We start from the raw sequence: 72089 nt of genomic DNA on the forward strand, positions 1-72089 counted from the left end.
CACCAGGGTCATCTCGTCTGATCTTATACCGCAATGCACCGCATACCGGGCATGCGTTCAGATCCTTGTATGCACCGCGGTAGAGGATGCAGTCATTAGGTAATGCATGTATCTTCTCCACCTCCAATCCTAAAGGGCATACGACCTTCTTTGTTGCGTATGTACTGTCGGGCAATTCGTTATCCTTTGGAAGCTTCTTCTTCAATATTTTCAGTAGCTTCTCAAATTCTTTGTCAGCCACAACATTCTCTGTCTTCCACTACAGCAATTCCAGTATGGTACCGAGCTTTGTGTTGCCATCTTCGCAGGGGTATAACCCTTTTTTGTGATCCTCTAACATGCGATCGAACTTCAGATTCTCCTTTTGACTTTCGCATTGCGTCCTTGCATCGACAATGACCCGACGGAGATCATCATCATCGGGCACATCGTCTGGTTCCTCTTGATCTTCAGCAGCTTCACCCGTTGCAGCATCATTGGGCACATCGTCTAGTTCCTCTTGATCTTCACCAGCTCCCCCCGTTGCAGCATCACCGTATTCAGGGGGCACATAGTTGTCATTGTACTCTTCTTCTTCGCCGTCTTCCATCATAACCCCTATTTCTCCGTGCCTCATCCAAACATTATAGTGTGGCATGAAACCCTTGTAAAGCAGGTGGGAGTGAAGGATTTTTCGGTTAGAGTAAGACCTCGTATTCCCACATTCAGTGCATGGACAACACATAAAACCATTCTGCTTGTTTGCCTCAGCCGCATCGAGAAACTCATGCACGCCCTTAATGTACTCGCAGGTGTGTCTGTCACCGTATATCCATTGCCGGTTCATCTGTGTGCATTATATATAATTAAGTGTCCAAATTAATAGAAGTTCATCATCACATTAAAACCAAAGTGCATATATAGTTCTCATCTAACAACATATAACTCTCCAGAGCATCTAATTAATTAAACCATACATTGAAACTATGTAAAACATTTCAATGCGAAAACAAATGCGATCATAATCGCAACCAAGGTAACAATTGATCCAACGACATAATGATACCAAGCCTCGGTATGAATGGCATATTTTCTAATCTTTCTAATCTTCAAGCGCATTGCATACATCTTGATCTTATGATCATCGACGACATCCGCAACATGCAACTCCAATATCATCTTCTCCTCCTTAATTTTTTTTATTTTTTCCTTCAACAAATTGTTTTCTTCTTCAACTAAATTTAACCTCTCGACAATAGGGTCGGTTGGCATTTCCGATTCACATACATCCTACATAAATAAAATCTATGTCACGTTGGTCGGCATAATTTTCATAAACAATAAATGAACCAATAGTTATAAAGATAATATATATACCACATCCGAATCATAAACAGGACGAGGGCCGACGGTGGCGGATACCAAAACCATCGCACTATATAAGATGCAATAATAAAAGTAATAAAATAATACAAGTATCTATGTAAACATACAAGTAAGAATATTTTTCCTTTCAGAAAGAAGATAAGAACAAGAGGCTCACCACGGTGGTGCCGGCGATGAGCTCGGCGCGGGTGATCGACGGCGGTGAAGACGGGGACGGGGCATGACGGACCGCTAAACCTAGACAAATATTGTGGAAAATGGAGGTTGGAGGTCGAGCTTTGAGAGGAGAAAGCTTAAGTAGTGTGGCTCGGGCATTCCATCGAACACCTTGTGTGCATAGGAGGTGAGCTAGAGCACCACCAAGTCCTCTCCCCCTTGGCCAGAGAAAAACAGAGCATTAGGGTGCTCTGCTCGCGAGCGAGGGGTATATATAGGCACCTCATTGGTCCCGGTTGGTGACATGAACCGGGACTAAAGGGGAGCCTTTGGTCCCGGTTCAAGCCACCAACCGAGACCAATGGTGGTGGGCCAGGAGCGAGGCCCATTGGTCCCGGTTCATCCCACCAATCGGGACCAAAAGGTCCAGATGAACCGGGACCAATGGCCCACGTGGCCCGGCCGGCCCCCTGGGCTCACGAACCGGGACCAATGCCCCCATTGGTCCCGGTTCTGGACTGAACCGGGACTAATGGGCTGACCCGGCCTGGACCAAAGCCCTGTTTTCTACTAGTGTACACTCCCTCACAATCCCTCCTCATGTGAGATCTGTCGTGTCCTCTGAGTGTGATCATCGACATCTCAGCGTGATCACTTAGAATTTTGTTTACAGAGAATATTGGTTTGTGTTTTATATCTATGAAACAAGACGAGAGCCTGTTTCCGAGAATATATTCAGGTGGTGTGACGCGTATTTACCGAATGCATAAAGCTTTTATTAGGAGTCAGAGATGATAACATGACATTAGTCGTTACTGGCTCAAAATAGTGATAGAAACGGAGTTTGACTGAAACTGTAGTTGTGTTTGCATTGATGTTCAGTACATGGTACATATAGAGCTGCACCCAGCAGTTTTTTTTGCGAGGAAAAACTTTCAATCTATTCATCAACTGTTGAGGTAGTACAAAGATGCATCCAGCAGTTACAAGAGTCGATTGTGTGCATGATTGTGAATAATGCGCTATGTACAGGCAAAGACTAAGTCACAAGATAACTGAACATGACATGAATAATGTACACACTAACAATTAGAACAGAAATGATAACCAATAAATTTTTTTAAAGCCATGTAACTGTGACGACAATGACGACAGGGGACATAGTGCTCTCACGGTCTCACCTGATCCCTGAAACAAGTGGACAGAAGATTAGAAAGCATCCTGGCAAGAAAATACACCTTCATCGCCACATCGCCCACCACTCGCAGTGATTCCTTTCTGGATGAGAAGAGATGGCTACTCCATGTCTCACTGTGTACCTTCATAATACCTGCAGATCAGCGGGAGACACCATATAGTCAACAGTAAAGTTCTCAATGCACTCGTGGCAGATAAACAGGTGTGTCATCGGTCTCACCAAAGCCCAATGGGCGTCCAGTTTTCCGGATCATCTCGTCGGAAAAGTTCTCTCGCTCGTGTCCAGTGAGCCAGCATGGGAAGCCGGGAGCATTACGCCGAACACCTTGCGGCCATGCCGTCCACGCGAGAGCCGGCAGATGCCCCGACCAGTACACACGCCGAGTGCGGAGTGCCGACGAGCAGAAAGGGTGAGGAGGCAGACGCACAGCGCGGGTCCGCCGGCCACCGCCCTCCCTCTCCTCCGGTGCTCCCGGCCCCTCCTCCCGCCGCTCATCTACTACACTCCAGGAAGACAAAATACTACTGGCCTGGGCCGACGGTCTGGCCCATCGGTTCTTTTCCCTGTACCAGGCCTTCAGTTCGGCCCCTATCGAGGCAACACGAGGAGGAGTCGGCTACACCGTATCAGTATAGTACCACATCGCTTACGGAAAGGGATCCAAACCGATTTATAAACTGGTTTCGGGACAAGGTCTTCACCATTTGGCGTGAGTGGTAAGCTATATCAAAAACAATGAACAATAGATAATTGTGATTTCACCATGGCATGGTTCTCTCAAGGGTGATTTGATTACCTTGAGGATGAGCACATGACATGTATGTAAACACCGACATGGTGTGCATAGCTTTTTTTATTCTGACTATATATGAATTTTTTATTCCAAGTATATATACGATTTTTTAAATTTTAGGATATACTCAATACAATTTGACTTTTTATTTCATTTGCCGATGCGACCCTTCTCTACATCGTTAGATCTACTGTATATGCAATGGATCTAACAATGTAGACAGTGGTTGCACCGCAAATCATGGGCTTCAACACTGTTGATTGTTTAATATTTTAGTGAAAATAAAAGTCAAATATATCAAGTAGTATAAAAATAAAAATAAAAATGTGCATGTATAGTAGATCTAACGATGTAGGGAAGGATCGTATCGACGTAGACATGGTTCGCGCCCCATACAATTTGACTTTTTATTTCATTTGCCGATGCGACCCTTCTCTACATCATTAGATCTACCGTACATGCACATATTTTTTATTTTTATACTACTCGGTATATTTGACTTTTATTTTCATTAAAATATTGGACAATCAACAGTGTCGAAGACCATGCTTTGCGGTGCAACCCCTGTCTACATACAATTTGACTTTTTATTTCATTTGCCGATGTGACCCTTCCCTATATCGTTAGATCTACTATACATGCACATATTTTTTTTATTTTTATACTACTCGATATATTTGACTTTTATTTTCACTAAAATATTGGACAATCAACAGTGTCGAAGCCCATGATTTGCGGTGCAACCACTATCTACATCGTTAGATCCATTGTATGTGCACGCTCTGTGATAAGACCAAACTGTTCTACGGTAGACTACTCGAAGATACATCAATTTCTATATAGGTCTTTGGTAATGTTTTTGAGATATACTCCCTCCGTTCCGAATTACTTGTCTTGGTTTGTCTAGATACGGATGTATCTAGACTTTTTTAGTGCTAGATACCTTCGTATCTAGACAAATCCAAGACAAGTAATTGGGTAGATACATCCGTATCTAGACAAATCCAGGACAAGTAATTGAGAACGGAGGGAGTAGTAAGGAAGATGAATATATGTTGGCTTACATATGAGAGCTTAAAAATTGCATGGAATCTTTAGCACAAGCGTCCGTGTTTTGGGGCGCGAACCATGTCTACATTGTCAGACCTATTGTGTGTGCACCCTCATATTATGAGGCAGCGTTGTTCTAGAATAGGATACTCGATAGATACATCAACTTCAATGTAGGTTTTCGAAGATGTTTTTGAAATATAAAAAAAGTACTTTTTTTTATTTTGACTATATATGAATTTTTTATTCCAAGTATATATACGATTTTCTAAATTTTAGGATATACTCAATACAATTTGACTTTTTATTTCATTTGCCGATGCGACCCTTCTCTACATCGTTAGATCTACTGTACATGCAATGGATCTAACAATGTAGACAGTGGTTGCACCGCAAATCATGGGCTTCAACACTGTTGATTGTTTAATATTTTAGTGAAAATAAAAGTCAAATATATCAAGTAGTATAAAAATAAAAATAAAAATGTGCATGTATAGTAGATCTAACGATGTAGGGAAGGATCGTATCGACGTAGACATGGTTCGCGCCCCATACAATTTGACTTTTTATTTCATTTGCCGATGCGACCCTTCTCTACATCATTAGATCTACCGTACATGCACATATTTTTTATTTTTATACTACTCGGTATATTTGACTTTTATTTTCATTAAAATATTGGACAATCAACAGTGTCGAAGACCATGCTTTGCGGTGCAACCCCTGTCTACATACAATTTGACTTTTTATTTCATTTGCCGATGTGACCCTTCCCTATATCGTTAGATCTACTATACATGCACATATTTTTTTTATTTTTATACTACTCGATATATTTGACTTTTATTTTCACTAAAATATTGGACAATCAACAGTGTCGAAGCCCATGATTTGCGGTGCAACCACTATCTACATCGTTAGATCCATTGTATGTGCACGCTCTGTGATAAGACCAAACTGTTCTACGGTAGACTACTCGAAGATACATCAATTTCTATATAGGTCTTTGGTAATGTTTTTGAGATATACTCCCTCCGTTCCGAATTACTTGTCTTGGTTTGTCTAGATACGGATGTATCTAGACTTTTTTAGTGCTAGATACCTTCGTATCTAGACAAATCCAAGACAAGTAATTGGGTAGATACATCCGTATCTAGACAAATCCAGGACAAGTAATTGAGAACGGAGGGAGTAGTAAGGAAGATGAATATATGTTGGCTTACATATGAGAGCTTAAAAATTGCATGGAATCTTTAGCACAAGCGTCCGTGTTTTGGGGCGCGAACCATGTCTACATTGTCAGACCTATTGTGTGTGCACCCTCATATTATGAGGCAGCGTTGTTCTAGAATAGGATACTCGATAGATACATCAACTTCAATGTAGGTTTTCGAAGATGTTTTTGAAATATAAAAAAAGTACTTTTTTTTATTTTGACTATATATGAATTTTTTATTCCAAGTATATATACGATTTTCTAAATTTTAGGATATACTCAATACAATTTGACTTTTTATTTCATTTGCCGATGCGACCCTTCTCTACATCGTTAGATCTACTGTACATGCACATATTTTTTATTTTTATACTACTTGATATATTTGACTTTTATTTTCACTAAAATATTGGACAATCAACAGTGTCGAAGCCCATGCTTTGCGGTGCAATCCCTGTCTACATACAATTTGACTTTTTATTTCATTTGCCGATGCGACCCTTCCCTACATCGTTAGATCTACTATACATGCACATATTTTTTTTATTTTTATACTACTCGATATATTTGACTTTTATTTTCACTAAAATATTGGACAATCAACAGTGTCGAAGCCCATGCTTTGCGGTGCAACCCCTGTCTACATCGTTAGATCCATTGTATGTGCACGCTCTGTGATAAGACCAAACTGTTCTACAGTAGACTACTCGAAGATACATCAATTTCAATATAGGTCTCTGGTAATGTTTTTGAGATATAGTAAGGAAGATGAATATATGTTGGGTTACATGTGAGAGCTTAAAAATTGCATGGAATCTTGAGCACAAGCGTCCGTGTTTTGGGGGCGCGAACCATGTCTACGTCGTCAGACCTATTGTGTGTGCACCCTCATATTATGAGGCAGCGTTGTTCTAGAATAGGATACTCGATAGATACATCAACTTCAATGTAGGTTTTCGAAGATGTTTTTGAAATATAAAAAAAAGTTGAATACATGTTGGGTACATGGGATCTTCAAAAACTATGACGAATCCATGGCACTGACATTTTTGCTTCGCCACATGATCCATGTCCACACAGTCGAATCTACTATAGCGCAGATTCGTGTGTTGAGACCAAGTAGGCTGGATGGCATGGAAGCTTTGATTTGATCGTGCATACCTGACATAACGCCCTGATGCATTTTATCATTGAAATTTACACACGTAAAGTAGTGAATTCGCACCTCACTTATCTATTTTGTGCAAACAACAGAAGAAAACTAATTCCAGATGGTTTACTTAGATTAGTATGCTTCGATAGAACCTTTGTCATGCTTTGGCACAACCTTTATATAATGAATATTAAATTATTAAATATACTAAAGGGAAATGCTGTTGCGTCTGGTTTTGAAAATGAAGTGAGTGCTCCCAAGCACCATTCTACTTGCTTGGATGATCTACTATCTTATCACATTTTCTAGTGATATGTACCCTCTTTAACCACAATGAACTGAGATCAGGATATGTTGAAAAGTCCGATCCATTCCAATAAAACACCAATTTAATTTTCAATTCACAGTCTCCTCACAATCTTTTCCCATGCGATATGCATCAACCCCTCCGTATGGTTTGCATATGAACTTGCACGCCTCTCAGAATTACACGGTGGCCATCTTCCTGCGCGACAACATTGGTCTCTATCATGACCATTTTATTTCATTTTGTATAAAATTCAATAATGAAAATGTATTGAAAAATCAGGTAGGCCTTCTTGAGCTGTTTTTTTATGTATTCTTGAGCTGTTCTTGGATGTTTAGTTGACGACATACCTACGTGTCTTGTGAACAACTGGGTCCCACCGGCTCACTTCTCCTTCTCCAGTGCGGCCCCGATAAGACGAGCAGAGCCTGGCTAGGGTTTTGGGATTTCGTCGGCGGAATCGACCGCCACCTCGTCTCCACGAGCAACCGCCGCCGCCTTCCCTCGCCCCCGACGTCGTACGCCCCGGCCACCTTCCTGGAGCTCCGCCGCCTCCCTGCCCCCTCCTCCTCGAGCACCACCGCTCTCGATCCCCACTCGCGCCGCCCGCAGATCTGATTCAGGGGTTCCCGGCTCTCCCATCCAGGGTCAGGGTCATACTCGTCGGCCACCATGCAGGTCAGTAGCCCCTGACCCAATCTCTCTTATGCTGCTTATTCTCCCCAAAATATTCGATTGGCATTATATGTGGTCTATTTAATATTTATTCTTGTCTGCTAACTGAATTGATTTTTAGTAGTATTAGCTAAAAACCCGTGCAATATATGCTCAATACCTGTCGAATTGTTGTTACATTTACCTTTTCGTATTGTATTGGTGGTTAGCTTCGAGTAGAGTAGTTGCTTTAACATGGTGTGTGCCACAATGTCAGCCTTAGAGCTCAGATGCTGTTGTATGTTTTGAATTGCACTTTCATGATGTCTGTTTTCTTAATTTGCTTATTTCGAGTAATTCTAGTAAATACAACCCGGTCATCTATTGATTTCTTGCCTTCTTTTAGCTCGCTTCAGCTTAAAGTCTTCAACTAGGTCATAGTCTTCCAATGCATTGTCGCTTTAGTAACAGCCTTTTATATTTTAACTGAATCGCTTGTCAGTTCTAATACGAATCACTATTTTAAAGGCTAGTGACAGGTTCAACATCAATTCTCAACTTGAGCATCTTCAAGCCAAGTATGTCGGAACAGGGCATGCTGACCTGACCAGATTGTAAGTATCTCATTTCTTGTTTTAAAAATGCTGTACTAGCTAACTGGTATTCTTGGTTGGGCATGGGCTGGTAAGATATTAACCATTACGTTTCCTTGTATTACAGTGAATGGGCTGTAAATATCCAAAGAGACAGCTATGCATCTTATGTTGGACACTATCCGATGTTGGCATATTTTTCCATTGCTGAGAATGAATCTATTGGAAGGGAGCGTTACGAATTTATGCAGGTATGTGTGAAAGCAATATATATTAACTTGCCTGCTGAGTTTTAGCTGCACATTGTGTACAACTGAACGAGTGTATAAAGGTTGGCATATATTACAATTAGTATCGCTATTGACTTATGTTACTTGATTGCATTAGGCTTTCACCTGTGGGATGCTCATGCTAGTCTTGCTTTTGTTAATGGAACCTCTCTTTGCATCATAACTGGCCCTTTTTAAATGGTGACCATGTACCATGAAAGTGCTGTTATAGTGTATCACAATGCAAGCTCATTAAATACCATATTGTTGCTGCAAATTGTAGCTGGGCAGGTTTCTCTACTGGGCCATAATACATCATGGTCAGAATCTGGCTTGAAGTTATTTCGTTTCCATGCTACCAAAGAATAGTGTAGTGATGTGTGACAGTTTGTGGTACTTCATGTTTATAAATATACACCAACTGAGCGAACACAGGTTTCACAACCCTTTCTTGAAGTGATATGAGAGATACTTCATGTCTAGAAATACGGTTTCAGAATGCCCAGAGTTTAAGTTTATAAGTTTTACCCCAGTATACACAAAATTATTGACATATTTGTCATCAAAGGGTTAAAAATGTAGCTTGAAGAGGTTCCACATCATCTAAATGGTTCACATTCAAATGTCAGATGGCTTTTCCATATATTGAATGGCGGAAGCAAAACACACTGGACTTAAATTGATTATTTCCGGCTTTCAAACTGATGCAAACCTTAATTGAAGGCTAGCTGGCCATATTTTGTTAATTCACATTTTTACCATCTACTGTTAAATAGGCTTCAATTTCAAAGCCATGTGTACATTCTGTGCTATGCAATATGGATAAGGAGAGCCAAGCTAGTTATCTAATGTCAGCATTTATCTTTCCCATTTTATTGTGGTATTGATCAGTGTAGTACTCTAGTATCCCAGTGTGACAGTTTCTATCTATGATGCGGTATTTGCTCTGCAATAAAAATTGTGAATAGAATTTCTCAGGTTGCAATTGCGCATGCATAGAGAAAAACACTGCTATATCTATCGTGTTGCAGGCTTGTGGTAAAATGTATAAATCAACATTTATACTCAAAATTGAAGAAAAAAAAATTCAACCTGCTCTGCCCAGGTTTTCTATTTGAATCCCTATGCTATGTTTGTTATGCTATTGATCTGTTTCTGTGTTTCATCAAATTCATTTTGTTGCCATCTGATTTAGCAAGTTTGAAGTTCTTAATGTATTTACCAGTATCTGAGGTAGTCGCCCTCCATGTGTTGTATTTGGCCATACTATATTGTCTCCATTTGCATGTTTGTCCACTTATTTATCAAGCAGCTGTATCGACGAGTATTCTAATATAGACCATGTTTCTGGTCTTGCAGAAAATGCTGCTTCCCTGTGGCCTCCCTCCTGAGAGAGATGAAGACTGAGGAGTCAGTACTGTAGTGCTACCTCCACAGCAGCTTGTGTTCAGATGATGTTTGTTACCAAAGTCTTAAGCTCAGGCACTTTGTGTGGTTGTGTTTGAACATCTTTAGCACTGTGCACCCTGTTCTTGCTTGTAGTCCTCTCTATCTCTATGGATCCTTACCCGTTCAGATTGGTTTGGTTATCCCGCTACCATCTCGTTTAAATTATGGACGCAGGTGGCTATCTTTTCTCATGAATGGGTAAATGTAATGTGATGTCGTATCTGCATCTTGCCATCTGTGAACGACTGAATCGAATTGCAGCAGAACATGTCGAAACTGCAATATTTTTGAGAGTTCATGTCGGTTTCTGAAGCAACAGCAAATTCGATGGATCTGTTTGCTGAAGTTTTTGACAGAGTCTGCCATACATATACGTGAACACTGCAACTAGTCTGAATCCAATTTTCTTCTGCCTTCTGTATCCTGATCATACCAAATGTCACTCCAGCCAGTAACGAAATCACCGTGGCATACGGTGTAATACGCGTAAGCAGTCCTAGAGAGTAGTATACGCACTGGCGGTTTCGATTTCTTGGGCCGGGTCCAGTACATCGGCAGATGGCCTGGTGGGCCGCGATGCATACACACAGGCCATCGTTTTCCTTTGCAGCGGCCCTCTCTCGCTTCATCCCCACATCCCGGCGCCGGGAGGAAAAGCTACCAGGATGCGTCTCGTCAGCCTCACCCGCGCGGCCACTCACGTCCGCGCGGCGTCGACGACGGCAACCATAGCGGCGGCGCTGAAGGTGGGCGACGCGCTGCGCCCGCGCCGGCGGCGGTTCACGGAGGACGACGTGGCGGCGTACGCGGGGGTGAGCGGCGACCGCAACCCCGTCCACCTTGATGATGCCTTCGCGCGCGGGACGGGCGGGTTCCAGCGTGGCCGCGTGGTGCACGGCATGCTCGTCGCCTCCCTCTTCCCCGCCCTCATCGCCTCCCACTTCGTGCGCTCCTTTCCTCCCCCTCTTTGCCATTCCGCCGAACGGCTGGCGGGCTTCCCACCCTGATCTGACGGCTGCTTCCTCGTGCAGCCTGGAGCCGTGTACGCGAGCCAGTCCCTCAAGTTCGCGGCGCCGGTGCACGTCGGAGACGAGGTGGTCGCGCAGGTGCAGGCGCTCCACATCAAGGCCACCGGCGGAAGGCACATGTATACTACCACCTAGCGCCATTTTTGTATCTTCTAGCATTGCGCTTCCTGGCAACTAATAGCAATATCTGTTGGGCAGCGTCAAGTTCGCCACCAAGTGCTTCATGGACGATGAGGAGACTCTCGCCATCGACGGCGAGGCCATGGCTTTTCTGCCCACGCTGCAGCTCAGCGCCGAGGCAATCGAGTGACAAGTATGTTGATTCGATGCTATGATTGATCAATTTGGAACAGGGCGACTTTTATCTCATGATGAACCATTCCGCCTTCGCATAAGCTTCGGGCCTCAGGGACATGAGATTGCAGCTTTGTTGGGAATAGCTCGTTGCAGTCTTCCTGTTATGATTAACAGCATGAGCAAAGAGTAGTATATCACTTCAGTTTTCTGAACATTCAATGGGTTGGGTGTTCATGCTGACTGTGATAGGAGCTGAAGAATTTCAACAGATTAATTTGAACCACTAGGCATACTCAGTAGATTACTTCAGTTGCTCAGTACTACTTCTTGCTGCTGCTCCATACTATTTCTGCCGCTGCTCAGTACTACTTCTTGCTGCTGCTCCATACCATTTCTGCCGCTGCTCTGTTGTGAAGAGTGGAAGATAGGAAATAACGTGGTCTGCTTAGTTCGCAAAATAACAAATCTGAATCTTGTACATTTAAACTGAAATCTTCTAGGAACTGAAGAATTTCAACAGAATAACTTGAACCACTAGGCTGTAACCTGAGAAGATGTGTTCCCTCTTTCCCTCCAAAACTGAGCAGAAGCAAGTTGTAGTACTAAGCAAAAGGGAGTAATTGACAAAAAACTACCACATTTCACGTATCCGTCCCACTGAACTACCACATTTTGAAAACTGACCAAAAACTCCAGATTAGTGATAATTTTGTGACAAAAAACTACCAGGTTGAGTTGATGATCGTTTTTATGATTTTAAACCTGTTTATGACATGCGGGACCCGCGTGTCAGAGCTGATGTGGCGGAAAAGTTACCTCCGTTTATTTCGACAGTTAGATTAACCGTTATTACAGGTGGGTCCCACATGTCAGCATCTACCTTCTTCTTCCTCATCCTCTTTCTCTCTTAAGCATTTCAACGAACACTTGGTGTTCGTACCCGCGTGGTGAAACAGAGCATGGGCACGCTGTCGAGGACGCGGAGCTCGCCCTACCGCGTCGCCGGTGGCCTTGTCTGCAAGCTCGTGGCGTTGGCCGCCGCGAGCCTGGTCGCGAACCCCAGCCTCAGGCAGCTCGCCAGCGTCTCCTCCCTGCCCTCCATCTCCCCCCGCAGTGCCGCGTCGACCAACCGGAACGCCTGCTGCCTCTTGTCCTCCCCCGCCGCCCACTGGCAGAGCTCCACGCTCGTCAGCGCTCGCCCGGCCACCAGCTCCAGCAACACCATGGCGAACTAGTACACGTCCCACTTGGTGCTCGACTTCGTCGTGTTCTTGGCCGCCTCGGCGCCCGGTAATGCGCGGCCGCCTCGGCGGAGGAGGAAGGCCCGGCGCCGGCCAACGGGCTCGCCCCTCCTCCTGCTCCGGGCGGCGGCGGCGACAGGTCGGCAGGCTCTTGTCGTGGAGGTATGCCAGGCCTCTCGCCATGCCGCGCGCGATGCGCAGCCGCGCGCTCCACCCGAGGTTCATCGGCGGCGTTCCCGGGTCCAGCAGCGGACAGGGCGCGACACCGGAGCTGGACGTGTCGTGGACGCTGGCCGTCGAGAAGAGGACGAGGAGGAGGAGCGCGCGGAGCATAGGAGAGGAGGTGCCCGTGGGCGGCGCGGGCGAGCACTGGCCTGAGGGCGCCGGAGCCGGCTTCTTTCGCGCGGAGGAGGAGGTCTTTGGCATGGACGGACCACTCCGGCAACGGGCTGGGTGGATGCGATGGCGGAGGAGCGGCGACGCCCTGCCCGACCACATGCGTGCTCGAATGATGCACATGAAGTGTTTGTTAAAATGTCAGAGAGGGAAAGAGGAGGAAGAAGAAGAATGACATATGGGCCCCACCCGTCATAACGGTCAACATGGCAGTCAAAATAAACCGAGTTGATGATTTCCGCCACGTCAGCCCTGACAAACGGGCCCCTCCTGTCATAAACGTGTTTAAACCGTCTAAAATGGCTATTTTACGAAAGTGGTAGTTTTTTGTCACGAAATTATCACTAATCTGTAGTTTTTGGTCAGTTTTTAAAATGTGGTAGTTCTGTGGGACGAATACGTGAAATGTGGTAGTTTTTTGTCAATCACTCAAGCAAAAGGAGAGCAAACAATAAGCATCCACCCCGAGGTCTTCCTTCAAAAATTTTAAACTTTATAAACAACACACTTCAGATGTCTAATGAACAATTTTACATCTGGACTCACTTCCGAAAACTCAAAATATTTCAAAATCACAGACATACCACTTCAAGGAGAAAAAACAATAGAATTGATGGCCGCCTTTAGAACTGACTAGCAATGAGACATAGAAGTATCAACGTGCAGCAGGACCAGTAGGCATTGTTGGCTCCCTGATAACATTATGCTCCATCTCAATTGTAGTGTTGTTCTGGCTCACATGGTGGACCGATCGGTGGTGTAGGCATGATAGCTCAAGTTCGGGACATCACCGCTGCTACCGCCGTGGAAGCCGTTGTTTGTGTTGCCTCCAACACGCCCATTCTCTAGCTCGACACATTCCTGCAATTGTGCCACCACGTCGGTCATGGTGGGACGCTGCACCGAGGCTTGTGCAGTGCACTTGAGTGCGATATCTGCAACCTTCCACACCCCGTTGACATCATATCCACCACGCATGCGTTCGTCCACCACACCCTCAATATTGCCCCGCGTTAGTCGCTGGTGCACCCACTGGGTTATGTTGACGGGCACCGCCTCCTGTAGGCTGGCTGGCTTTCCTGTGACTAGCTCTAGCAGTACGACACCAAAGCTATACACGTCACTCTTTGCTGTTGGCTGCATCGTCGCCTGGTACTCTGGATCAACATATCCGGGTGTGCCAATGAGTGTGTTCATGGACACGTGGGTTTCATTGTCATTGCTGAAGGCCTTGGACAAGCCAAAGTCAGCGATCCTAGCCTCCATCTTTGCGTTCAATAGGATGTTGGTTGCCTTCACGTCTCTGTGGATGAGGGGCAGGTAGCACCCCTTGTGTAGGTACTCTAGCCCTGCACATCACCAGACCAGCCAGTGCTCAGGTTATTGAGAACACTAAACATTCAATGGCAAACTTAATATAATCTGCATTCACATATGTACCCTGTGCAGATTCAAGTGCGATTCGGAGTCTCTGTGGCCAAGTCAAACATGCTCCATTGCGGTTGCTTCCTGCAAGTAGGTTGACACTGGAACATGAATATCAACTCTTTTTTTTTTCAGTTCAAAGTGCTCAGGTAATAATATATCGCCTCCCCGACCAAGCACTCGCTGGAAGTTGTTTGTTATCATCTGAAGCTCCCTGTATGTGAACTGGCGGCTCTCGAGTCGCAACGAACCATCCCCGCAGACATCGTTTACCATTGCATAGCTTGTCGTCATCGTTTACCATTGCATAACCGGTAAGGAGGGAGTATAAAGCATAGTACTCTAGTGAGTATCTTGTATCTAGTACATGAGAATGCATGCATTCAAGCCACCCAGGATGGAATTAAAGCTCCATTCATCACACCATGCTACTCAACCGGGGAGCTGTCAGTCTCTACCAAAACCCAGGACATGCTAATAACAAAGAGCAAACAAAAGACTTGGAACTAATTGAGTCAAGCACGTACGTTCATACCCGAAAAAAACCCCACATGATCTAATCGAGTTTTAAATCCTAACCTCTGTACTTCTATGTCTGCTGATTTTTCCTACCCTCTACTTTTTCACATGATAGCCTAGATGAATCAACATTGTCAACACACAGGTAATAATGCAGCATTAATATGAACGCAGGGCTCTGAATTGATACACCAGTACACCACAATTATACAGACATAAAATGAGATTTGGCAGAACAAACCACAAAAAAACGGCAGCCCCACACTTGCTAAGAGATATTCAAGGCGTGCAGGCTCGAGCCAGACACATTTAAACGCCCGACCATTGGCTAGCCCACCATCCCATTTAAGATGTCTATCACATACGTGTATTCATTTAATGTGGACTGTGCGGCTGGGACGTATAACGCGAGTATTCGTGCGGTGTGTGAATTTACGCGGCGCGTATTGCAAAAGTGCTAATAAAAGTAGCAATCACAGCGCGTCGCCGGACGGCCTCGATAACGGCAGCGCGTAGCCGCATGTCCCAAAAATTCATGTCCGCGCATATACACCCTATATAACAAATAGTAATTATCAAAAAGTAAAAAAAATGTTTTTGAAATAAACTTGACCTTCTGTTGTACTCGTATAAAAAGTTTGGGCAAGGAAGAACTTTCATGGTATTTTTTGCTGGGAAAAAAATAATATCAACACTATATAAAGTTACTATTCAAACTTTTGTCTTTGAAATATTGTTGTTTTGCCCTGAAGTTGATGTCAGTTTTTCCCTCTCAAAACTTTTTATACGGGTAGAAAAGAAGATATAGTTTATTTCAAAAAAGTTTTAGAAACTTTTGAATTTTTTCGTAATTACTTTTTTTCCCTATCAGGTATATATAAATCCGAGAAACAAAGGGTATTTGTAATGAAAATTGTAAACCCACGTTCTACATGATTTATTAATCCGGAATAAAATAAACCAAGGTAAGTAGTTCATCGCTATGAACAACAACTTGATTTGATCAACATTAGAAAAAATGAACGTACATAAAGCATGTCACCATGATTGGAGAACAATGAAAGTATTACATAATCCTTTACTGAATAGGAAGCATTTTATTAAACAATATGTTGGCCGCGCAGAGAGAAGTTGTCTGAAGATTACTGGAAATAAGATAAGTAAATTTAAGATGATAAGTTCAGTAGTAATGTTTAGTGTAGGAACAGTTGACTGTCCAGTACTGGAAGCAAGGATTTTAGGTTCTGTCATCTCCATAAATCACCGGAGTGCTGAAGTGTTAATCTTCAATTCTTGTCGCGGGCGCGAAGTGCAAAATCTGGAGGTACAGCGAGTTGAAGCCAAAAGTGACGGATACAGGTACAGAGTGTAAGAGGATTTGGCAGTTGGTAGATGAGACACTGGTTTAATGCCATGCGGGCCTGAGTCAGAAGTACAGGACAGTACGAATTGATAAATTGTAGGTGTGACAGAATATAGGAGGGAAAGTCAGAATACTGATAGCAGATGGGGGGATCGGGAGGGTAATGAATGGTGAGATTCCAGGGACAGATGTCCCCAGGAACCAACAGGCATTTCCCGCAAACTTACCTTAGATTCAGGGAGCCATCTTGAACACTTTTGAGAAGTCCGGAGGGAATTTGATCCATTGAGCTGGTTGGCTGACAAATCCTTGTATATGAACAAAATAGTATTTGCATGACTCAAAGTAATTGGGGGGAAAGGATCAAAATGTTACAAAACTTGCTCAGCTTAAAGAACAGTCAATGAAGTCAACTGCGAAAGGGCATTTGGAATTGAGCCTGTCAAGTTATTGTTTGACAGATACCTGAAACATCTGAAAACCCCCCTCTGAAACCACCTTTATTCAAGAACAAGAAAACCACACATAAATCTTCTCCAGAAACAAAGAAACTATAAACGAGGCAGTTTCATGTAGTCATGTAATATGCTCCAATATATCTCGTTAATTCTGTCTCCAACAAAGTCAGTACAGTACTACTCCCTCTGTACGCTAATGTAAGATGTTTTTTTTTCTTTCTTCTAATTCGAATGTATATAGACATATTTTACTGTGTTTGTTCACTCATTTCAGTCCATATGTAGTCCATATTGAAACCCAGCCTTTTTTACCAGCACCAAACAAACATGCTAGGATAATCTTCTCTACGCAAGACAAGGACAAAGCAAAGAACTGTTAACCGTTTACCAATAGCTTATTTTCCATCCTCTATGTGGACAGTTTCTGATAGATAGGTGAGCCTGGCTGGCCTTCTCTCCGTTTGGGCTGTTGCTTTGCCAGGTAAGTGAAAATCGGTCTAAACAGCAAAAAAGAACCAGTCACGTTTTCTCTACTTGATCTAGGTGTTGCCGTCGAAAGCAAATCGTTCTGCACAAAAAAAGGGTGACTGGAACAACAAGTTCCAGGCACCCGTGTCATAGACGCTCCCAACATTAAGACAGATGCTGCAAGATATTAATTACCATTGTGCACAATGATAGTAATTTACATGCTAACTGAAAGCTGCCGACGACACACTCAAAACAAAGACCCATTCGTTCTATCTGAGACCATAGAGATGAACACATCTCGCGACTAGTACATTATTATCCAAGGGGAGATTTCTAACTTTTTGTTTTTTTGCCTTTTGCTTCTCAAGCGCCAAATCTGAAAACAGCGAGACACATTGATGAATGATGGGAGGCGGTGATCTACTGGTCCATCCTCATGATGCAGCGCAGGCCCTCCCCCTTGAGCATGAGGTCGAACGCCGTGTTGATCTGCGAGAAGGGCACGCTATGCGTGATGAACTTCTCCAGCTCCAGCTCCTTCCTCATGTACATCTCGACGACTTCCGGGAGGTCGGTGCGTGGCTTGTAGTTGCCGAAGAAGGTGCCTTTCAGGGTCCTCTCGTTGAGGAAGTTCATTGGGTAGGTCTTGAACACCGCCTCCTTGTGCGGCACGCCAACCAGCACGGCCACGCCCCACCCCTGCATCCACCAGGTTGCAACATTCAGTCTAAACTCTTCTAAAGCAGAGGGTGTGATTAATTATCGTTGGAGTACAGATATGTTATTTATAGTAGGTATAGTGCGAGCTACGTACATCGTGGACACATTCGAAGGCGGCGATCATTGCATCGATGTGGCCAGTGCACTCAACCGCACGGTCGACTCCGCCATTGGTCATCTCGACAAGCACCTGGAGAGCATCATTGTTCATGTCATGAAGATTGAATAAAGGGGAAAATGTTTACTGAGGGACATGGACAACAGACCTCTTGCACGGGCTTAGTGTGGTCCTTTGGGTTCACAAAGTCTGTGCATCCAAATTTCTTAGCTGAAAAATAATGTAGTACATGCTGTTAGGTTCAGTGTTCTATCAATCCGAAAACATTTGCCAAGACACCCTTGTTTTAAGATTATTGTACCTTGTTCGTATTTTGCAGGGTTCAAATCCACACCAATGATCCTTGATGCCCCAGCCATCCTGGCCCCTTCCATGGCCTGCTCATGTGAAAAGCATACAGTCATTATTCATGGCTATAGCGCATAATTCTCTTCAGCCTGTAAAAAATATGTCGTGGAAGATTAACATCTTGGAATGTTACTCACAGCAAGTCCTACAGCTCCAAGACCGAAAATTGCCACCGTGGAACCCTTTTTTGGTTTTGCGACATTGAGCGTAGCACCAAGTCCTGAAGAAAAATGACAACTCAGCAACTAATCAAGGCATCCTAAACCATTGTGCTTCATTTGGAAACAATGGCATGTGACGAGCTGTTATATCAGTCTTACCAGTTGAGATGCCACAGCTGAGAACACAAACTTTGTCAAGGGGCGCCTCGGGGTTGATCTTTGCGAGGCAACCGACATGGATGACGGTGTACTCGCTGAAGGTGGAGGTCCCGACGAAGTGGAAAATCGGCTTCCCATTGATGGTGAAGCGAGACTGCCCATCGCCGATCATCACGCCACGATCGACGTTGATCCTGAGGAGATCACAAAGGTTGCTCTCCTCTGACTTGCAGTGGGCACAGTCCTTGCACTCGCCGGTGAACACCGGGAGGACATGGTCACCCGGCACAAGCTCAGTCACACCTTCTCCGACGCTCTCGACGATGCTGCGACAAAGAAGCTATTTGGTGTAAAGAGATGCCAGAAAAGATAAACTATGAAGAGCAAACATGCTGAGGAGATTAACTAGTCCAAAACTGTATGATTGTACAGAGCAGTTTGTGATGTGAGCTTGTGTCATGGATGACGTTTTCCCATGATTCTTCATAGCAGAGGCGGAGGACGGAAAGAAATTAAGGTCTGGCAAAGTCTTAAGGAAAGAATTCTTTTGATGCAAATCGAAAGAGTCGACACACATTACAGCAAAAAAATCAAATACAATAAAAATGTAGGCATGTTTCAATAGGAAAACAACCTAAAACATATTGATAATGAATCTTCCAATGGCTAGAAGACCCAGGCAATGGCAGTGCCCTACCCGCTAGGCGCCTAGGTCCTGGCTGGAGCTGCCAATGGCGTTGTTGTCGCTGCCCTCTAGGCCCCCAGCCTGCCGTCGTTGGCTGCCCCGTCGCGGTCGCCTGCCTCGTCCTAGCGACCTGGCCAACTGCCGTTGGCTGCCCCGGTGCGGTCACCCGCCTTGTCCTGGCGACCTGGCTAGCCGGCGCCGCCGCACTAGTTAGGGTTCGCTGCGTCGGCCGCCGGGTGGAGTAAGAAGTGGTGGAGTCGTGGAGACGTGCGTGTGGGGGGAAATATCAGGTGCTCCCATCCTTGGGGTGCTCTAAATGAAAATTGAGAATCGAAAATGTGAAATCTAGCATAAATAGTGTCATAAAAAGACAAAAGCAACATTAGACACTATCCATATCTGAATTTGTCTTTTTTGTTTCTCAAAGTAAATTTCGAGTTTGGATCTGAAATTTTTAGGGGTTGTATTCATATTCCTTGTGAGCATTCACATTTTTTTCTGAAAATTTTGAGACATTTAAAATTGATGTTTTCAAATTGGAGCATGGGGAGCACCCCAAGGATAAGGAACAATTGGTATTTTCCCGTGTGTGTGTGTCTCGATTGGGTCATGTGTTCTCGACCTGGCTCGACACCTCGACCGGTTCATATATTTTTTTGAGGGAACGGGAGAGCTTTATTGCATATTAATGTTTATAGGGATACAAAACGGGTCTGGAGGCCCTGTGAACCAGACATGCCTACCCCCACGCAGGGAGGTTGCATATATTTAGCTAGAGCGTGAGCGTCCTTATTTGACTCTCGCCGTTCGTGGTCGAAGATGACCATCTGAAAGCTATCTTTCCACCTATCTACTTCCTTCAGGATAGCACCATAAGCTGTCATTCTGTTGCCTGAGTTAATGTTCTTGATGACACTTAAGCAGTCTGATATTATAAGCACTCTAGAAACCTGTAGGTCAGCAGCCAAAGCCATAGCTTCACATATCGCTTGTGCTTCGAGGGTTTGAGGATCAGTCATTCCAGCTTGCACAACTGCCGAAGCACCTTGAAAAATGCCTTGGTCGTTGCGGCATACAGCTGCTGCTGCTCCCACTTGCAGATCTTTAGATAATCCACCATCGGCATGTATCTTGGCTATGCCCGTCGCAGGAGGTGTCCAACAAACTGATGGAACAGGGGTTCTTCCTCCGGCCTTTTTCAACTGACGGTTTCTTATTTGTGCATCTACTACGTCAGCCATAAACCTTGTGACAAATGCATGCGTGGACAGTGGAGCTTGAAATTCCTCCTCATAGATCGCCCTTCTCCTTGCCCACCAAACTGCCCACATAATCACCAGCGTCCGTGCAAAAAATTCCGGCTCCAAATTTCTGCTCTCCTCGACCGGTTCATCTGCTTCGTGCATGGGCGCTCGATCGATTCTAGCCCAACTAGCTGGATGCGTCGGCCCATCTATCCTTTTAGCGTAAAACTGCCAGCGATCAAAACTAGCCAGCCGTAACATACATACGTATACAATTTTTTTGCTCCGAGTCAAGGTATGGCGGCTGCCATACCCTGCCCGTGCCCACTGGAGGCCTCCGCCGGTGCTTCATAGTATGTTTTATCCCATTGGCAATAAAATATGGACACTTGCTTTATGTAGGGTATATGAATCTAATACCATTGACAGAGATCAGTACTCAGGATGACTAGAATTAGAAGCCAGAGAGAATAAACTATGATTTAGGATTCAAGATTCCTCCTCCAAGCAACAGCTGAAACAGAATAAGACAGAGACAGAGACAGAGAGGATGCATATTTACCCTCCAGCTTCATCATTACAAATCCAAGCAGTTTTGACCCTGCACAAATCCAAGCAGAACATCATTACAAATTTCATTAGCCACTGATGCATCACTGCAATTTACCCAATAGGAAAACACAAACGCTTTTGAGATACATATACAATTATTTGAGTGGATACCTTGGCTTCCCAGAAGTAGACGTCGGTGTGGCAGAGGGCGGTGTAGAGGATCTTGACGCGCACCTCCATGGCCTGCGGCGGCGCCACCTCCACCTCCTCGATCGACAGCGGCTTCCCGGCCTCCCATGCCACCGCCGCTGCAACCAACGAACCGCACAATTCAGATCTCCACCCGTCCTCAAAACATCAACCAAAATCAGATGAAACTGACTACCATCTGAGGAACACACCTTTGCACTTGATCACCTTCCCGGCGGTCGCCATCCTTGTCGCTAGAAGAAGAGAAGGATGGATCTCTGTCGCTGGTTCTGCTTTTGCAGTTCGTTGCTAGATTGTGGTGAGGGACGAAGGCGGGGCTGGGACCTGTATATATACCGCAGGCGCTGGAGTCATCGGCGAGTAATTAAGGGTGGCTTGGAGTGCAAGGGGGGAAAGAAGAAGGCGGCTGAAACAGGGGTGTCTCCCTGCGGCTCTGCGCGCGAGTCCGCTGGTTTCAAAATTGGGCCCGTGTGGTATCTGGAAAACGTTGTGACGTGATCAGGGGGCTACAGCCTACAGGTCAACCGGTAGCTGGGAAAGAGTAAAAAACCAGCGCTGAGGCCGGCCGGAGAGGGCTGACTTGCATTTGGTGGCCGAAACCGGGGCGACCGAGCAAACCAACTGCGAAAACAACAGCTCGGTACCCTGTTTTGCAACGGTCCACGAGCCCACGACCTGGCGCATCGTCGTCGACGGGACCAGGCGCCAATCCCTCGTTTTACTGAAACGTTTTAAAATCTGCAGACATTCTTCGTACTCGTTAACTTTTCTCAAATTACGGAATTTTGAATTACATAAACTATTTTCAAATTTATCAACTTTTTTAGATCCATGTTGTTTTAAGTCAATGGTCAAACTGGTTAAATTGGTCAAAAGTTGATCGACAAACAGTTAATGGAGCGGAAAAAAAACGGCGAATGAACGAAATCGGTTGCATGCGTGAGCGAGTCATCCGTGCGCTTGTTTGGCCAGTCCACGCAAGCGGCAGGTTTAGTAATGGCGCCTGAAGCGCCGATTAGGCACTGCCGGACGAAGCTCAGTTGAAAAGGCCGATCGTAATTCGTAACTTCAGCAAACACTGTTAGGTAGGAAGTAATAAAAAATTTATTTGACCTCAGCACATAAAGTTGACTGTCTCAGCCCAGCGGCACAAGTACAAAATTCAGCGAAATGGACTAGTTTTTTTTTAGGGAATCGAAATGGAGTAGTATGTATCGCCTTCCGCTCGCCTACAGGCGGTCCGACATCGGCTGCGGCCCAATAAGAACAACAATCGTATTTTCATTACACAAGTTCTCTTTTTCGGCAAACTGCAACCGTTCATGTCTAGAACCAGGAACCGGTTTACTTTGGTCCGGTTTTGGTAAGGTTCCAGAGGTTTTTCTTTTTGCATAGTTTTCCATATTTTTCTTCAGTTTCTATTTTTTTAATTTCTTTTCGATTTTCAAAATATACAAAAAAATCATGAATATTTTTTCCAAATACCTAAGTTTTTTTCAACGGATGCATATTTTCTCAGTTCACGGCATATTTTTAAAGTCTTGATCAATTTTCCAATATCCTGAACATTTTTTAAAATCTTATTCACCAAACAAATTTTCAGATTCACGAATGTATTTTAAGACATGAACGATTTTCAAATTTATACAATTTTTTTGAAATTGCCAACATCTTTTCAAGTTCATTAACAATTTTCATATTCATGAATGTTTTCACCGAACATTTCTCAATTCTCGTTCACCGAACAATTTTCAATTTCACGAATATTTTTCATTGAATATTTTATAACTCTCTTTCACTAAAGAATTTTCAAAAATAAATAAATTCATGAACAATTTTTAAATTTTGGAACAAATTTTAAAATCTACAAACATCTTTAAAATCTGTTATTTTGTTTTCTCTAAAATTGTTGGGCAATTGCTAGTTTTTGAAGATTCCGGTGAATTTTATGAACTATTTTTGATTTGCGGGACCTTTCTTTTTATTATTTGTGAAGAAAATGATTGGTGAGAAAAACGCAAAACTCATATACAAATTAATTTTCAAAACGTGTGCTACAAGAGTTGATCGTGAGCGTGGCTGGCGCTGTGACCGATTCAGGAGGGGTGTGATCGCTATAAGCCAACATCTTTTCAAATTCATGAAAAAAAAATCATATTCGTGAATAATTTTCAGTGAACATTTCTCAATTCTTGTTTACCGAAAAGTTTTCAAACTTAGTGAACGTTTTTCAATTCTCGTTCACTAAGTAAATTTCAAAATTTTAAATTCAGGGTTTTTAGAAATTCATGAACATTATTTAAATTTTGGAATAACTTCTAAAATTCACAAACATTTTCAAATCTGCGAAGTTTTTGTAAAGTTGTTGAACAATTGCCAAAATTTTGAAGTTTTTTTGTGAATTTGTGAACTATTTTTGATTTGTTGGACCATTTTTGTATTGTTCGTGAAGATAATGCCTGTTTAGAAAATAGCAAAAGCCATACAAATTAATTTTCAAAACGCACGCTACAGGAGTTTTTTTTACGGTAAGACCTTCATGGCTAGCTTTATTAACCTTAAATAATAATTACATCATCTGCTAAAATTTAGCAATAGTAACCGGAGGTGCATCCACCCATAAAGAAGGGGTGTTTGTACGCCCTCACTCAGCTAGCTCACGAGCAATTACATTTGATTCTCTATTACTGTGCTCAATAGTAATCTTCCCGAACTCTCGTAATAACTCTCTGCAATAATCTAAAACTGAAGCCGCCATCATAGAATGTCTCTCATTCAGATGTATAGCATCGACCACAACAGAATTATCCATCCTTACCAAGACGTTATTGCACCCCATACTTTGAAGTAACTTTAAACCTTCAAGTAATGTCGCCACTTCTGCAGAGACGACATATGCGACATGCTCAATGCGAGAAGTAGAAGCAACAATGAAATTACCTTTGTGGTCTCTAACTATTGCCCCACATGACCGTCCATGCAGATCCTCAATAAAAGACACATCAACGTTTAGAATTTATGGCACTGCCAAAACAATGGGACATGTGTTCCGTCTAGGTGCAACAGTTTGTTTTGCTGCCGCTCAAGTGAAGTTAAGAGCCAATGCATGAACGGAGGTGTTGACTGGGAGCGTGGCTGGCACATAAACACGACCACTTTTTTGCGAGGAATAAACCCAAACACTTGGCAGTCATAAGTTTAGATCGTGTGGTATGAGTATATTTACGTTGGATCAGAGGAAAGGCGCAGACCAACAAAAAACTGGCTCCATTACGACAAAGACTCCATGTTCTTTTCATCATGGTGATACGTGTCACATTTATATCATAAGAAATATAGTATAAGTCACACATACCAACCTGGCAAAATGAATTCTGAGCAACGTTCGTTACCCGCCTCTGCCTCTAAACTCTTTTATGCATGATTAAGATATCTTTGTATTTCTCTCCGATCTATTGATTTGGTTTGGCCAACTAGATTGATCTATCTTGTAATGAGAGAGGTGCTTTGTTTTGGGTTCAATCTTGCGATGTCCTCACCCAATGACAGAAAGGGTAGCGAGGCACATATTTGTATTGTTGTTATTAAGGATAAAAAGATGAGGTTTATATCGTATTGATTGGGTCTATCCATCTACATCATGTCATCTTGCTTAACACGTTACTCCGTTCTTGTTAACTTAATACACTAGATGCATGCTGGATAGCTGTCGATGTGTGGAGTAATAGTAGTAGATGCAGGAAAGAGTCGGTCTACTTGTCACGGACGTGATGCATATATTCATGATCATTGCCTTAGATATCGCCATGACTTTACGCTTTTTTATCAATTGCTCAATAGTAATTTGTTTACCCACCGTATGCTTTCTTTCAAGATAGAAGCCTCTAGTGAAAACTATGGGCCTCGGGTCTATTTTTATCATAATATTTTCAGACCTACAAAACCAAAAATCCAAAAATACCTTGCCGTAATTTATTTATCTTCACTTTATTTTGCACTTTTATTTATCTTTTATACCTATCTCTATCAAATCTCAACCTTGCAAGTAATCGTGAAGGGGTTGACAACCCTTTATCGCGTTGGTTGCAAGTATTTGTTTGTTTGTGTAGGTGCAACTGGTGACTTGTGTGTTCCTCGTACTGGATTGTTACCTTGGTTCTCAAACTGAGGGAAATACTTATCTCTACTTTGCCGCACTACACTTTCCTCTTCAAGAAAAAATCAACACAAGCTCAAGAAGTAGCAGTATCTTTAACTTGATTCCATGAAGTTGTGGTTTTGACCATGCCGACCTCATATTGATAACTCCATTCCCGTGCCTCGTCTATTTTTTGACAAGGTTAAAGTATCTGCTGTCGCAAGACAACAACCCAGTTCAACTTCTATTATGTTCTACCTTCGAGTATTACCCCCTTGGTATCTCGAGGATATCATGCCATTTTACTACATCTTATGAATTTTTGATGAAGTGATACCTTTTCCCTGCCATAGTCACTCCACGGTTTCTAGGTTGTCGTCAACCGAGAACACCGAGTAGTGAATCGAATCCGCACTGCGATTCAATACCCCTAGTAATTTGTTGCTGGGAAATTTAAACTCAATCTTGTCATTCCTAGACTATCGGTTACATCCTTATCATGCCACCCTTGATCATGCTACCTCATCCTCCTTTGGTGCACGAATTCTTCAGACTGTGAGCAAGGCTTAGGTCGAGTTTTCAACATCATTTTGTTGTCTTGAAAAGCAACTCCGATTCTGAGATTGCATCTTATCTATGGTTTTGATAACCTTTTGCTTCACCGTTCCTTTTGCTTGATGTCGACGCTGTTCGATTGCACCCTCTTGAAACCTGGTGAAAAAATGTGTCGTGATCACCGTCAACATTTTGACTTCTCCTGAGAGGTCAATTGAATTCATGATGAGAAATACCATCCTTGCCCCCTCAATGATTTGTGTTATCGTCAACAACATCCTTGACCTCCTGCTGACACAAACTTGGTCATGTCCTGGTTATACCTTGGATTCTTTGCTATGCTTGAAATTGTTCCTGGTGTATTCTTATGATCTTCAGACCCAACCCTTACTTTAAAAGCCATATCATTGCTACCTCGAAGCATGACTGTGGGATTTCGAATACCAACCAGAACATTGGAAGCGAAAGCTAAATGTTTCTTGATCAATTATCCAAACACCATTGTACGGGTAACATCATGAATTTCCTCGCCCCTTTACCTAAATGGTTATCTATTTGCTGCTTTGTTATGTATATTATGCTCTGCTTGTTCTTGTGAAGGATATACTCATAATACTTGTGTTTAAACACATTTTCCTTTCCCTTGGTTTGATTAATCTATTAATCACATTTTCATTTCTGTTGATTTGTTTAACCTTTCTTATGATCTATATGATCTAAGCAGTAATATTTCCCCGCTTATGTAAAAACCTCAACTTTGTCAGGAAGACCCTGATACTATTGTTGATGACATTTCGGTAACACCGGTGGACGAGAACTTTGCCTATTGGTCCGCCTCATCTTAACAAGCAGGAAAATGATTCTCTTCGTCCCCCGCTCTTGGTACCGACATTGTTGCCAATATAGCTGACAAGCTACCCTCTAACATGCCATGCTATCGTGACCGTGCAAGATGTCACCGCTCTTCCTACTCTTAATCCACACTAACCACAGTTCCACGGGATCTAAACCCGACTCTCCTGTACATCCCTCTTTCCAAAGTTATTCCTCGCGCTTGGCTTCGTATGTAATTCATGAGGACCTTCCTAGAGATGGTCTATTCTGGTATCAGACACACTACTTATTCTCATTGCTCTGAACCCCATTCATACCCTAGATTGGGCATTAAATTATTGCCTATCCGTTTGGAAATTCTTTCACCTTATTACGTTGCTCTCGATATAGTTCCTAAGTTCCAATTCAAGAAATACCTTACCTTCATTCCCTGAAATAATTACCGGATGCCAATCCTTCCAGAGATACATCTCTATAAAGTTTTCCCCTCTTATCCTATTTGTAAGTACGATGGAGATTTTGAAGAAAGGGTGACGACTACATCATGACGCCCTGATGCAGCGAAATGAAGACATCAACACAATGGATTGACATCTTCGAGAAGAGCAACTAAGACCAAGAAGATTCGTTAGAATTTTGTAGCCAATTATTTCCCCCTTACTATACCTCTTAAGTGTCAGGACGAGATTTCTTGTAGTGGAGGAGATTTGTAACACCCCTAGTGTTATGCTACAGTGATACCCTGGTAATGGTGCCATGTCATCATAATTAATTTGGCAAAACTTCACAATGAAACAAAAATGCGTACAATATGTAATAAAATCCTTGGGTGTTGGTAAAAATAATATCAACTCCTTATGGATGCCCAAATTGTCCATGGTAATTATTTTATTGGACTAACAACACTTATTTAACCCATTTCTACTACCTAATATTAAATGACGAAAGATTTCGCTTTTGTTGCCCCTTCATATCCGGTAATTTTACATTAACCATAAAAATTAACGGCTGAGATTTAAAATGAGAAAGGTTTCTCTTTTATGCGCATAGCTAGCGATTAAAGCATTGATCAATCTCAGGGGAGCTCCTATGCGCCGCTCATTGCGGCGAATTGCCGAGCGAACACACATGGGCGACTCCAGCTGCGCCGACCCATTAGCGGAACACAGTGAAAAATCCAAGGACTAAGAATCGAGGGAGGGATCGAACCAGGTACCTCCTGTTACTTACGCACGAGCCTAGCCAATAGGCTAGACAAGCTTTCTTGTTTTACTATGGCACGCGAAGCTAAAGGTAACGCAGATCCGAACATTTTGTCAAATTTCTAACGCGAACATTATTTTGAGAAAAGTGTTTTTTTAATGCGAACACTTTTCAAATTTGAGAAGAAAAACTAAAAAGCTCAAACATTTTTTACATATGTGAACAAAGTTTTGATAAACTGACGCTTTTTTGAAAATCATCAACATTTTTTAATATGTGAACAAATTTTCGTTAAAGGGAACATTTTTTGAAACTCTGAACAAAAATTTGGAAACGCAAATATCTTTGGAATCCGTGAACATTTTTTGAAAAAAGAACATTTTTCAAACTCAGAACAAAATTTAAAAAACTGAAAACATTTTCTAAAATTTGAACTTTTTTTGAAAAAGATGGACAGTTTTTATGAAATCACGAACACTTTCTAAAACTGTGAATATCCTTAAAAACGAAAAGGGAACATGAGAAAATAAGAAGAGAAAAAGAAAAAATAAGATGAATTTTTTTCAAATTTCAAAACAAATTTTGGATACGTGACTATTTTCAAAAAAAAATGGAAACTCCTGAACAAATTGGAGAATATAAACATTTGTATAAATTAGCGAACATTTTTTGGAACTCCCAAACAAAATTAGAAACAGACACATTTTCGAAAATTGCGAACAAATTTGGAGATGGAAACATTTTTTGAAACTACAGAACAAAATTGGAAGACACGGACATTTTTCTTAAATTGTGAATGAATTTTTAATGAGGAATATTTTTTCAAACTCTAGAAGAAAATTTCAAAACACAAACATTTTTTTTGGTATTATGAACAATATATGAAAGGTGAACATTTTTCTAAAATCTGTGAACATTTTTATAAAAATGGAGAATTGTTTTTTGAATTTGTGAACAAACAATAATAACAGGAACATTTTTGAACTTCTGGACATTTTTTGAATTTGTGATTTTTTTTGAAATTCTCAAGAACAAGAAAGGGAATAACAAGGAATTGCAAAGAAAAAGAAAAATGAAATAAAGAAACAGAAACACGAAAAAAGGAAAGGTTTTTTAAAACGCGAACAATTTTTGAAAGTAGGGAAGAAATTTGAAAACGTGAATTTTTGTTGGAAACCCAACCATTTTTTGAAAAATAGAATTTTTGAAACTCACAAATTTTGTAAATGCAAACTTTTTTATAAATATGTGAAGAATTTTCAAGAAACACGAATATTGTTTGAAATAAAAACGAAATTAAAAAGGAAAGAAAAAGAAACAGGAAAATGAGAGAAAAGATAAAAAAGAAACAAAAAAGAAAGAAAAGAAGTTGAAACAACAAAAAACCGGTTTAGGAACATCCTAGAAAGTTTCCAAAACCGAAAGAAACCGGTTTCAGAAACCTCTGGAAGATTCCCAAAACCGGGATGGTAAAATCGGTCGGCGGGCCGGCCCACATCATCCCTCGCTTGCAAACCTCTTTTAGTGTCGCGTTGTTATTCGTTCAAGTGCAGGCGGCAGTCGTGGTGGTTAGTGCAACGTGTGAGCTGCGCTCTGTGCGAAGCCGCGACTAGTTGCCGCAATAAGCGGCGTATAGGGAATTCCCAATCTCAGCTCTTTTCTTCCTAGACCTAGCGATCGCCGACGCCAATCGGACCAGCCCCAAAAAAAGCCCAGCTAAGATCTCAGGAGCCTGGTGATATAAGCCCAGCCAGCCAAGGTAGTACAATCGAGACACACCATCTCTAGGTCAGTGCCCGTGGATTGCAACCGAAGTATGCATATTCTAGTAACCACTGTATTTTTCTGCATGTAAAAAAGCTATGTTCCACTCTCTCTCACTTCCTTGGATCCATCATGTAAGTGTACACGCGTAACACATATGTAACCACTTTTGTGTTGTCTCACCTTTCTCAAATCCTTGCCGAGGAGATCATGGTGTCATACACATGCAACAGTTGCCACCTTTGACTTATGGGCATCAGGGCATGCGACCAAAGATGGAGTGCATGTCATATGTTAGTAGACAACTGTTTTCAGAAATAGTCCGGGCTTACCTGTCAAGGAGAAGCATTACGGGTGGTTTTCATTTTCAAAATAGGGAAGTTTTAGAAAGAATCCAAGCTTACCTATATCAAGGATATGTGTTAGTGATGACCATGAAAATAACCCCAACTTGCCATGTACTCCCTTCGTTCCTAAATATAAGTCTTTGAAAACATTCCACTATGGACCACATACGGAATAAAATGAATGAACTACACTCTAAAATGCATCTATATACATCCGTATGTGGTCCATAGTAAAATCTATACAAAGACTTATATTTAGGAATGGAGGGAGTATGTCAGTACGTGTCTATTGTGTTTTTTTGCACAACTAAGGAGTTTTATTTATGAATTAAAGGGTTACAATCGAGTGGCAATATATCCTCACAACAACTGCTCATCCACACCGCAATGCACGACTCGGCTTGGCTATAATTTGCCATACAATCTGCTACCCTGTTTTGAGCTCTACTGATTTTCTGAGGAATAAACTCCTTACCAATCATCGTCGCCTTGATTTCAGCAACTAAGTGTCCATAAGCTGAACGAGACCAATTATCACCTACGAGTATTGAGAGAGCCTCTAAGGAATCTTCTTGTACCATCACTGAACGATCCGTATGTTGTGCAGCAAGGGTCATACCTTGCATAAGCATGTATCTCCGCCTCAAGTGCCTCATTGCAGTGAAAAATAACTTGGTATGCAGAAAATATAACCTATCCATCCTCTCGACGTAGGATCATACCAACTCCTACGCTACCATCCTGCCCGGAGAAGGAACCATCGACTGACAAAGCTGTCCATCCTGATGGCGGCGGTGGCCAAGGGGCAGGAGGCATCACATGATGCACGTGGTGTCTCCTCTTGTAGTAGCATTTTACCTTGTATAATCTCATCCATACTATATTTCTTCGTGAGACCAAGAGATTTATAATAGCTATCCAGAAACTCCTTGGTAATCTCAATCGATGGTACATCCTTGCTATGCACCACATAATTTCTTAATTGCCATATCCTCCAGATGAGAAGAATTACCAAGTCCCGTGATTGATCATTGCACTTTGCTAGAACATGTAGAAGCCATTCTTTCCCACTATCCACTAGCACCTCAGGTAGAGGCCATAACGAACGCATGGCCTGCCACACACTTCTCGCCTGAGTGCATGTAATAAGCGAATGATACGTATCCTCGTTGTCACGGCCGCATACCCAACAATGACCAAACGATGAGAGGTGATGGTATACCTTATTTTGTTCAGTCGCTAGTGCACCAGAGGCTGCTTTCCATGCGGTAATACGCATCTTCAACGGAACCTTTGCACGCCACACCATGTTCTAGAGAGAACGCTCACCCTCTGGGTTTGTACTTGATGCTCCTCCCGCTAATTGTTCATCATGTTCCTTCGTTGCCAATTTATATGCGCTTTTCACAGTAAAACGACCAGATTTCTCCGGGAACCATGCAAGAAAGTCCACACGATTCCGCAGTGACGTCCATATCTTCAGAATCTGTTGCACGTCCACGTCCCAAAAGTACTCTTGCAAACGCTCAAAATTCCACCATGATCTTGCAGGAAGTCTGCAACTCGGTTAAATCGACAGTTTTCTTAGGGGTAATCGGCCTTTGGTCATATCCTCTTGGAATCCAAGGATCCTTCCACGTGTGCACCTGAGACCCATCGCCTATCCTCCAAATATTTCTTTTTTTCACCAATTGTAGTCCATACTCAATACCTTTCCAGACCGCTGACGAATTTCCTGAAAAAACCGTGCCCAATAGATTTCCATTAGGATAATATTTTGCCCGGAGCAGGCGAGCACATAAACGGTCTGGATTGTCGATCAACCTCCATGCCTGTTTAGGTAACATGGCCTGGTTAAACGCACGCATATCTCTGAACCCCATGCCTCCATGGACTTTGGAAGACGCATTTTATCCCAACTGAGTTAGGCCATCTTCCTCCTCCCTTTATCAATTGCCCACCAATATTGTCTCATCATACATGTCAGATCATCACATACCGGAGCAGGTAATTTGAAAACACTCATAACATAAGTGGAAATAGCCTGGGCAACCGATTTTATTAAAATTTCCTTGTTACCTGTAGACATGTACTGCTCACTCCAATCTACCAGCCTCTTCCTAAGGCTATCTTGGAGAGTTTCAAATCTCCCTTTATGCATCCTTCCTTCCAGCACAGGAAGACCCAAATACTTTGGTTCAAAAACTTCTTTTGTTATATCCAGAATTCTTTTAACCTCAGTAGCCACTTGCTCAGAACAATTATCAAAGAAAAGGATGAAACACTTTGAAATAATCCAAACTTGCCCCGTACATATGCATTGCTCCCCCCCTCCCCTCAGCACCACCACCTCCCAAAAAATAGCGTGTTTAACAAAATAAGAACATGAAAGACCAACACATTTTTGTTCGTGAAAACAATATAAAAGTAAAGCTGAATTATAAATGAATAAATTGTTTATCCATGTAGACTTCCAAGTCAGTCAAGCACTTCTTCGGACCGTACCATAGCAAGCTCTTTTATCATGCTCTCAAACAAAAGCAAGCTTCAGTGAACAATAAAGCTCCCTATTATGCACAGAAGAAAATATTTAGTTTAGGGGTAAAGGTCACATGAGTATAACTATGACTGGTATACAATTGCTTTGGCAGGTCAACCAAAAATATCTAGCTCTGCATTACTACTCTGAACGAGCATAAAATATTAGTATATCAATCGCTGAATACAGGATCGATAACAATAGACAAGAAAAATCAACCAAGTAAAGTCAACTTTCTTCTGGTAAATTTTGTGTAAGAACTACATGATTCATATCTGGTAATTAGCAGATAACTCTCTCTTTTTCCGAGAAGAGAACTGACATTTTAAAGTATACTTCCCGCAAAAAAAAACATTTTAAAGTATACATTTTGATACAACAGAATGCAAAATTCTTATTTAGTAGAAATAGGACATACCTTTACCATGCATGGATATAGCAAGAAAGTATCGTGTTCTCATTTGAATATTATTCGCTCCGGCGCACTTATGAAAGAACTGGTTACCGTGCATCATGAATGAAGCGTCCAAAACTGATTACCGTCTTTCTCTTCCGTCTGCCATTGAAGCCTGCAAATCGAGCCAGTACCAACAAGCAAGTAAGCAAGTAGGCTACAACCACAACAATCAAGCAAGTGGTTAGATTAGATCGCATGTTACAGCACAGGAAGTGAAACACGGGCTTCACAGATGCTTCATAGTAAAGGCAAAAAATAAAAGGAAAACGGGAAATAGTTTCCTGACATGATCTTACCTTAGCATGATCAGTCATCGTGGTTGTCAGGGAGAAGGCCATGCACGGCCAGCCACTCATGGAAAGCGTCAATGGCGCCCTCCTCCTAAACAAGTTTTTGACAACTCCATATAAATATATACGTCAACCAACTTATCTTCAATCACACTCAGAACTGCTCCCAAAAAGATTGTGATTGCCTCCCTAAACGTCTTCTCCTATTAAAGAGCAATCGTTTCTGTGGGGGATACACCACCAACCCAGAACACGTTTATCGCTGTGAGCCACAAGGCGGTCCTAGTCTACTGGTCACACTCTATGAGATAGGGTAATCTCTAGTAAGCTCATGAGAAGGTACGGAGTATGACTAATAAGCGCCACCCGTGGGGTTTAGCCTTCGGCAGCCACGTATCAGCTGACAATAGGCGAAACTTCTGCACGCCAAACTGACAATTCAAGGCATAGTCCATTGTTAAGTTGTGAAGAAGTCGAATCCTGTTGCTCTAGGTGGAAGTTCAACTTAACAGTCTCCACTGAAAATTCTGGTATATCAAACATTGTTTGGAATAGTTGACAAACTTATATGCCTCGAGATCTGGTGGGGGATTGTTGGATTATGGATGGGCTTAGGCCGATATCAGACACTAATCCCTGATTAATCTTGAGGCCCATGTATGAGATGGCAGGTGGTGAGAAGTTTAGTCCCACCTTGCTAGTTGAGGAGAGCTGAGACCCCTTTATAAGGGCTGCTCTACCACTTGCCATTGGGAGCTTGGGAAGAGGAGTGGTACACGCGCGCTCCTTCTTCTCCGTCGCCGCCCGACTCTCCTCGACGCGACGCGGGTTGCGGAAATGAGCCGAGCCGAGCGGGTGTGCGACCCGAGTGCGTCGACTCGGTCGTGGGCCTCCGCCTAAGAAGGCTCTGGCCAGTGGAGTGACCTAGTTCGGTTCACTCACCCCCTCTCGCGTAACCTAGCCATCATCTACTGTTCCTCACTCTGTGCTGTATCCGGCGACCCCATCCTGACGACCGCGTGCACAACTGGTTGGGAGAGTAGGTGCCTCTGGAACCCTGTCGTTCGAGATCCTGCCCGGGAGAACGGCATAAGGTTTTTGGGAAGCGTCTCGACGCGACTGCTCCCGATCCGTCCCTAGCTCCGCTGCCTCTGCTTCCACTACTACCTCTGCATCGACACCATGACCGCCGCCGCCGCCGCTAAGAAGAAGGCCACAAACGCCGCCGAGGCTGCTGCTGCGGCAGCCGCGTTGGCCTGGCCAACCGGAGGGTATGATCTGTTCATCCCTCGTTTACTCGTACTTGTACTAGTCGTATATGTCCTGCTCATAGATGGTTCGCTTCTATGTTCTATATGTGCTAGTATGCTTAGGTATAGCTATGAGATGCACACGTTTTATGCCATGCTTACTGTTTACTCGTGGATTAGTCTAATCGGAAAAGTGCTAATATTTCCAACAAAGAGAACGTAAGGTTCCTGTTTCTCCTTTCTTTCCACCACCTCTTCGTTCAACCTTCCCCATATGATAATCAATCATCTTACTTTACTTATCTTTTGAACCAATTTCATTTTAATTTACTTACCAAAATTCTAATCAAAACATAAGGTAAATCACGGACATGATTGATAAAGCTTTATTTACACAATCACATTAATATGGGTGGGTATATCACAAGCTAACGCGCTAGAATATTTATATCCCGTTGCAACACATGGACATTGTCCTATTCTTTTAAATCTCTATCTCTATCTATACTACTTAAAAAGAACGTAAAGTTCCTGTTTCTCCTTTCTTCTCACCACCTATTCATTCAACCTTCCCCATATGATAATCAACCACCTTGATTTACTTATCTTCTGAACCAATTCCAATTTAATTTATTTACCAAACTTCACATCAAAACCTAAGGTAAATCAAAGGCAGGATTTGATAAACCTTTATTTACACAATCACATTAATATGGGTGTGTAAATCACAAGCTAACGTGCTAGAATATTTATATCCCGTTGCAGCACATGAACATTGTCCTATTTTTAAAATCTCTATCTCTACTACTTAAAAAGAATGTAAAATTCCAGTTTCACATTTCTTCCCACCACCTTTTTGTCCAATCTTTCACATATAATAATCAATCACCTTGATTTACTTACCTTCTAAACCAATTTCACTTTAATTTACTAACCAAACGTCTCATGAAAACATAAGGTAAATCACGGGCGGGATTTGATAAACATTTGTTTACACAATCACATTAATATGAACATGCAAATCACAAGCTAATATACTAGACTATTTATATCACATTGCAACACACATGCATTGTCCTATTTTAGAAAAAAATAAGAAAAGAAGAGTGTTCCTTTTCCTGCCAGGCGGAGTGTTTCGTCCAACATTCCATATTTTTCCTGATGATCATTCCTTGAAAACCTTCTTAATTGTCTCATCTTTTATTTACTTACCAAATAAACTATATTCTACTTCCTCCGTTCTTAAATATAACACCTTTTAGAGATTTCACTACAAAGCAAAATGAGTATTTAGAAATGGAGGGAGTATTTTTTTTTGAAACTAATGGAGGGAGTATTTCACAAGTCAATGAGTGATTATTTAAATTAAAAATGAACAACATTCCTTTTCCTGCCAGGCAGAGTGTCTCATCTTTTATGGACTTACCAAATAAACTATATTCTATTTGGCAAGTCAATAAGTGATTGCAAAAAAATCATGAAAGAATTTGGTAATATTTATTTACACAATCATATAATACGGAATTATGGCCGTATTAGAATATTTATACACCGTAGCAACCCACGGGCAAATACCTAGTATTTAGAAACGGATGGAGTACATGCTAACTTTAAGCTGTAGACGGCACACTCAGACAAAACACAAAACAAAGACCCATTCGTCTCTCTGAGACCATAGAGATGAACACATATCGGGACAAGTACATTATTATCCAAGGGGGGATTTCAAACTTCTATTTTGTCGTTTGCTTCTCAAGCACCAAATCAGCGAGACACATTGATGAATGATGAGAGGCGGCGATCTACTGGTCCATCCTCATGATGCAGCGCAGGCCCTCCCCCTTGAGCATGAGGTCGAACGCCGTGTTGATTTCCGAGAAGGGCACACTATGTGTGATGAACTTCTCCAGGTCCAGCTCCTTCCTCATGTACATCTCCACGACTTTGGGGAGGTCGGTGCGTGGCTTGTAGTTGCCGAACAAGGTGCCTTTCAAGGTCTTCTCGTTGAGGAAGTTCACTGGGTGGGTCTTGAACACCGCCTCCTTGTGCGGCACGCCCACCAGCACAGCCACGCCCCACCCCTGCATCCACCAGATTGCAACATTCAGTCTAAACTCTTCTAAAGCAGAACCTGTGATTTGGAGTACATAATTTATTGAGGTAAATACATCACTGGTGCTTGAACTTGCCAGGAATGTGCACTTTAATGCCTGAACTTGCAAAATACATTGAACTGGTTCCCTAACTTGGCATAGACGTGCATATACGGTTCAAATTCGTTTCTATATGTCCGCGACGCTGACAATCGCGCCATCATGGCATGGGACTCACTGTCAGGGACAGGGTGTGTGGCCTGGTTTTTTTAGGAGAACCCTCTAGAATACTTTTTCCTTGCAAAGATAAATTATAAAAAATATATTAATAATTAAAAATGCGTACGGGGTTCAAGACAACAACCTGACACGCACAGGTGAGTGTGGCTAGCCAGTATGCCGGCTCAAATTTAGCATCATAAAAGGATTCATACAGTATACATATATAAAGCTGAACAACATAAATTTAAAAATTTATTCGAGCAATATAGCCCTGTTTATTTGAACCTACAACCAGGGGCTATAGAGCCGACGCACATACCACTCCAACTGACAACATCTAATGGTAAAAATGATAAATTTAGGTTTATAACATAACAAGCCCCTCTCACTAAATTAGACCATGGCGTGGCTCAGTTTTTTTATTTCAAAATTTTGTAAAAATTACGTAAAGTATAATCATTTGTTACAAACAATAGACATATATTTAAAACAAATTACATTAAAAATTTCATATAATTACATAAAATACCAATGCAATAATTTAACAAAAATACACATAATAAAATTATGAATTAAGATTATATCTTATAATTTGAAAAAAATGTTTGCCTTTTAATAAAATATTATATTGGTTTTACAAATGTTCATATATGTAAATAAATTCTCATATAATTTTAAAGTTTCCACATTCTGAAAAAAATATTCACGTAGTATATAAATGTGTTAAATGCTTTAAGTAAAAACTGTGTGTTTTCTAAAAAAAAATACAAGCCTAGTGCGCCCTTAGATTGCGGATCCTCATATGAATAATACTTGAATCATATAAACATGTTTATCATTCATAAATATTTTCAATTGAATGAGCATGTCTTAAAATAACATGTGATTTTTTAATGACATGAAGATTTTTGCATTCTTTTGAAATTATGTTTGTTAGACAGTCATATAGATTACTTGTACTTTTGATACATGAGAACTCATTGGTTGGAATGACATCTGTACCTGGTCTATAAGCTTTGGTCGGATGTTCGAGTCATATAGTTGGTACTATTTTTGCTGGTTCATTAAATTTCTTTTATTTATACTTCGCAAAAATCCCTTTATTTATGTTGTTCCGCCTAGTTTATAAAGGTTATGAATCATCATGAAGCAGCAAATGTGAAGTGGTCTATTGGCTAGCCCAGCATGCACTTGACTAGTAGGTCGCCCTTTCTAACCACCACGGCGCTAGTTTTTATTATTTTATAATTATAGTATGAAAAATAATTGTAGCGCAAGGTTATGAATCATCATGAAGCAAAAAATTTGTCAGTTTTTCTATAAGGGCCTTATTGTATGAAAAATAATTTTGCAGGGGTTTTTGCAAAAGAAAAAAAAACAGGCCACACACCCTTGTCTCCATTGTCCAGTCATTGACAACGGGTGCCATGCCATGTTGGCACGCCTCATCAGCGTCGCGGACGTATACAAACGTCATTTGAACCGTATATGCACGTCCATGCCAAGTTATGGAATCAGTTCAATGTATTTTACAAGTTCAGGCACTAAACTGCACATCCATAGCAAGTTCAAGCATCACTGGTGTATTTACCTCTAATTTATTTATAGTAGGTATAGTGCGAGCTACGTACATCATGGACACATTCGAAGGCGGCGATCATGGCGTCGATGTCGCCAGTGCACTCAACCGCGCGGTCGACTCCGCCATTGGTCATCTCGACAAGCACCTGGAGAGCATCATTGCACAGTGAGTCTTATCATATCTGAAGATTGAACCAAGGGAAAAATATTTACCGAGGGACATGAACAGACCTCTTGCACGGGCTTAGTGTGGTCCTTTGGGTTCACAAAGTCTGTGCATCCAAATTCCTTAGCTAAAAAATAATGTAGTACATCATGTTGTTAGGTTCAGTGTTCTATCAATCCAAAAACATTAGCCAAGACATCCTTGTTTTCAGACTATTGTACCGTGTTCGTATTTTGCAGGGTTCAAATCCACACCAATGATCCTTGATGCACCAGCCATCCTGGCCCCTTCCATGGCCTGCTCATGTGAAAAGCATACAGTCATTATTAATGGCTATAGCGCATAATTCTCTTCAGCCTGTAAAAATATGTCGTGGAAGATTAACATCTTGGAACGTTACTCACAGCAAGTCCTACAGCTCCAAGACCGAAAATCGCCACCGTGGAACCCTTTTTTGGTTTTGCGACATTGAGCGTGGCGCCAAGTCCTGAAGAGAAAATGAACTCAGCAACTAATCGAGGCATCCTAAACCATTGTGCTTGATTTGGAAAAATGGCATGACAAGCTATTATATCAGTCTTACCAGTAGAGATGCCACAACTGAGAACACAAACTTTGTCGAGGGGCGCCTCGGGGTTGATCTTCGCGAGGCAACCGACATGGATGACGATGTACTCGCTGAAGGTGGAGGTCCCGGCAAAGTGGAAAATCGGCTTCCCGTTGATGGTGAAGCGAGACTGCCCATCGCCGATCATCACGCCACGATCCACGGGCCTGAGGAGATCACAAAGGTTGCTCTCCTCTGACTTGCAGTGGGCACAGTCCTTACACTCGCCGGTGAACACCGGGAGGACATGGTCACCCGGCACAAGCTCAATCACGCCTTCTCCGACGCTCTCAACGATGCTGCGACAAAGAAGCTACTTGGTGAAAAGAGATGCCAGAAAAGATAAACTATGAAGATCAGTGTTGAGGATGACTATAATTACTTAATTAGAAGGCAGAGAGAATAAACTACGTATGATTTATGATTTAAGATTCTTCCTCCAACCTACGAAACTGAAACAGAACAAGACAGAGACACAGAGGATGCATATATACCCTCCAGCTGGTTAAAAATAGATGTCTTCTTAGCAAGTGGCTATACATAATATCTACTGAGCCCATCGGTATTGGATACAAATCTTACGGAATAAATACTTACACTCTAAGACTTTGGCCCAAGTCACCGCTAGGCCAAAGGACTCACCATTCTAGGAGGGATTAATAAGGACGAAAGCAACTTTTTTCTAACGAGTGAATTTCCTAGCTGGTAATGGTAATACTACTTGATTTTGGGAGGATACATGGCTAGGCACTAGTAGAAAACGGGCCTTTAGTCCCGGTTCCGGAACCGGGACTAAAGCCCAAATCCTTTAGTCCCGGTTTGCTTATGAACCGGGACTAAAGGAGCTCCACGTGGCCGATTTATGAAGCTCCACCTTACGGTTGGTAACACCAACCGGGATTAAAGGATTTTTTTTTTCAAAATTTGTTTTTCTGAATTTTTTTGATTTTCAAATTTCTGAATTATTTTCAAATTTAATCTCCAATCACCCTCATCACCACTGAAGTATGTACCACTCATTCCAAATCATCTAACTTCCCGGCTGGTCATCCATCCTCACATTACCCCAGTCTAAGCACGCTTAACTTTCGAGTTTTATTCTCCCTAGTTTCCAAGTCTGCACTTGCTGTTTTCCTGACAATAGTAAGCTGTCAATCCTATTAGTCCTTAGGAGTTGAACTTGAGCATGAAGCACCGTTTGAGTTTGAAACTATTATTCTAAAAAACAATAATTCATTAGTAACACTAATATTTCTTGAATAAGTAGTTCGACCATAGTTTGACCATAGCTTGATAAAAAATTCAAAAAAACTTAAATTTAAGGATAACTTTTTTTCCTTTCAGAATTTGAGAATTCTAAAAATTTGCAAAACGGGCTATGGCGGTCGAAATCGGAAAAGGATTTTCGTGCTGAACATTTTGACATCGTATGCAAAAGTTATAGCCGTTTTACTTTTTCATAACACTTTTTTGCAAAACATGTCGAAGTTTATGCTTTTTAATTTTCCTAACTAGTAGATATAGTAACATAACTACATCTCGAATGATTTTTTTTGAAGTTTTTATCATTTCTTTTATTTTTTTCAAAACTGAAATGGCGATACGCGGGGGGGGGGGGGGGGGGGGGTAGAGTTTGATGGTGTCCAACAGAAGCATACTACAACATGGTGTCCATCCAAACCTACCGTCGACTATATCTGCTAGCACCGTCCCAACCAGAGTCACAACTAAGGTTAACCAAGCCAGAGTCACATTCTATTAAAGTGGCAAAAATAATTACTTTTTAATATATAAAAACAACTATATAAGCAAAGTAGTGCTGTTTTAATTAAAAATCCTAATTTAAATTATTCTAAAAATAACCAAATAAATCTTACTGTGACAACAATCTGACATGTGAATAGGAGCAAAAAGAATTAAATTAAAACTATTTTTAAACTCAAATTATTCATAATCTAGGGTTTGAAGCAAATTTGAACAAATACATATTTAAATCATTCAAATTTGAAAACTAATGGCACAAACAGAAACTAGACAAAATTTTGAATCTAATGCAAAAATAATCACTCAAAAACATCAAATATCCTAAAATATATAAGCAATTTAAAACATAAACTCGATATTGTGCAACGTAAGAGGGATTATGTTGCCGCAGTATTAAATTCGATACATCTTAATATCCAATTTAGGAGATCCCTAGTATGGGAACGTTGGAATGCTTGGTTGCACCTGATTCGTAGGTTGATGCAGGTTCACCTATCTGATCAGGCGAATACAATTCGCTGGAAGTTAACTATGAATGGAATCTTCTCAGTGAAATCCATGTATTCTGACCTAATTGATATGACTCCGGGCCATTGTCGAGGTCATTGCATATTTGGAGGATTAAAGTTCCGCTTCGTATTAAAATATTTACGTGGTTTGTCCATAAAGAGATTATTCTAACCAAAGATAACTTGGCAAAAAGGAATTGGGTTGGTAACTCTAGGTGTTGTTTTTGTGATAAAAAAGAAACGATTAAACACCTCTTTCTCGAATGTCCTCACAATTATTATGGTGATCAATTTATATAGCCTTTAATGTTCAACCTCCGAGAAGCATAAACACGTTATTTGGGACGTGGCTTAATGGAGTGGACGTACACTTAGCTAAACATATTCGGATAGGATTATGTGCATTATTTTGGGCTATATGAAACACTAGAAATTATATGATTTTTAATGGGACACAATTCACTAATTATTTGCAGATTATCTACAGAGCTACAGCTTGGATCCGTATATGGTCTTTACTAACTCATGTGGATTTCAGGAAGCCTTTGGTTATTGGGTGCAACCATTGTGAGCAGCCAATTTGGGTGGCGAGCTAATAATAGGCTAGATGTGTAGGCATCGTAGCTTATTTTTATATCACCGGATGTGACACTTTTCAGTCTTATATCGCCAGGTGTGGCGCTTTCCAGATTTATTTACTTTCGACTACTGCTCAGTTTATGAGCATCTTTGGACCTTATGACTTTGTTACATTTTTGTTTAATAATATGATTGTATGCATCGATTGATGCAGAGGCCGGAGTGTTCCTTCTTTTCAAGAAAAAAAAAATACCCTCCAGCTTCATGGCCCAAGATCCTAGGGAAAACTGGAGTTTGGCCCTGCACAAATCCAAGCAGAACATCACAAAATTTAATTAGCCACTGCCCACTGATACATCACAATATACCCAATAGGAAAACACAAACCCAAGTGGGATACCTTGGCTTCCCAGAAGTAGACGTCAGTGTGGCAGAGGGCGGTGTAGAGGATCTTGACGCGCACCTCCATGGCCTGCGGCGGCGCCACCTCCACCTCCTCGATCGACAGCGGCTTCCCGGCCTCCCATGCCACCGCCGCTGCAAGCAATCAACCATGCAACTGAGATCTCCATCCTCGAAACATCAACCAAAATCCGATGAAACTAACTGCATGCTATCGCAGAAACAAACCTTTGCACTTGATCACCTTCCCGGCGGTAGCCATCCTTGACGCTAGAAGAAGAGAAAGATGGATCTTTGTCGCTGTTTCTGCTTTGCAGTTCGTTGCTAGATTTTGGTGAGGAACGAAGGTGAGGCTGAGACCTGTATATATACTGCTGGTGCTGGAGTCATCGGCGAGTAATTAAGGCCAGCTTGCAGTGCAAGCGGGGATAGAAGATGGATTGTTTTTTCTTGGAGAAGGCGGCCGAAATGAAGGCTCTGCGCGCGTGTCCGCTGGTTTCAAAATTGGGCCAATGTGGTATCTGGAAAACGTTGTGAAGTGATCAAGGGGCTACAGGTCGACGGTAGGCGAGGGGGAGTAAAAAACCAGCGCTGTGGCCGGAGAGGGCTGACTTTGCATTGGTGATCAAAGCCAGGGCGACCGAGAAAATCAACTGCCAAAACAGCAGCGTCCTCGTTTTGCAACGGTCCACGGCCTGGCGCATCGTCAACGGGACCAGGCGTCCCTCGTTTTGCTGAACATTTGTTCAATTGCCTTTTTTTAAAAAAAATTGCAACTTTTTCAAAATAACTTTTTTTTTTCAAATTCGTGAACCTTCTTTTCGAAATTCTTGAACTTGATTCAAATTTGTGAACACTTTTCAGATTAGTGTAACTTTTTAAATTCATTCACAAACTTTTTTCAAATTTGCAAAAAAAATCAAGTTCACTAACATTTTAAAATCCGTAGACATTTTCGTACTCATTAACCTTTCTCAAATTATGAACCTTTTCAATTTCATAAACTATTTTCAAATTCATGAACTTTTTCTAGATTCATGATTTTTTTCAAAAGTCGACTGGTCAAATTGGTTAACAGTTGACCACCAATAGTTAATGGAGCGAACAAAAACCGGTTGCGTGAGCAAGCGAGCGAACGAAATTGGTTGCATGCGAACAAAAACTCTGTTTGTCTCTCCTCTCCTCTCGCGACCGTGACGGGGCGACGTGGTCGCGGCGACCTCTTCCTCCTCCAGCCCCCCTCCCCCCTTCCTCCCCGCAGCCGTCGCTGGCGCCCGCGGCCCCCTGACCTTTTCCTCCCGGTGGCTTTATGGCGTGGGGCGGAGCTGCACCGAGGGCGCACCTAGGCGGCGGCGGTCTGGCTGGCGGCGAGGCTCCCCGATGCGGCGTGGGCGGGTGGCTGGGCGGCTGGGTGGCACAGCGGCGCGACCTGGCGACGGTGCTCGGCCCAGATCTGCATCGGGGCAGGTCTGCAGCGTGACTCCCGGGAGGCAGGGGAGCAGCGACGAACGGCGGGGTGCTGGCGGCGCCGATGCCAGCCTGCTACAGCGTGCCTGGCGGGGCTTAGCAGGCCCGTTTCGGGCCTGGTCGGGCTAGGGGTGGCCTGGTATGCCACACTACCGTGTTCGGACGGCTACCGCGACGGTGCCGAAGGCGCGGGCCTCTCGCACGACGGTGGTGCAGGTGGTTCCCTCCCGTCAGCCTTGGTGTTGCTGCTCCCATCGCTTGGCTCTTCTCTCCGGTCTTCCTGGCCTCGTGTTGGTGCTCGCAGTGAGACGGCGTGGGTGGCGGCGCAACCATGATGGCGCATGGTGTTGGGCGGTGGTTTGGCTGGTCGGCTCCGGTTGGGCGGTGGGGTTTGATGTGCGGGAGAAATCCTTGTCGGTCCGTCCGGCTCCGATGCGGTGACACCGGCGGGTGCCACTTTCCCTTCTTGGAGGGTGTCGGTAGTTACCATCCCCCACCTCTCTCCGCGTACTGGGGGAAACCCTAGGATTCGTCCGGCCAGCAGCGTCGTCGGTGTCGCATTCCTTTTTGAAGGTGTTGCTTAGTACGCAGTAGATCGGAGCTTCGGGCTGTGGTGGTTCTTCCTGAGGGCGCAACGGTCGCGGGTCTTCCGCGCTTTGTCGAGCTGCCGCTGTTGGCATTTGTTTCTTTTTCTTTTTCTTTTAGGCTTGATGTGCTACTCGCCTCAGCATTGTGACGTGTATAATGATGATTTGTTTTGGAATACAAAGCGAGGGAACTTTTTTTTAGGTAAATTGGTTGCATGCGCGAGCGAGTGATCCGTGGGCTTGTTGGGCCAGTCCACGCAAGCGGCTGCAGCACCAGGTTTAGTAATGGCGCGTGAAGCGCCGATTAAGCACTGCCGGACGATGCTCAGTTATAAAGGCCGATCGCAACTTCAACAAACACTGTAAGGTGGGAGTAATAAAAAAAATTCTTTGACCTCTGCCATAAAATTGACTGTCTCAACTCAAGCTGGTAACAGGGACGAAACCCACCAGATTTTGCTTGCCCAAACTCATTCCCACGAGAAAATCGCAAATCCGTCCCTGTCCCCATCAATGTGCGCGGGGTTAAATTTTTGCCCGTACCCTAAACCCATCGGGTTTTCAAAACCCACGGGGAACCCGTCCCCATAAGCAGTCAATGAAAACAGCAACATTTGGAAGAAAAACAGGAGCATATTACAGCAGCAGGCGACGGCTGGGTGACCTAGGTTTAGGTTTAGGTGTCGTGTTGTGCGGGAGAGAGAGAGAGAGTACTAAAGAGCGAGCAACACTGCAGCGACCGAGTGAGGGGTTGGTTTGTACTCCAGGGCCTCGATACTGTGGGGCTCGGCTCCTCGGGCACTGTGGCTTTGGGCCACTTGAGTCGATATGAATCGGTGCGTGCTGAATAATGTATTTTGACGGGTTTTGTCAGGTTTCGGGTTCGGGTAGTACTCAAACGGGTTTAAACCCGCGAAACATGTCGAATTTAATAATGTACCTACCAGCAGGCCTGCGGGGATAGAAAGTCGCTCATCCCGTTCCTAATAGGATAAAAACCCGCGGGGACACGGGTTTCGGGGCCATTGCCATCTTGAATCTCAACCCAGTGCGCAAGTACAAAATTCAGCGAAATGATATGTATCGCCTTGCGCTCGCCTACAGGCGGTCCGACATCAGCTGCGGCCCAATAAGAATAACAATCGTTTTTTCATTACACAAGATCTTTTTTTAGGCAAACTGCAACCGTTCATGTCTAGAACCAGGAACCGATTCGCCTTGGTTTCGGGAACCAGTCGGAACCTTCCGTTCGTTTTTTGTAAGGTTCTAGAGGGTTTTCTTGAGTTGGTTTTCTGGTTTTTTTTCTTCTATATTTTTTATTTTTTGGTTTTCAAAATACACAAACATTTTTTCAATTCACAAATATTTTTTCAAATACGTAATTTTTGTGAATGCATGAATATTTTTGAATTCAAGACATTTTTTTTAATTCATGAACAGATTTCCAAAATCCTAAGTATTTTTAAAATCTTGTTCACCGAACAAAATTTCAAATTCATGAATGTTTTTGGAAACACATGAATGATTTTCAAATTCATGCACAATTTTCGAATTCACCAACATATTTTCAAATTCATGAATAACTTTCATATTCATTCGTGAATATTTTCACCGAACATTTCTCTTGCTCACTGAACAATTTTCGAATTCGCAAACATTTTTCGATTCCCGTTCACTAAATAATTTTCAATTTTTTTACAGATTCACACTTAAAAAATTGGAATAGTTTTTAAAATTCACAACATTTTTTAAATCTGTGAAGCTTTTGGAAACTTGTTGAAAAATTGCCAAATTTTTGAAGACTTTTTTGTGAATTTATGAACTGTTTTTTTATTTGCGGGACCATTTTTTATTTATCCTTGTGCGTGAAGAAAATGCCTGATGTGAAAAATGCAAAAGCCATACAAAATTTTCAAAACACGCGCTACAGGAGTTCATCGCGAGCGCGACTGGCGCTATAATGATGGGTCGGCCTATATCTGCCGTTGTATCCGACGCAAGCGATCGTATTGTGCGCGATACGGGACGGGTGTGATCGCTATTAGGGCATCTCCAACACCAACCTACAAATCTCCCGCAACCGTCCGGATGGCGCTATTCGGACCAAGGAAGCCATCCAACGGAGTCCTGTATCGGTCTGTTGGGCGGTCCGAACACGATTTCTCCTGCAAACTGGGGACAAATGTGGGCGAGGTTTGCGGGAGTCCGGACATGCGAAACATCGCTCTCAGCCCCGTGGCCCACCCAAAAGGAAGGTTGAACCCGCGCTTTTGTGGCATCCCACACTGTTTCTGCGCCAAAATCCCCCACTCTCTTCTTTCACTCCCCGCCGCTCTTTTCTCCCGCCCTCTCCTTCCCTCCACCGCCGATGCATGGAACCATCGAAGAACCTGTCGGAGATGGAGCCGGCGGAGGTGCCTTAGGATTCGAGTATCATGCTCGCTCGGAAGATCAGCTCAGAGATACCGCAAAATCGCCGCGTCAAAGTGAATGCCACAAAGGAGAAGCTAAAGAAGCGGTTGGCCGCCGGTGGGCCTGGTGGTGGCGATGGGCATGGAGGGCGTGGTGGACGAGGCGGTCGGCGAGGCTATGGTGGACGCCACCAGACGGGCGTGCCTATGGTACAGACGACGCCGTGGCTGGAGCCTTACAAGGCTCTGTACTACTACGCCGCCAAGAAGCTCGCAACCCACACCTGTACGGTTCCTTACATTGTCGATGTTAATGCGGCGCCAGTCCTCTCTAAGTATTCTTCGTCGTCGCTCGTCTGGGCGAGGACGACGGGCGGAGAGCAGATGGCTGCCCGCACGCTATTTGCTGCAATGCCGAGAGCGGGGGAGCCAGCGTACAACGCGGACAGGAAGATGCTGGATATCATCCATGATGGAGGCGAGGGAGGAGGAGGGGGCTATGAGGACATGCAGATGGAAGACTCAGATCCCACCCAGACTGACAACTACTAGCTAGGGATGGCAGTTTTGCCCATGGGTATGGGTACCCGCAGGTACCCTACCCGAAAACAGTGGGCATGGGTGATAGTTTCCACCACTTCATACCCGTGGGTAATGGGTATCCATACCCGCAAAATGCATGGGTAGGATATGGGTATGAAATTATACCCATGGGTAACCCATTGGATACCCAGAAAAAATAATAAATAAATTAAACCCAATAATACCTGGGTAAACCTACAGTAATTAGCATTGCAAGTTTCCAAACTTGATTTTTTTCAAAGTTAGTTTGCAATGGAGATTAAGATATTTGTCTGTCAATCATCATTTTGAAATTTTGATGTAAGTGCAAACCAAATTGGGATGGTCGAGTACCTAACTTTAGTTTTAGGCCCTTTTGTTGTCTTACCTTTATCATGCCAATGTTATATATTGTACCCAACGGATACCCATTGGGTATAATATACCCGATGGGTATGGGCATGGGTACCAATTTATGCCCATGGATATTGAAATGGGTGGGTATAGAAAAAAGATATGGGTATGGGTTCGGGCAGAAAAAGGTCGTACCCGCCCATACCCTACCCATTGCCATCCCTACTACCAGTACCAGCAGCAGCAATCCTACACCCAGACGGCCATGCAGCACTCCTACAGCCAGACCGGCGATGGCACACAACAACAACAACATTGGGCCCCCGAAGAGCATCATTCGAAGGGGATAGGAGGGGGAGGAGGATGCTTCGACGATGATCCGGATGATATAGCCAGCGATCCAAAGAAGAAGGGTAGAAGAGAAAACTTCAACATGTGGGAGGACGAGTTGTTGTCCGATGCATGGTTGCCACTAGCCTCGATCCTGTCCTTGGCACGGAGAAAAGGGCACTATCTTTTGGAGGAACATTCACATATGGTTCCATGAGCACAAGCATTTCGCGCCCTACTCCGACGCTTTGATCCGCAACTGTGAGTGGAAGTCCGTCAACCATCGATGGTACACCATCCAAGAGGCCGTCTGCAAGTATTGCGGGCACTTGAAGCATCTCATCGCGCGGTGGCCTAGTGGTGCACAAATCACTGAGCAAGTAAGTTGATCACTAGCCAGATATGGTTTAATTTTGTTGATCACTATCCGGACATGTATTATTTTGTTGCTCACTAGACAAATATGAATTGTTTCACTTTAAAGCCTACTCGTGCTTGTGTGGTGTACAAGAAGTTGAAGAAGTCCTTCACCGTCATTCATTGTTGGTTGAAGATGAATGGGCAACCGAAGTGGAACCTTTTCATTGCCAAGACCGGTGACCCTACCGACCCAACCCAAGAACCGCCAAAGAATGTTAGAAGAAATTTAGGGGCAAAAAGTGGGAGGAGGAGAGGGCTAAGCGATAAGGTGTGGCGGACAAGCTGACAGAGAGGTTCGAGGAGATCTTAGCAAAGGAGGAGGAGGAATGCGTGAGGCGCTCGGACATCAAGGAGGAAAGGAAGGCGGTGAAGGAAATATGCCCTATAGGCAATAATAAAGTTATTATTTATTTCCTTATATCATGATAAATGTTTATTATTCATGCTAGAATTGTATTAACCAGAAACATAATACTTGTGTGAATACATAGACAAACTAAACGTCACTAGTATGCCTCTACTTGACTAGCTCATTAATCGAAGATGGTTATGTTTCCTAACCATAGACATGTGTTGTCATTTGATTAACGAGATCACATCATTAGGAGAATGATGTGATTGACATGACCCATTCCATTAGCTTAGCACCCGATCATTTAGTATGTTGCTATTGCTTTCTTCATGACTTATACATGTTCCTGTGACTATGAGATTATGCAACTCCCGTTTGCCGGAGGAACACTTTGTGTGCTACCAAACGTCACAACGTAACTGGGTGATTATAAAGGTGCTCTACAGGTGTCTCCAAAGGTACATGTTGGGTTGGCGTATTTCGAGATTAGGATTTGTCACTCCGATTGTCGGAGAGGTATCTCTGGGCCCTCTCGGCAATGCACATCACTTAAGCCTTGCAAGCAATGCAACTAATGAGTTAGTTGCGAGATGATGTATTACGAAACGAGTAAAGAGACTTGCCGATAACGAGATAGAACTAGGTATTGAGATACCGATGATCGAATCTCGGGCAAGTAACATACCGATGACAAAGGGAACAACGTATGTTGTTATGCGGTCTGACCGATAAAGATCTTCGTAGAATATGTCGGAGCCAATATGAGCATCCAGGTTCCGCTATTGGTTATTGACCGGAGACGTGTCTCGGTCATGTCTACATTGTTCTCGAACCCGTAGGGTCCGCACGCTTAACGTTACGATGACAATTTCATTATGAGTTTATATATTTTGATGTACCGAAGGTTGTTCGGAGTCCCGGATATGATCACGGACATGACGAGGAGTCTCGAAATGGTCGAGACATAAAGATCGATATATTGGACGGCTATATTCGGACACCGGAAGTGTTTCGGGTGATTTCGGAGAAAACCAGAGTGCCGGAAGGGTTACCGGAACCCCCCGGGGAAGTATTGGGCCTTAGTGGGCCTGAGGGGAGAGAGAGGGCAGCAGCCCAGGAGGTGGCGCGCCCCCTCCCATGAGGAGTCCGAATTGGACTAGGGGAGGGGGGCGCGGCCCCTCTTTCCCTCTCCCTCTCCCTCTCTTTCCTTCCCCCTTCTCTCTTCCTAGTTGGACTAGGAAAGGGGAGTCCTACTCCTACTAGGAGGAGGACTCCCTCCTTGGCGCGCCCCAAGGGCCGGCCGGCCTCCCCCCTTGCTCCTTTATATACGGGGGCAGGGGGCACCTCTAGACACACAAGTTGATCTTCGTGATCGTTCTCTTAGCCGTGTTCGGTGCCCCCCCTTCACCATAATCCTCGATAATATTGTAGCCGTGCTTAGGCAAAGCCCTGCGACGGTAGAACATCAAGATCGTCACCACGCCGTCGTGCTGACGGAACTCTTCCCCGACACTTTGCTGGATCGGAGTCCGGGGATCGTCATCGAGCTGAACGTGTGTAGAACTCGGAGGTGTCGTAGTTTCGGTGCTTGATCGGTCGGGTCGTGAAGACGTACGACTACATCAACCGCGTTGTGCTAACGCTTCCGCTTCCAGTCTACGGGGGTACGTAGACAACACTCTCCTCTCTCGTTGCTATGCATCACCATGATCTTGCGTGTGCGTAGGAATTTTTTTTGAAATTACTACGTTCCCCAACAGTGGCATCCGAGCCTAGGTTTTATGTGTTGATGTTATATGCACGAGTAGAACACAAGTGAGTTGTGGGCGATATAAGTCATACTGCTTACCAGCATGTCATACTTTGGTTCGGCGGTATTGTTGGATGAAGCGGCCCGGACCGACATTACGCGTACGCTTACGCGAGACTGGTTCTACCGACGTGCTTTGCACACAGGTGGCTGGCGGGTGTCAGTTTCTCCAAGTTTAGTTGAACTGAGTGTGGCTACGCCCGTTCCTTGTGAAGGTTAAAACAACACCAACTTGACAAACTATCGTTGTGGTTTTGATGCGTAGGTAAGATTGGTTCTTGCTTAAGCCCGTAGCAGCCACGTAAAACTTGCAACAAACAAAGTAGAGGACGTCTAACTTGTTTTTGCAGGGCATGTTGTGATGTGATATGGTCAAGACATGATGCTAAATTTTATTGTATGAGATGATCATGTTTTGTAGCCGAGTTATCGGCAACTGGCAGGAGCCATATGGTTGTCGCTTTATTGTATGCAATGCAATCGCCCTGTAATGCTTTACTTTATCACTAAGCAGTAGCGATAGTCGTAGAAGCATAAGATTGGCGAGACGACAACGATGCTACGATGGAGATCAAGGTGTCGCGCTGGTGACGATGGTGATCATGACGATGCTTCGGAGATGGAGATCACAAGCACAAGATGATGATGGCCATATCATATCACTTATATTGATTGCATGTGATGTTTATCTTTTATGCATCTTATCTTGCTTTGATTGACGGTAGCATTATAAGATGATCTCTCACTAAATTTCAAGATAAAAGTGTTCTCCCTGAGTATGCACCGTTGCCAAAGTTCGTCGTGCCCAGACACCACGTGATGATCGGGTGTGATAAGCTCTACGTCCATCTACAACGGGTGCAAGCCAGTTTTGCACACGCAGAATACTCAGGTTAAACTTGACGAGCCTAGCATATGCAGATATGGCCTCGGAACACTGAGACCGGAAGGTCGAGCGTGAATCATATAGTAGATATGATCAACATAGTGATGTTCACCATTGAAAACTACTCCATTTCACGTGATGATCGGTTATGGTTTAGTTGATTTGGATCACGTGATCACTTAGAAGATTAGAGGGATGTTTTTCTAAGTGGGAGTTCTTAAGTAATATGATTAATTGAACTTAAATTTATCATGAACTTAGTACCTGATAGTATCTTGCTTGTTTATGTTTAATTGTAGATAGATGGCCCGTGCTGTTGTTCCGTTGAATTTTAATGCGTTCCTTGAGAAAGCAAAGTTGAAAGATGATGGCAGCAATTACAAGGACTGGGTCCGTAACTTGAGGATTATCCTCATTGCTGCACAGAAGAATTACGTCCTGGAAGCACTGCTGGGTGCCAGGCCTGCTGCTGATGCAACTGACGATGTTAAGAACGTCTGGCAGAGCAAAGCGGATGACTACTCGATAGTTCAATGTGCCATGCTTTACGGCTTAGAACCGGGACTTCAACGACGTTTTGAACATCATGGAGCATATGAGATGTTCCAGGAGTTGAAGTTAATATTTCAAGCAAATGCCCGGATTGAGAGATATGAAGTCTCCAATAAGTTCTATAGCTGCAAGATGGAGGAGAACAGTTCTGTCAGTGAGCATATACTCAAAATGTCTAGGTATAATAATCACTTGATTCAACTGGGAGTTAATCTTCCGGATGATTGCGTCATTGACAGAATTCTCCAATCACTTCCACCTAGCTACAAGAGCTTCGTGATGAACTATAATATGCAAGGGATGGATAAAACAATTCCCGAGCTCTTCGCAATGCTAAAAGCTGCGGAGGTAGAAATCAAGAAGGAGCATCAAGTGTTGATGGTCAACAAGACCACTAGTTTCAAGAAAAAGGGCAAGGGGAAGAAGAAGGGGAACTTCAAGAAGAACAGCAAGCAAGTTGCTGCTCAGGAGAAGAAACCCAAGTCTGGACCTAAGCCTGAAACTGAGTGCTTCTACTGCAAGCAGACTGGTCACTGGAAGCGGAACTGCCCCAAGTATTTGGCGGATAAGAAGGATGGCAAGGTGAACAAAGGTATATGTGATATACATGTTATTGATGTGTACCTTACTAGAGCTCGCAGTAGCACCTGGGTATTTGATACTGGTTCTGTTGCTAATATTTGCAACTCGAAACAGGGACTACGGATTAAGCGAACACTGGCGAAGGACGAGGTGACGATGCGCGTGGGAAATGGTTCCAAAGTCGATGTGATCGCAGTCGGCACGCTACCTCTACATCTACCATCGGGATTAGTATTAGACCTAAATAATTGTTATTTGGTGCCAGCGTTAAGCATGAACATTATATCTGGATCTTGTTTGATGCGAGACGGTTATTCATTTAAATCAGAGAATAATGGTTGTTCTATTTATATGAGTAATATCTTTTATGGTCATGCACCCTTGAAGAGTGGTCTATTTTTGATGAATCTCGATAGTAGTGATACACATATTCATAATGTTGAAGCCAAAAGATGCAGAGTTGATAATGATAGTGCGACTTATTTGTGGCACTGCCGTTTAGGTCATATCGGTGTAAAGCGCATGAAGAAACTCCATACTGATGGACTTTTGGAACCACTTGATTATGAATCACTTGGTACTTGCGAACCGTGCCTCATGGGCAAGATGACTAAAACGCCGTTCTCCGGTACTATGGAGAGAGCAACAGATTTGTTGGAAATCATACATACAGATGTATGTGGTCCAATGAATGTTGAAGCTCGTGGCGGATATCGTTATTTTCTCACCTTCACAGATGATTTAAGCAGATATGGGTATATCTACTTAATGAAACATAAGTCTGAAACATTTGAAAAGTTCAAAGAATTTCAGAGTGAAGTTGAAAATCATCGTAACAAGAAAATAAAGTTTCTACGATCTGATCGTGGAGGAGAATATTTGAGTTACGAGTTTGGTCTACATTTGAAACAATGCGGAATAGTTTCGCAACTCACGCCACCCGGAACACCACAGCGTAATGGTGTGTCCGAACGTCGTAATCGTACTTTACTTGATATGGTACGATCTATGATGTCTCTTACAGATTTACCGCTATCGTTTTGGGGTTATGCTTTAGAGACGGCCGCATTCACGTTAAATAGGGCACCATCAAAATCCGTTGAGACGACGCCTTATGAACTGTGGTTTGGCAAGAAACCAAAGTTGTCGTTTCTAAAAGTTTGGGGCTGCGATGCTTATGTGAAAAAACTTCAACCTGATAAGCTCGAACCCAAATCGGAGAAATGTGTCTTCATAGGATACCCAAAGGAGACAGTTGGGTACACCTTCTATCACAGATCCGAAGGCAAGACATTTGTTGCTAAGAATGGATCCTTTCTAGAGAAAGAGTTTCTCTCGAAAGAAGTGAGTGGGAGGAAAGTAGAACTTGATGAGGTAACTGTACCTGCTCCCTTATTGGAAAGTAGTACATCACAGAAACCGGTTTCTGTGACACCTGCACCAATTAGTGAGGAAGTTAATGATGATGATCATGAAACTTCAGAACAAGTTACTACTGAACCTCGTAGATCAACCAGAGTAAGATCCGCACCAGAGTGGTACGGTAATCCTGTTCTGGAAGTCATGCTACTAGATCATGATGAACCTGCGAACTATGAAGAAGCGATGGTGAGCCCAGATTCCGCAAAATGGCTTGAAGCCATGAAATCTGAGATGGGATCCATGTATGAGAACAAAGTGTGGACTTTGGTTGACTTGCCCAATGATCGGCAAGCAATTGAGAATAAATGGATCTTCAAGAAGAAGACTGACGCTGACGGTAATGTTACTGTCTACAAAGCTCGACTTGTCGCAAAAGGTTTTCGACAAGTTCAAGGGATTGACTACGATGAGACCTTCTCACCCGTAGCGATGCTTAAGTCTGTCCGAATCATGTTAGCAATTGCCGCATTTTATGATTATGAAATTTGGCAGATGGATGTCAAAACTGCATTCCTGAATGGATTTCTGGAAGAAGAGTTGTATATGATGCAGCCGGAAGGTTTTGTCGATCCAAAGGGAACTAACAAAGTGTGCAAGCTCCAGCGATCCATTTATGGACTGGTGCAAGCCTCTCGGAGTTGGAATAAACGCTTTGATAGTGTGATCAAAGCATTTGGTTTTGTACAGACTTTTGGAGAAGCCTGTATTTACAAGAAAGTGAGTGGGAGCTCTATAGCATTTCTGATATTATATGTGGATGACATATTACTAATCGGAAATGATATAGAATTTCTGGATAGCATAAAGGGATACTTGAATAAGAGTTTTTCAATGAAAGACCTCGGTGAAGCTGCTTACATATTGGGCATTAAGATCTATAGAGATAGATCAAGACGCTTAATTGGACTTTCACAAAGCACATACCTTGACAAAGTTTTGAAGAAGTTCAAAATGGATCAAGCAAAGAAAGGATTCTTGCCTGTGTTACAAGGTGTGAAGTTGAGTAAGACTCAATGCCCGACCACTGCAGAAGATAGAGAGAAAATGAAAGATGGTCCCTATGCTTCAGCCATAGGCTCTATCATGTATGCAATGCTGTGTACCAGACCTGATGTGTGTCTTGCTATAAGTCTAGCAGGGAGGTACCAAAGTAATCCAGGAGTGGATCACTGGACAGCGGTCAAGAACATCCTGAAATACCTGAAAAGGACTAAGGATATGTTTCTCGTATATGGAGGTGACAAAGAGCTCATCGTAAATGGTTACCTTGATGCAAGCTTTGACACTGATCCGGACGATTCTAAATCGCAAATCGGATACGTATTTACATTAAACGGTGGAGCTGTCAGTTGGTGCAGTTCTAAACAAGGCATCGTGGCGGGATCTACATGTGAAGCGGAGTACATAGCTGCTTCGGAAGCAGCAAACGAAGGAGTCTGGATGAAGGAGTTCATATCCGATCTAGGTGTCATACCTAGTGCATCGGGTCCAATGAAAATCTTTTGTGACAATACTGGTGCAATTGCCTTGGCAAAGGAATCCAGATTTCACAAGAGAACCAAGCACATCAAGAGACGCTTCAATTCCATCCGGGATCTAGTCCAGGTGGGAGACATAGAGATTTGCAAGATACATACGGATCTGAATGTAGCAGACCCGTTGACTAAGCCTCTTCCACGAGCAAAACATGATCAGCACCAAGGCTCCATGGGTGTTAGAATCATTACTGTGTAATCTAGATTATTGACTCTAGTGCAAGTGGGAGACTGAAGGAAATATGCCCTAGAGGCAATAATAAAGTTATTATTTATTTCCTTATATCATGATAAATGTTTATTATTCATGCTAGAATTGTATTAACCGGAAACATAATACTTGTGTGAATACATAGACAAACTAAACGTCACTAGTATGCCTCTACTTGACTAGCTCGTTAATCAAAGATGGTTATGTTTCCTAACCATAGACATGTGTTGTCATTTGATTAACGGGATCACATCATTAGGAGAATGATGTGATTGACATGACCCATTCCATTAGCTTAGCACCCGATCGTTTAGTATGTTGCTATTGCTTTCTTCATGACTTATACATGTTCCTGTGACTATGAGATTATGCAACTCCCGTTTGCCGGAGGAACACTTTGTGTGCTACCAAACGTCACAACGTAACTGGGTGATTATAAAGGTGCTCTACAGGTGTCTCCAAAGGTACATGTTGGGTTGGCGTATTTCGAGATTAGGATTTGTCACTCCGATTGTCGGAGAGGTATCTCTGGGCCCTCTCGGTAATGCACATCACTTAAGCCTTGCAAGCAATGCAACTAATGAGTTAGTTGCGAGATGATGTATTACGGAACGAGTAAAGAGACTTGCCGATAACGAGATTGAACTAGGTATTGAGATACCGACGATCGAATCTCGGGCAAGTAACATACCGATGACAAAGGGAACAACGTATGTTGTTATGCGGTCTGACCGATAAAGATCTTCGTAGAATATGTAGGAGCCAATATGAGCATCCAGGTTCCGCTATTGGTTATTGACCGGAGACGTGTCTCGGTCATGTCTACATTGTTCTCGAACCCGTAGGGTCCGCACGCTTAACGTTACGATGACAGTTTCATTATGAGTTTATATATTTTGATGTACCGAAGGTTGTTCGGAGTCCCGGATATGATCACGGACATGACGAGGAGTCTCGAAATGGTCGAGACATAAAGATCGATATATTGGACGGCTATATTCGGACACCGGAAGTGTTTCGGGTGATTTCGGAGAAAACCGGAGTGCCGGAAGGGTTACCGGAACCCCCCGGGGAAGTATTGGGCCTTAGTGGGCCTGAGGGGAGAGAGAGGGCAGCAGCCCAGGAGGTGGCGCGCCCCCTCCCATGAGGAGTCCGAATTGGACTAGGGGAGGGGGGCGCGGCCCCTCTTTCCCTCTCCCTCTCCCTCTCTTTCCTTCCCCCTTCTCTCTTCCTAGTTGGACTAGGAAAGGGGAGTCCTACTCCTACTAGGAGGAGGACTCCCCCCTCCTTGGCGCGCCCCAAGGGCCGGCCGGCCTCCCCCCTTGCTCCTTTATATACGGGGGCAGGGGGCACCTCTAGACACACAAGTTGATCTTCGTGATCGTTCTCTTAGCCGTGTGCGGTGCCCCCCTCCACCATAATCCTCGATAATATTGTAGCGGTGCTTAGGCGAAGCCCTGCGACGGTAGAACATCAAGATCGTCACCACGCCGTCGTGCTGACGGAACTCTTCCCTGAAACTTTGCTAGATCAGAGTCCGAGGATCGTCATCGAGCTGAACGTGTGCTAGAACTCGGAGGTGACGTAGTTTCGGTGCTTGATCGGTCAGGCCGTGAAGACGTACGACTAAATCAACCGCGTTGTGCTAACGCTTCTGCTTCCGGTCTACGAGGGTACATAGAGAACACTCTCCTCTCTCGTTGCTATGCATCACCATGATCTTGCGTGTGCATAGGAATTTTTTTGAAATTACTACGTTCCCCAACAGGCGGAGAGGTTCAGGCAGTTGATGTAGGCGACAGAGAAAAAACCAAGCTCGAAGAGAGGAGGACCATGATCGAAGAGAGGAAGGTGGCGCTCGAGGAGAAGAAGGCCGTGTGAAATAGCATGGTGCCCCCATGTGTGGTTTTGGTAATTGATGACATTCTCTATGGACTAATGGTTGCCTTGAGTTATATTCGTAGGTTTTGTCCATAGGCATTTTTTGAAGTCCATTTGTCGGTTTCAAGTAGTTTATGTGATGAACAAGGTGCTATTCAAGGAATTATCCAAGGATTGGTCATAGATTGTTGGTTTCGAGGAGTCGATGTGATGAACAAGGTGCTATTCAACAAATTATCCAAGGATAGGTCATAGAGAAGACATGATACAAGGTTGATCACAACTAAGTCAAAGAATGAATCAAATTGATCAACACACAAAGCATACAAGATGTATCGTTGGGGATCAAGTGATCCCATGGTATGGTAAGAATTGTCTATTATGCTTTGTGTACTAACCCATGGTCCATGTGATAGTTTTGTGTGGGGTTAGATTGCGGTGTGCAAGTTCAAGTGGAGCATCACTAGAGACTCAGACTGGAGTTTGGCAAGATATTGTCAAAGCTAGATATTTGTCTAATAAAACGGTGGCCAATGTTGGTCCCAAATTCTCAGACTCCCCCTATTGGAAAATTCTATTGAAGGTCAAGGAGCTATACATGGTGGGGAGGAAAATTAAATTAGAATATGGTGACTTAACCAGAGTTTGGAAGGATCCTATAAATGGGCTGATCCCGTTTAATATGCAATTCCCTCATTTGTTTCAGATTTCCACGGATCCAGACTGCACGGTTGATAAGTTTAGTGTTGTAGAAGTTAATGCCCTTTTTAGACGTCGCCTATGTCCAATCCTTGCTGAACAATGGCGTGAGATGTGTCACCAAAATTTAGAGGTTTACCTCACGGCTGAAAAAGATGAGGTGTACTGGGGGTTAAATAAAAATGCTAAATTCTCTACTAAATCAATGTATAAATGGCTAGAAAAGCCTCTTAATGGCTGCAATTACAAATGGATTTGGGAGGCAAAAATACCTCTCAAAATTCAGATTTTCATGTGGCAACTAGCCTAGGATGCTATACTCAGGAGGCAAGTGATGAGGAGAAAAAATTGGCCTGTTAACCCAGCCTGCTCTTTTTGCGACGAGGCTGAGACAGCCACTCATATCTTTTCTGCCTCTCCCGTGGCTCGTGTGGTGTGGAGATCAATAGGGGTGGTTCTGATGACTAATCTGTGACCTAATGATTACTGGCAATACTACGTTTGGTGTCACAAATTTCTCCCTGATGAACCCCAGCTGTATATGGCCGGTCTGGCTACTGCCACCTAGGCCATCTGGCTAGCTTGCAACAGGGCCACTTTTGAGAAAATATGATTAAATCTCCTTTTAAGTTTGTTTTCTCGATGTGTTCTTTTCTTCTATACTGGGTAGGTCTTCAACCAGCAGGGGAAGCAGAGAAGCTGCGACAGGGCGCGGAAATGGTGAGAACCAGTATAATGAAGCTGATGAAACTCTGCGAGACATCCAGGCGTCTGGGCGATGATGTAGGGGGCGTTCTTTCCTGGTGATCAAGTAGTAGTCTTTCGATTCAAGTTCTAGTTGATGAGTCGGTACTATCTTGTGATGGGTTCGTACCTGTTGGGTAGCTTATCTCTTTTGGGTTTCTCGGTGCTGATAGCCGCGGTTAGGCCTTTGTTTCTAGAACTGTTATACTCTCATACCCTAGCTGTTCTGGGTTTGTGCCTCTCTGATCTGGGCATGTAATAGGTTAGTTATTTTGGTGCTGTCAGGTTTTCGCCCCATAACATTCGTTTCGATGGCGGGCGAATGCGGTGGGTTTCCTGACAGTGCATTGAACTCGCTACCTCTCTTTTCTATCCTCCTGAATGTTTCTCGGACTTTGTATTTATGTTCTTTGTAATGGAAAAGGGGTCAGCCCAGTTCAAAAAAAGTGGGAAGCTAAATTCTTCAAGCGAGGCAACACATTACGCTTCTTGCTGCCACCTATTCATGCCTGGAAGGTGAATCTTTCAATCGCTGGCTCACACCATGTATATGAAAAACAAGCATGCACCAATATGCTTGGCAAGCACAAAATAGAAAGGATATTTCAACTTCATAGCCCAATATACCTACCTCAAAGTAATCAACATGGATGAGATCCGTCAAAATTTTCTTGAAACGCAAGCTTAAGGATCCTGTCAAGTACTTTGAGGTCTGATATACCATGGACTGAAGAAAGCATAATAGAAGATTTTCAATGATTAGGCGTGTGAAGGTGGGAACACGCCGGAGAAACACGGATTTGAACAAATACCCTTGAACTTTTGCTAATCTGTAACCAATGGTTGTGCGTAACACCTGCAGAAAATCCATTGGTTAAAAAGGTTCTACATGACTGAACTTCGGTACAACTTATCATAAATACCCAACAACTGAGTCAGCAACCCAGTAAGATACCAGCAAAAATGAAACTAGCGCCTATGGAGTATACAAATTCTAATACTCAGAAAAGCACTATTAGTATGTGAGACAAATGAAACAGGCAGAATGGGGGAGATTTGTAGCACTTACTGCTGTTAAAATCAAGCCAAGAAGGTCATTTGTTCCCCTTGGGCCAATGTTCTTAAGTAAAATAGCGGCCAGGAAATGTAAGGATTTCAATAAGTTCTTCTTTTTCCTTGTTTTTACCACTTTACCATCAACACCATTTTAACTAATGCTCTCTTTATTCCTGGTATGTACATTTCCATCATTACAAGAATTTTCTTCTCTATGTTTCCTCCGTCGACTTGACTGCACATATGCTAAAGTTCCACAAGCAAGTAGTGCACCAGAAACAACTGCAACCGTTCTCCTGAATGTGGTTTGAACGGAGGAGCATATAAGAACTAAGAGTCGACTAACCAAAATTTTCAAACATGTGAGAGAACGTCGTACCCTAGCTCTGGGAGACGGCTTCGTATTAAATAGCCAAGGGCGAAACTCCCTGGATTAGTGTATAGATGGGATCGAGTACATCTTGGAGAATAAGGGATAGAATGGAGAGATATCTAGTTACAATGATAACGGAATATTTGAACAAACTATCTCTATCTATCTAGGTTCGGTTGACATCATGAGGGCTGAAGGTTATCACGTAGGATCTCCATTGTGTCATTTAACACCCTTCCTTAATCACAACTTTGTCAAGTTGAGATTACGCGTGAACTCCTCAAAATTCCTTGTGGGCAACGCCTTTGTAAATTCATCTGCAACCTGATCACGTGAATGCACAAAACGAATTTCCAATTGCTTGTTAGCAACTCTTTATCTGACAAAATGGAAATCTATCTCAATGTGTTTTGTCCTGGCATGAAACACTAGATTAGCAGATAAATAGGTAGCACCAAGGTTATCACACCATAAGCATGGAGCTTGAGTGCACTTCACACCAAGCTCCCTCAACATGGACTGAACCCAAATAATCTCAGCTGTAGAATTTGCCAGTGTCTTATACTCAGCTTCTGTACTGGACCATGATACAGTGGCTTGTTTCTTTGCACACCATGATATCAAGTTTGGACCAAAGAACACTGCAAAACCACCAGTGGAGCGTCTGTCATCTAGACATCCAACCCAATCAGAGTCAGAAAAAGCACTAACAAGAGTAGATGAAGACTTGCTGAAAGTAAGACCAAGATTCATAGTATCTTTCACATATCTCACTATGCGCTTTGCAACAGTCCAATGAGTTTTGGTGGGAGCATGAAGAAACTGACATACTTTGTTCACAACAAAGGAAATATCAGGTCTTGTCAAAGTTAAATATTGAAGTGCTCCCGCTAAACTCATGTATCTGGTACTATCCTATTAACTCAAAGGCTCTCCTTCTGCAAGGGATAATTTTTCTATACTAGACAATGGAGTTGGTGAGGACTTACACCCTTGCAACCCAACTCTTCTTACCAGATCATTGGCATACTTTACCTGAGAGAGATGAAGACTGTTTCCATATTTCTTGACTTCAATCCCTAGAAAGAAATGCAAGTCTCCCAAATCTTTAAGAGAAAACTCCGCACTCAGATCCTTCAACAGTTCTGTCACTGCCTCATCAGACGAACTTGTGACAATAATATCATCAACATAAATAAGAACAAATATGGATGTATTTGACTTATTATAGATAAACCAAGATGTGTCAGACTTAGAAGGAATGAAACTGAGTGTCTGCAACTTTTGACTGAGTCGTGAGTACCATGCTCGAGGAGCCTGCTTCAGTCCATATAAAGCTTTGGCAAGTTTACACACATGAAATGGCTTGCCTTTACTTACAAACCCAGGAGGTTGTTTCATGTAGACTTCCTCTTCCAGAACACCATGAAGGAACGCATTCTGTACATCTAGCTATCGAAGACTCCATCCCCTGGAAACAGCAATGGACAGTACAAGACGGATGGTTGCAGCTTTCACAACAGGACTAAATGTGTCCTCGTAATCTATGCCATATCGTTGCTTGAAACCTTTTGCAACCAGTCTCGCCTTGTAGCGATCTATAGTTCCATCAAACTTTCTCTTGATTCTGAAAATCCATTTGCAATCAATTAAATTTTTACCTTGCTGTGGGGGAAGGAGATGCCATGTTTTATTTTTCCGAAGTGCCATGCATTCTTCTTCCATAACCTTTTTCCACCTTGTATCGCTAAGTGCCTCCTTAAAAGTACTTGGTTCACCTGTTGAACATGCCAGGACAAACTTTGTTATTTGCTTATAATTGACAGGTTTTGTTACACCTTTCTATAGATGCGTACGCGGAGGAATAGGTGTTGTTGTAGTATTGCTTGGCGCAGAAGATCCAGCCGCTGCACCGGTTGATCCTGAGGCAGATCCTTCCAGCGCCCCTGTCGCACCAGGGATGGAATCCATGGGATTTTCTGTGACGGTAGTCTACAGCAGCTGCGATACAGCCAGTGCAGAAGATCCCGCGCTTGGCTGCAGGTCCACTGGAGGCCCATCATGGCGCAATGATGGCGCGGGCCTGGGCAAATCCATGCCGAATCGCGTGCCGCTAAACAGATCAGCGCGGGGCTCTGTGCTTGCCTCCTGTCTGTTGGGTGCGGCGCCGGTTGGTTGCCGTTGGATGTAGTGGCAGGGCCCATCTACGGGCCAGCGACCCCGCGTGTCGGCACCTGATTGATGGGCGCCGGAGGACGCGCCCGAGCCAGTGGAGGGGCGCCGCGTGCCAGGCGCTGGGTCGCTGGAGGCGCGACTGGCAGGCGACACGGGTTCCCGTGGGCTGCTGTCCTGCTGTTGCATCGATCCCGAGGCAGATTCGCTGTTGGGCTACTGCAGCTCCGATCCCGATGAGGATCTGCGCCCCAGCCCTGGACACATAAAATGTGGGTTGATTTCATCATCGTTTTGGGTGATTTTTTGCACCGTTTTCTCCACCATTTTCATCTGCATCATCACAAAGCTCAAGTGCATGGTTATGAGAGTTAGTCAGTGATTGATCAACACAACCATCTTCCCCTTGATCAAAACCAGTAAGGCTAGATGGGAGGAGAAGAATTTCTTGACGAAGTAGTGCACCGGCGTTGGGATGAAGATCGGAAAACTTGAACTTTGTTTCATCAAAGACTACATCACGAGAGATATAGACCCGTCTCGTAGGAATATCAAGGCACTTAACACCTTTATGCTTGGCACTATAGCCAAAAAAAAACACATTGCTTAGAGCGGAACATGAGTTTGCGATTGTTGTATGGACGAAGATTGGGCCAGCAAACACACCCAAACACTAGGTGTAGTCGGGTTTGGTGTGAAGGAGTCTTTACATAGGAGTTTCATTGTTAATGACACGACTAGGGAGCATGTTGATGATATGAACGGCAGTGAGAAACGCCTCATCGCAGAACTTGAGGGGCATGGAGGCGCCAGCTAAAAGAGCTAGGCCAACCTCTACAATGTGTCTATGCTTGCGTTCGACAGACCCGTTTTGTTGGTGAGCGTGCAGACAAGACACATGATGAGAGATGCCAAGTTTTTGGAAGAAAGAATTTAGTTTCTTGTATTCCCCTCCCCAATCAGATTGGAGAGCAAGAATTTTACTACAAACTGACGTTCAACTAAAGCTTAAAAGTTGAGAAAAATATGGAACACATCGGATCTTTTCTTGAGAAGATAGATCCAAGAGAACTTGCTATAATCATCAATGAAACTCGCGTAGTATGTATGTCTACCAACAGAGGAGGGGGTAGGACACCAAACACCCGAAAAGATAAGTTGCAATGGTTTGGTAGAAATACTTGTAGAAACTGGATAGGGTAATTGATGACTTTTGGCCTTTTGGCATGAATCACAAATTGTTTCAACATCACGCTCTCCAACATATGGGAGCTTATTTTCCCTAAGCAATCTCTCAACTAAAGAAAAATATGCATGTCCTAAACGATCGTGCCATCGTGTTGAATACACTTTGGTGGCACTAAACACTTGTTTATTCAATCTTCTAATCTCCGGAATCAAGGGATAGAGTCCACGAACGCATCTACCTCGTATAGCACCTTCTTCATTGCCTGATCCTTGATCAAAAAGAAGAAAGGGTGAAATTCAAGAAAGACATGATTGTTAATGGTAATGCGGTGAACAGAAAGAAGATTTTTTGAAGCACTAGGGACATGCAAGATTCTTTCAAGGTGAATTTTTCTGTGAGGGGTTTTGATAATTGAGTGACCAATATGGCTAATTCTCATACCTTCTCCACTAGCAGTGTGGATGTGTGATAACCCACAAGTATAGGGGATCGCAACAGTTTTCGATAAGTAAGAGTGTTGAACCCAACGAGGAGCTAAAGGTATAACAAATATTCCCTCAAGTTCTATCGACCACCGATACAACTCTACGCACGCTTGACGTTCGCTTTACCTAGAACAAGTATGAAACTAGAAGTACTTTGTAGGTGTTGTTGGATAGGTTTGCAAGATAATAAAGAGTACATAAATAAAAAGTAGGGGCTGTTTAGATAAAGAAACAATAAAGTAAATATAGCGAGTGTGGAAAAGTGGTGGTAGGAGTTGCGAAATTGCCCCTAAGAAATTGACTACTTTACTAGACCGATAGCAAGTATTATGTGGGAGAGGCCACTTCTAGCATGTCGTCCCTTCCATGGAATTCTATGCACTTATGATTGGAACTATTAGCAAGCATCCGCAACTACTAATGTTCATTAAGGTAAAACCCAACCATAGCATTAAGATATATTCGCCCCCCTTCAATCCCGTATGCATCAATTTCTATGCTAGGTTGAAGCTTCTGTCACTCTTTCCCTCCAATACATAGTACTATCAACATACAACTAACCCTATGGTGTGATCCACGCGCGCGCTCATATGATGGGCACCAAAGGACAGCAACATAACCACAAGCAAATCAAATCAATCATAGCAATTCATCAACCACCGATAGGACAATGAAAATCTACTCAGACATCATAGGATGGCAACACATCATTGGATAATAATATGAAGCATAAAGCACCATGTTCAAGTAGAGGGTACAGCGGGTTGCAGGAGAGTGGACCGCTGTAGATAGAGGGGGAAGGTGATGGAGATGTTGGTGAAGATGGCGGGGGTGTTGGTGAAGATCGCGGTGATGATGATGATGGCCACGGCGGCGTTCCGGCGCCACCGGAGGAGAGGGGGAGAGGGGCCCCCTTCTTCCTCTTCTTCCTTGACCTCCTCCCTAGATGGGAGAAGGGTTTACCCTCTGGTCCTTGGCCTCCATGGCATGGGAGGGGCGGGAGCCCCTCCGAGATTGGATCTATCTCTCTGTTTCTCTCTGGTTCTGCGTTCTCTTCTCGCTCCGTTTCACCGTTTCGTGTATATATGGAGATCCGTAACTCCGATTGGCCTGAAACCTTCGCCGTGATTTTTTTCCGAATATTAGCTTTCTTGCGGCAAAAGAAGAGTGTCAACCGCCTTACGGTGGGCTCATGAGGGGGGGGGGGGCGCCCCCTGCCTCGTGACCACCTCGGGCACTGGTTCACGTTGATTTTCCTTCCAAATTTTCCATATTTTCCAAAAATAAGCTCCATTCGTTTTTATCCTGTTTGGACTCTGTTTGATATGGATATTCTGCGAAACCAAAAACATGCAACAGAAAGGAACTGACACTGGGCACTGGATCAATATGTTAGTCCCAAAAATAATATAAAAAGTTGCCAAAAAGTGTATGAAAGTTGAATAATATTGGCATGGAACAATCAAAAATTATAGATACGACGGAGACATATCAGCATCCCCAAGCTTAATTCCTGCTCGTCCTCGAGGAGGTAAATGATAAAAAAAGATAATTTTTGATGTGGAATGCTACCTAGCATAATCTTGATCATATGTCTAATCATGGCATGAATATTAAGACACAAGTGATTCAAAGCAATAATCTATCCTTTGACATAAAAACAATAATATTTCAAGCATACCAACCAAGCAATTATGTCTTATTGAAATAACATAGCCAAAGAAAGCTCATCCCTACAAAATCATATAGTCTGGCTATGCTCCATCTTCACCACACAAAGCATTCACATCATGCACAACCCCGATGACAAGCCAAGCAATTGTTTCATACTTTTGACGTTTCTCAAACCTTTTCAACTTCCACGCAATACATGAGCGTGAGCCATGGACATAGCACTATAGGTGGAATAGAATATGATGATAGGGGTTATGTGGAGAAGACAAAAAGGGAGACAGTCTCACATCAACTAGGCGTATTAACGGGCTATGGAGATGCCCATTAATAGATATCAATGTGAGGAGTAGGGATTGACATGCAACGGATGCACTAAGAGCTATAAGTTTATGAAAGCTCAAACTGGAAACTAAGTGGGTGTGCATCCAACTTGCTTGCTCATGAAGACCTCGGGCATTTGAGGAATCCCATCATCAGAACATACAAGCCAAGTTCTATAATGAAAATTCCCACTAGTATATGAAAGTGTTAACTCAAGAGACTCTCTATATGAAGAACATGGTGCTACTTTGAAGCACAAGTGTGGTAAAAGGATAGTAACATTGCCCCTTTTTTTGCGGGCTTCTTTGGCCCCCTTTTTTTATTTAGGCTTCTTTGGCCTCTCCTTTTTTTGGGCAATGCTCTAATAATGATAATCATCACACTTTTATTTACTTACAACTCAATATTACAACTCAATACTAGAACAAAGATATGACTCTATATGAATGCCTCCGGCGGTGTACCGGGATGTGCAATGATCTAGCGTAGCAATGACATCAAAAAACGGACAAGCCATGAAAACATCATGCTAGCTATCTTACTATCATGCTAAGAAATATGACAATAAATGCTCAAGTCATGTATATGATGATGATGGAAGTTCCATGGCAATATATCTCGGAATGGCTATGGAAATGCCATAATAGGTAGGTATGGTGGCTGTTTTGAGGAAGGTATATGGTGGGTTTATGGTACCGGCGAAAGTTGCACGGTACTTGAGAGGCTAGCAATGATGGAAGGGTGAGAGTGCGTATAATCCATGGACTCAACATTAGTCATAAAGAACTCACATACTTATTGCAAAAATCTATTAGTCATCAAAACAAAGTACTACATGCATGCTCCTAGGGGGATAGATTGGTAGGAAAAGACCATCGCTCGTCCCCGACCGCCACTCATAAGGAAGACAATCAATAAACACCTCATGCTCCGACTTCGTTACATAACGGTTCACCATACGTGCATGCTACGAGACTTGCAAACCTCAACACAAGTATTTCTCAATTTCACAATTACTCGACTAGCATGACTCTAATATCACCACCTTTATATCGCAAAACTATTGCAAGGAATCAAACATATCATATTCAGCGATCTACAAGTTTTATGTAGGATTTTATGACTAACCATGTGAATGACCAGTTCCTGTCCTCTCTCTAAATAGATATAAGTGAATCAAGAGAGTTTAATTCTTTCTACAAGAGATATGCCCATGCTCTAACAAGTATAAGTGAAGCAAAAGAGCATTCTACAAATGGCGGTTGTCTATGTAAAGAGAAACAGGCAATCCAAACTTCAAATGATATAAGTGAAGCACAAGAAGCATTCTATAAAGCCATACTCAAAAGATATAAGTGAGGTGCAAAGAGCATTCTATAAATAAACCATGGACTATCTCATACCAGCATGGTGCATAAAAGAAAAAAGAAAACTAAAGCAAAAGACGCTCCAAGATTGCACATATCGCGTGAACGAAACGAATCTGAAAACATACCGATATTTGTTGAAAAAAGAGGGGATGCCTCCCCAGCATCCCCAAGCTTAGACGCTTGAGTCTCCTTGAATATTTACTTGGGGTGCCTTGGGCATCCCCACGCTTGAGCTCTTGCCTCTCTTCCTTCTTCTCACATCGAGACCTTCTCGATCATCGAACACTTCATCCACACAAAACTTCAACAGAAAACTCGGTAAGATCCGTTAGTATAATAAAGCAAATCACCACTATAAGTACTGTTGCAAATCAATTCATATTTTGTTTTTGCATTGTGTCTACTGTATTATAACTTTTTCATGGCTTAATCCACTGATATAAATTGATAGTTTCATCAAAACAAGCAAACTATGCATCAAAAACAGAATCTGTCTAAAACAGAACAGTCTGTAATAATCTGAACATTAACCATACTTCTGGTACTTGAAAAATTCTGACAAAATTAGGAAAAATAAAAAATTTGCACAGCAAGACATTGCAAAAAGAATCATAACCATTTGACATTCCAGTAAAAAATTAAAATTCGCCCACTACAGCCAAAGTTTCTGTCCTGCACCGTACATACCAACAAGCATTGTAAACATCCTAAAGGCAAACCTTGGAACATTATTTTTATAATACAATGGAATTGTACAAGGGGATAATTATTTTTGTTGAAATTTTTCTGTAATCAAGATTCACAAAGTTGCCGTGAGCATGAACAAAGTTCAAGGATGTCCCCCATTTTCACAATGCTCGTCTCTATCACTTTCACTTTCCTTTTTGAAAAAGTTTTGGGTTCCCCTCTTTATTTTTGTTGTTTTTAAACTATATAAAATCACTCAACAGAAATAAATGACTCTCTAAAACTTCCGAGTTGTCTCCCTGGCAGCGCTTTCTTAAAGCCATCAAGCTAGGCATATAGTGCTCAAGTAGTGAATCCACCGGGATCCCAAGGTATATCAAAGCCAATTTTAATTAACAATGATTTGTAATTTAGTGGTGAGCACAAAGCAACATATATCAAGCAATGACGAAGTCTAACTCTCTTCCTATGCATCGGCATGTCATAAAAGAACAATTCATGCACACCTAGTAAAGGCCAATGCATAGTATAAACAGTTTCTTGCAATTTTATCATGTTGGAAACATAAAGAGGTGGAGATATAGTTCCTCTCTCATAATAATTGCAAGTAGGAGCAGCAAGCACATGCATATTATATCTATCAAAATTATCATGTGTAGTAGTAAAAGACAACCCATCAATATAATCCTTAATAAGGGCAAACTTCTCCGATATAGTGTAGTCGGGAGAATTCAAAAAGATAATAGGACTATCATGTGTGGGTGCAATAGCAACAATTTCATGTTTAACATAAGGAACTATAGCAAGTTCATCTCCATAAGCATAATTAATATTGGCATCTTGGCCATAAGCATAGCAAGCATCATCAAAAAGGGATATTTCAAAAGAATCATAGGGATCATAACAGTCATCATAGCAATCATCCTTCGGTAAGCACGAAGGGGAATTAAACAATGTATGAGTTGAAGAGTTACTCTCATTAGAAGGTGGGCACGGGTGATCAATCCGCTCTTCCTCCTTTTGTTCTTCGCTCTCCTCCTCATCTTTTTCATCCAATGAGCTCACAGTGTCATCAACTTCTTCTTCCATAGATTCCTACACAATATTAGTCTCTTCTTGGACAGCGGAGACTTTCTAAATAAGTGCATTAATTTCATAATTGTATTCATAATTCTCATAGCAATATTTTAGGATAGCTAAATTTTCAGATCTATAACAAGCATCATCAATATCATCAAACTTGTTAAACATAGATTCAATTTCATAAGCACCCATAAAAGCAAAAAATTCTTCTATTTGTTCCACATCATAGTAATCATATATACCTCTAGCATAAGAAGCCAAGGTTTCATTATCATTAAATTTGCATGAAAAGGGGAGGTGTGGAGAATTCATCCTAGAGCAACAAGTATAATCATATTCCGAACATAGTTGTCCAGCATACCACTTCAATATACAATTTTGATCCCATAATAGTTTCCCTTTTTGTGTCAAGCGGTAATCTCTAAAGTATTCACGTTGATCCAACGTTACTCCCATTACATAATTGAATGGGGTTTTCTCAGGATTATTAAAGTAGTACATAATATCTTTCACATAACCAGCATCGAGGGTTTTAGGAGGTTCCCCATCTCCATGAGCAGAAAGTACACCTAATTTTTTGGGTATTTCGTGTTCCATATCCATAACTAAAGATAGAGAACAACTAAGAACAGCAAATAAAAATTACTTAGTGATAAAGCAAACAAGCGCACACGAGAATATTCACCCCATGCTATGACTCCCCGGCAACGGCGCCAGAAAAAGGTCTTGATAACCCACAAGTATAGGGGATCGCAACAGTTTTCGATAAGTAAGAGTGTCGAACCCAACGAGGAGCTAAAGGTAGAACAAATATTCCCTCAAGTTCTATCGACCACCAATACAACTCTACGCACGCTTGACGTTCACTTTACCTAGAACAAGTATGAAACTAGAAGTACTTTGTAGGTGTTGTTGGATAGGTTTGCAAGATAATAAAGAGTACGTAAATAAAAAGTAGGGGCTGTTTATATAAAGAAACAATAAAGTAAATATAGCGAGTGTGGAAAAGTGGTGGTAGGAGGGGAGAAATTGCCCCTAAGCAATTGACTACTTTACTAGACCGATAGCAAGTATTATGTGGGAGAGGCCACTGCTAGCATGTCGTCCCTTACTTGGAATTCTATGCACTTATGATTGGAACTATTAGCAAGCATCTGCAACTACTAATGTTCATTAAGGTAAAACCAACCATAGCATTAAGATATATTGGTCCCCCTTCAATCCCGTATGTATCAATTTCTATGCTAGGTTGAAGCTTCTGTCACTCTTGCCCTCCAATACATAGTCCTATCAACATACAACTAACCCTATGGTGTGATCCACGCGCGCGCTCATATGATGGGCACCAAAGGACAACAACATAACCACAAGCAAATTAAATCAATCATAGCAATTCATCAACCACCGATAGGACAATGAAAATCTACCCAAACATCATAGGATGGCAACACATCATTGGATAATAATATGAAGCATAAAGCACCATGTTCAAGTAGAGGGTACAGCGGGTTGCGGGAGAGTGAACCGCTGTAGTAGAGGGGGGGAAGGTGATGGAGATGTTGGTGAAGATGGCGGAGGTGTTGGTGAAGATCGCGGTGATGATGATGATGGCCACGGCGGCGTTCCGGCGCCATCGGAGGAGAGGGGGAGAGGAGCCCCCTTCTTCCTCTTCTTCCTTGACCTCCTCCCTAGATGGGAGAAGGGTTTCCCCTCTGGTCCTTGGCCTCCATGGCATGGGAGGGGCGAGAGCCCCTCCGAGATTGGATCTATCTCTCTGTTTCTCTCTGGTTCTGCGTTCTCTTCTCGCTCTGTTTCACCGTTTCGTGTATATATGGAGATCCGTAACTCCGATTGGCCTGAAACCTTCACCGTGATTTTTTTCCGAATATTAGCTTTCTTGCGGCAAAAGAAGAGCGTCAACCGCCTTACGGTGGGCTCACGAGGGTAGGGGCGCGCCCTAAGGGGGGGCGCCCCCTG

The 72089-nt window shown here is 43.0% G+C and overlaps 4 protein-coding genes across 5 annotated transcripts; 2 read left to right on the forward strand and 2 right to left on the reverse strand.

Moving 5' to 3' along the window:
• The first annotated feature begins 7605 nt into the window (after window positions 1-7605).
• On the forward strand, window positions 7606-10494 carry LOC123065971 (uncharacterized protein At4g14342). Its single transcript, XM_044489154.1, has 4 exons — window positions 7606-7916; window positions 8421-8506; window positions 8613-8736; window positions 10114-10494. The coding sequence occupies exons 1-4, from the start codon at window positions 7911-7913 to the stop codon at window positions 10159-10161; spliced, it is 264 nt and encodes an 87-aa protein (XP_044345089.1). The 5' UTR covers window positions 7606-7910; the 3' UTR covers window positions 10162-10494.
• A 317-nt stretch (window positions 10495-10811) lies between these two features.
• Window positions 10812-14864, forward strand: LOC123180464 ((R)-specific enoyl-CoA hydratase). Of its 2 annotated transcripts, XM_044592524.1 has the most exons (4): window positions 10812-11147; window positions 11235-11350; window positions 11430-11544; window positions 14615-14864. In XM_044592524.1, exons 1-3 carry the CDS (start codon window positions 10869-10871, stop codon window positions 11539-11541), a joined length of 507 nt encoding a protein of 168 aa, XP_044448459.1. In that variant the 5' UTR covers window positions 10812-10868; the 3' UTR covers window positions 11542-11544; window positions 14615-14864. The 2 variants fall into 2 exon arrangements, with proteins under 2 accessions (XP_044448459.1, XP_044448456.1); XM_044592521.1 differs by lacking the exon at window positions 14615-14864 and having other exon boundaries at window positions 11430-11730.
• Window positions 14865-17645: 2781 nt separating this feature from the next.
• On the reverse strand, window positions 17646-21914 carry LOC123046576 (alcohol dehydrogenase 3-like). The gene is made up of 9 exons (XM_044469992.1): window positions 21790-21914; window positions 21504-21696; window positions 21399-21437; window positions 18908-19233; window positions 18725-18807; window positions 18541-18616; window positions 18388-18449; window positions 18216-18311; window positions 17646-18100 (listed from the first exon to the last, which is right to left on the reverse strand). The coding sequence occupies exons 1-9, from the start codon at window positions 21821-21823 to the stop codon at window positions 17822-17824; spliced, it is 1188 nt and encodes a 395-aa protein (XP_044325927.1). The 5' UTR covers window positions 21824-21914; the 3' UTR covers window positions 17646-17821.
• A 14863-nt stretch (window positions 21915-36777) lies between these two features.
• On the reverse strand, window positions 36778-43166 carry LOC123065983 (alcohol dehydrogenase 3-like). The gene is made up of 9 exons (XM_044489163.1): window positions 43127-43166; window positions 42897-43033; window positions 42750-42796; window positions 39621-39943; window positions 39442-39524; window positions 39259-39334; window positions 39103-39164; window positions 38922-39017; window positions 36778-37056 (listed from the first exon to the last, which is right to left on the reverse strand). The coding sequence occupies exons 1-9, from the start codon at window positions 43158-43160 to the stop codon at window positions 36778-36780; spliced, it is 1137 nt and encodes a 378-aa protein (XP_044345098.1). The 5' UTR covers window positions 43161-43166.
• Between the last annotated feature and the right edge of the window lie 28923 nt (window positions 43167-72089).

This window comes from Triticum aestivum, chromosome 1A (genome assembly GCF_018294505.1).
Source record: "Triticum aestivum cultivar Chinese Spring chromosome 1A, IWGSC CS RefSeq v2.1, whole genome shotgun sequence".
NCBI classification, from domain to species: domain Eukaryota; kingdom Viridiplantae; phylum Streptophyta; class Magnoliopsida; order Poales; family Poaceae; genus Triticum; species Triticum aestivum.

Coding starts and splice junctions, on each gene's coding strand:
- LOC123180464 (XM_044592524.1), top strand. CDS start 10,869: ATGCGTCTCGTCAGCCTCACCCGCGCGGCCACTCACGTCCGCGCGGCG. Junction 11,148..11,234: donor CCCTCATCGCCTCCCACTTC/GTGCGCTCCTTT, acceptor TTCCTCGTGCAG/CCTGGAGCCGTGTACGCGAG. Junction 11,351..11,429: donor GCCACCGGCGGAAGGCACAT/GTATACTACCAC, acceptor TCTGTTGGGCAG/CGTCAAGTTCGCCACCAAGT.
- LOC123065971 (XM_044489154.1), top strand. Junction 8,507..8,612: donor CATGCTGACCTGACCAGATT/GTAAGTATCTCA, acceptor CTTGTATTACAG/TGAATGGGCTGTAAATATCC. Junction 8,737..10,113: donor AGCGTTACGAATTTATGCAG/GTATGTGTGAAA, acceptor CTGGTCTTGCAG/AAAATGCTGCTTCCCTGTGG.
- LOC123046576 (XM_044469992.1), bottom strand. CDS start 21,823: ATGGCGACCGCCGGGAAGGTGATCAAGTGCAAAG. Junction 21,697..21,789: donor GAAGGTGATCAAGTGCAAAG/GTGTGTTCCTCA, acceptor CGTTGGTTGCAG/CGGCGGTGGCATGGGAGGCC. Junction 18,617..18,724: donor TTGGAGCTGTAGGACTTGCT/GTGAGTAACATT, acceptor TCACATGAGCAG/GCCATGGAAGGGGCCAGGAT.
- LOC123065983 (XM_044489163.1), bottom strand. CDS start 43,160: ATGGCTACCGCCGGGAAGGTGATCAAGTGCAAAG. Junction 39,165..39,258: donor CCCTGCAAAATACGAACACG/GTACAATAGTCT, acceptor ATTATTTTTTAG/CTAAGGAATTTGGATGCACA. Junction 37,057..38,921: donor CCTTCGAATGTGTCCATGAT/GTACGTAGCTCG, acceptor TGGTGGATGCAG/GGGTGGGGCGTGGCTGTGCT.